Below are 71,856 nucleotides of genomic sequence, written 5' to 3'. Positions count from 1 at the left end.
TTCAGCTCTTGTAGCTCATTAGGCGCCATTCTATAGGGTGCCTTCGACACTAGTGCTGATCCAGGTTCTAGGTCGATAGTGAACTCCAACTATCTTGTTGGTGGCAATCCTGGTAAGACCTCGGGAAATACATCTCTATATTCCCTTACCACTGCTACATCCTCAAAGTTTTTTTTTTTTACTTGATTCTCCTTCATCATTCAAGTAAACTAGGTAAGCTTGTGCTCCTTTCTTCTTTACCAATTTCGACGCCTGAAGTGCCGAAACGATTGGAACTCTCTTCTTTCTATCAATGCCGTGAAAACATGTCTGTTCCTTCCCAGGTGGTTGGAAAGTTATCTGTCTCTTCTTACAATCAATCGGGGCAAAGTTCTCTGCTAACCAGTCCATCCTTAGAATAATGTCTACGTTCCACATAGGCATTAAGTGCAAGGTTCTTGTTTTCATCTTTAGTGATCCTAACTCAAGCTCTAAGTTAGAAATCATGTGAGAAACTGTAGTAGCTCTTCCTACAGGAGTGATTACTCTCAACTCGGGACTAGCTTGTTTTGGTTCGAGTTTGAAGGTAACATGCTTCAACCAATTAAAGAATGCGAGGCTCCTGTATTAAACAGGATTCTAACTGGTGCATCCAATAACTTGCCCATACTACCTTAAAGTCCTGCCTTAAACCGGCACTTAAAACTCAGACATCTCTTCATCAGTATCCATCTTCTGATGAGCGAACGTGATAGCTCACAGAATTCTCGATTATACTCTACAACCGATTTCTTTCCTTGCATCAAACTTCGATAATCAGCCTCTCGCTGCTTACTGTACTCCTCTGTACATACTTCTCAAGAGTAGTCTTCAATTGTTCTCAAGTGTAGTTTACCAGTTGCTCAGGTGTTAAAGTCCTCTGACGTGCCTCTCACTAGTCTTATACATCAAAAGAATCTACTAGGATAACTCAAAAGTTGTAAGGGTTCAACCCTAGAATGACATCAAAACAAATTGTTCAAGAGACTCAAATGAATGACCAGAGGGTGGAATGAAGTAACTACCAGGTCGAACAAAAATGACCTAGAGTAAGAACCCATCTGGCTTTTCAACCGAAAGTTGAAACACAGTGGGTTTATAAACCCAAAACACGTCTACTGAGATTTGGATCATGCGGACTGGCCAGGTCCAACATAATCACTCCCCAGTCACACGGGATATACTATCCCGAACTTGGAAATTCTGTGTCTTCTAAACCCTCAACATACTATACATAACAAAACTTAAGTTCACACCAGCAAGCTAAAAGCTTAAACTCAGGGTCCTATGTTCTAGACTCTTGTTTCGAAAGTTCAATATTTTTCGACTCTCCTCTCATGTTGCGGTGGTGGTGGCGGAGTATTATCCCGCCTATCCTTCACATCACACTCTTGATGACATCTTTGAGGCATTTTTGAAATCACAAAAGGAAAACTCAACTCGACCAACGCTCTAAGCATCCTCAAAACTCAAGTTCAATTTACTAACTCAACTTTAAGGAAACCCTCACGGTCACCTTAACATTCATCTGTAAGGCAATAAGCACTCACGAAATGCTAACAAAAAGACCACTCTGGTCAACCTAATATATCCATCAGTAGAATGCCTCTTTTTAGAGGGCTTACATAAAGGGGTTATTTAAACCCTACAAAAACCATAGTATCTATCGTAATGTCCCTTCTAAATCGACACCATTAATAGTACTATGTCTCGGTCTGGACCTCCTACGGTAATTGCTACCAGTTAACTCATCTAGTTGCTACTTTAGCACACTAGGAACATCCATCTATTTAACATCAGTAGGGTACTAAATTCGCATGCTTATCTATCATCATGTCAAAATCTCAAGTACCAGTATCTCCTAAGTAAGTTATATACATCGCAATGTAATTGCAACTAATCAAAAACGAGGGTGTACCGCGCATACTCTCAAGATCATCCTTAGCTCTAGCCTACATCGACTTCTCTTCTCATCCTCATCAACTCTAGCCCTCCTCGGCTACTTCTCATCCTCATTATCGTTTATCATTTTATCATCTTTGGTAACTGATACTCAAGGATCGACTCGATATCTACTACACTCTTCTAGAGTCCCTGGTAGAAAACAAGCATCCGGTCAGTAGATCCGCATAGAAAATCTGGGTATCTGTAACAAATCCCATCTCCTGTGGGTCCAATGCTCAAGACGACATGTCCCATCATATTGAGTGGCTTTCTTCCTTGCTCAATCCTACCACTCGATTGGTAGCACGGGGACTAGGTGCACGATGCCATCCAGTCTAGTAACAACCATAAGGCTTTCATCCTTTCATAGTCTATGAACATGTGTTTGAAAATCTGCTAGGGTATCTCTGTACCACATACTGTACGCCTCGTCCTCGTATCCGATCTTTCCTGAGTTCAATCTCACAACAGTCCACTTTCGTGCAGTGCCAACAGTCCTGGCCAACCTATAAGGAGAACTTAAAGGTGACTCTAGGAACTAACTCTACTTGGCTCCAGCAACAGAAATAAACAAAACATAACTTAGCAAAACTCCTATTAAGTAGTACTGTTATCTTAAAACTCAAGCTCAAAACATCTAAATTCTCATCTCGTCCCATCTTTACTTAGTAGGGAATCTCTCTAAACAATGATATTAGATCCCTTAATCTAAATCATCGTGACTCAGTAAGACAACTCAACAATTCTCTCTCAAAGCCATCTCCAAAGACTATGGCTCATGATACCTCCTCAAGTACCATTAAGGTTGCGTGAGCAAAACTCGCGTCACAAAATAACTCAACATATCGTACAATATCTCATTGCAGCATGCTAATAACTCATCATTAATCATGCTATTATACTCAAGCTCATAACTCAAACTCATAACTCAAACCAACAAGTACTTAAAGCAATTGCTAATTCTCTCAAGCTTTAGCTCTAAGTTCTCATTTCATCCTTCTACTTAGTAAAAAAAATCTCTCTTAACAATGACATTAGATTCCTTCATCTAAATCATCGTGACTTATCACAACTGCTCAAACAATTCTCATCACAAAACATCTCAAATACATCACATCATAACTCATAATTATGCATCCTCAATCATATAACATCATATGATATAAACGCTCTCATGATTCATCATGTAACATCAACATATGCTCTTACAACATAATAACTCATTATTAATCATGTTGTCATCCTCAAACTCAAACTATGCACCTTTAAAGTGTAACATCATAACTCATCATATAACCTCAACATCATGCTCTTCAAAATTTAACGTCAAATAAACTTTGAAATTTTACATACCTCGTTGAGCCTGGTGTGATGGTGCGCTGAGCTCACGGTTGTTAATAACTATTAGTCTAGTGACTCATTCTAGACTAAACTCAAGACTTCTAATTCAGAGCTTTCCTTCGCTCTGATACCACTCTGTCACAGCCCGCCCTAACTATGGATAGTTAGGCCGAGTGATCCACGACTAGGGATGGGGTTAAAGAAGAAGGGGAAGAAAAGGGGCGTCATTTATAGCCGTAAAACTTACTCATCTTAATAAAACTCGTCATTTTTATTCATTAATACTCAATTGAAAACAGTCTATGAAAGACAGCATAAAACTTAATTAATATCATTAATCAAGTTATACATCGTATGAAACCATTCTCTTAAGACTCAAAGTATGACATAACATACTATAACATCAACAACATCTTGCAGCGGAAAGTAGCTAGACATATGTATGAAGACATATTCTAGACAGGTTAACTATTTATTAACAACCCTGGAGACTCCGCTCATTGCAGCACCATCATCACATCAGCTCAACCTGCACATTTAGAAAACATATGCAGGGCTGAGTACAAAAGCACTCAGTGGGCACGTATGCCTAGGTATAAAAATACATGCTTCAAAACTGTAAATTGTCATGCCATCATAATCAGTACAGCAAGGGAGTTTTTCGCTAAAAAGGCCCAAGCTTACTAAGTTCATTTGTGATTCTTAAAGTTCGTCTGATCAGACTAAGTTCTTTTGTAATCTATCATATCTGAAACTGTGTGCCGGAGAGGTGGCCACCTCTCACGGTCACTTGACCGGCCAACCCGCTAGATGACTCACGGTCACTGGTGTACACTAGTCCTGGCAGGATAGCTATCAACTGCTCAGGACCCGAATTCGATTGCATCATTGGCAAAGCCAAAGCAGATAGATATCATACTAAAATTTAAACATTTTATGGCAAGACAATACTTGAAATAACTTTAACTCAAAGATTTTGTCATGAAATAACTTGCTCAAAGGTAGCATTAAACTCGTTTGATAGATATATAAAACTGAAATTAACAGTTAAATCATCTCATGCATTCATTCGTATAAGAGGCCTACGACAAGCAGGGGATCTCTATATACGTATAGTAAAAGTAATGCCCACCTCGTTGTGTCTCTGTATCAATGAGTAACGTCACTCTCTCCCTCAAGTCGTTACTTCCCAAAAGGACCTTCATCGTTATGAAGAATTGGTGAGAAGTTATAAAAGAAACCTCGATTAATAATCTAATCTCTTTTATGAAACATTAGTATCTCTAATGTTCATCTCTCTTGATTGTTAATCAATATAACAATTATTATCTCTCGTCATTACTCATTAATTATAACATCCTTATGTTATAATTAGCAGCGCTTCAATTAAAAGAAATATTTAACACATCGAAAAGTCCACTTTCTTAGCAGATCTATTCGCTCTCATCTCGTCTAATTAACCGATTAGAAAGTTAAACTTTCCATTAGGCATGTATTTGAGTCACGGGTCAACAAGAATTGACTATGCTCAAATTCTAATTTCACTAAAAATTTCGGCATGACCTATTCATATATAATGTCAGCCACGAGATTTCAACGCGTGAATCTCACTACGTGAACTCGTCTCTCGACTCAAAACTTAACATCTTGACATCTTTTCAACGCAAACCAAACAATTCAAAATCATCAAAACTCTTTATCAGTAAACTATCATTTATACTCGACACCAATTGTTCGAGTGTCAGATACCAACATTTATGTGCGTTAATCATAACTCTCACAACTCACACCATTTAGTCATATCGTATCATCCATCAAAACAAATATAATCAAGTTGTTTTCTAGAAAGTTTTGCTGTTTTTGTGTCATCTTTAAAAATTCATAACAACCAACTCAATCATCATAAACTCTCATACCAATTGATCTCAAAAACTTCATGAAGTGTAGTTCACTCTAAAAATGGTAGTTAACCAAAAAGGTTAAAGGTTTTTGGAGATATTGCTCTTTTAGTGCAGGCTGTCAAAGATTGACAGTTTCTGCCAATTTTGTTTAGGCCATTAGAAACCAAGGCAAACCTTAATAAAATTCCATCAAATTTAATCATCCAAAACTAAAGGTATCCTTGAAGATTTGGTTAAAATTTCACAAGAGAAAACGTTCATATGATCTGCCAAATAAACAATGAAACTCATACACTTTTACTGTTGGACAAATATGACAGCAGAACAGGGCATTTTTGAAATAATAAACTGCTCTGTTTCAGAGGTCATAAAAATCGAAATCTTATGTTTTTAGAAAAGTATTGAAGTCTAGTTTCGTTTAAAAAAAACGGTGATGCAAAATCCTTCATGGATTAATAGATATAAACGTTTTTGTGAAGTCTACCAATAGTTGACAGATTCTGTCAAGGATTTTTCAAAATATCTTTAAAATAGCAAACATCATCCAAAAGACATGAAATTTTGCAGCAACGAAATACACATATCATAGATAAACATACTAAAATTTCAGAGCCATCAAGCAATGAAAACTCATCGAAACATAAGCTTGAAACTGCTGTAAAATTTTGACAGAATTCCAGTTTTAATTTCGTTCAACAATTATCATCCATAAATTGTAAATCAATTAGCATGCTCATGTGATATCGTAGAACACATATACGCAATAATATTCATTATGCAACGTCTCAAACTTCACGAATTTAAATAATCATACTCTAAAAACTTATACAATTTTCGTGCTTGGAAAAATACGAATTTAATATATATCGATTCTAGCATACCCCTAAGCACAAATATCAAGTCAAAACGATCAAACAAAAATCGAAAGACAAGCTAATATGTGAAAAACGGGGCTGCCCTCATGGGTTTCATAGCTACGGTTCGTTCCGTTCTTACTCTCCTTCATTAAACATGCTCAACATCTACCCAAGAACAACATACTAAAATTTCACGACGATCCGACGTCGTTTCAAAATAAAGTCGAGAATCGACGTTTTTCGACGTCGACGAAAATCGAAAAGAAAACCATCAAAACGTAGGTAGAGATCTTACCTACTTAGATACGTGATCGAAAAGATGATCGGCGCTCGTCTCGGTGCTCAAATCGAAGGTCAAAAGCTCCGTCCAAGCTTAAATGGAAAATGGCGTGTGTAGTGTGTGTTTTAGGTGTTGTGTGTGTGAATATGTGAGTTGTGTGTGTGGTGTGGGCTGATATAGCGTGAGTTAGTGAGGGGAAAGGGGTTTTGGGAGGTTTGGGGGTGGTTAGGGGTAGGGTAGGTTAGATATTTAGGATATTAACCCGTTAGTCGTTAAATATCTCGTCTCGTCTCGTTTTAACAACTAACAACTCATACTCTTTGTTACTCGCCCTCTCAACCTCTACTCACTTTCATTGCACTCGTAATTCTATATAAATATAGAAAACGCAAGCTCGTTCTCAAAATTCTGATAAACGAGCTCGGTTCGTTTATCGAGAAATCCCGATTTACTATTCACTCGTCGTCCAAAAATAAAAACTTTCATTATTGGACTTGTATCGAAAAACTAAGAATATTTCTCGACGACGTGCACGTAAGATTTTGAAAGTCGACAAAAAGACGAAATAGCAGTATTTTACTATTCATCGTCAAAAAGTCAAAATTTTCAAAAACGTCTTAACGGACTCAGATCTCACTTCCGAGTTCATCGTTCTCATTCAAATAATTATCTCGAATTATTCAAATACTCAAACTCAAATACGGATATAAAATCCCACATCATTCTCACATCATCGAAAGAACATCTCAACATCTTTAAAAATAACAAGAAAACTTCATATAACTCCTCATCTATTTACAAAGTAAATCAAACAAGGGATCTAAACCCTAATTACTCAAACTCAAGCAATTAAACACGTCATCAAAAGCCCGGGTATTACATACCCTCCCCCTTAAAATAAATTTCGTCCCGAAATTTGTACCTCTTGTAAATGTTTCAGGTACTTCTCTCACATCTTATCCTCAAGCTCTCTTTCCACTTCTTTCTAACTATCATATCTCCATTGGACCTTATCCAATGCAATCGACTTATTACTCAATTGCCGAATTTTATGATCTAGCATCATCTGAGGTCTCTCTTCATAACTCAAGTCTGGTTCTAAGATCATTTCTTCTTAGTAAACCACATGGTTTGGGTCGAAAATATATATCCTCTCAATTGTGACACGTGAAACACGTTATGCACATTTCCAAAGCTAGGTGGCAAAGCCAACCTATACGCTATTGGACCTATCTTTTGCAATATCTCGTAAGGACTTATAACTCTGGGTCTAAGCTGTCCTTTAACTCCAAATCTATTCATCCCCTTTGAGGGTGAAACCTTCAAGAAAACTTCGTCTCCTATCTCGATACTTTGTCTCACATCTTATAGGCAAACTCAATTAGTGGCAACACATTCTCCCGATGTACTCCTCTATCAAGGATAGTAGTTCTTATCATATCTTCTATCGTTTGCTATGCTAAAATTCATCCTTGTACCCAACTCTTTCTGTAACTCATCCATAAACGTGATGACTTTTTTTTTTTTTTTTTTGATCTCTCTCTGAGGTGATCTACACCGGTACTCAAAGCAATCTTATAATCTCACGAACGTACAATTGTGCTAACTTATCTGGTCCATACGCGATTAGGATCGGTATGAAATGTGCAGATTTTGTTAGTCGATCTACAATCACCCAAATTGCTGTATTTTCTCTTTGACTTTTGGGTAAAGCTGTCACAAAATCCATCGTTATGTGATCTCATTTCTACTCGGGAATCTCCAACGGTTTTTAACTTCCCATAGGGTCGTTGGTGTAATGCTTTCACTTGCTGACAAGCTAAGCATCGCTCTACAAACAAAGCTATGTCTCGTTTCATTCCGTCCCACAAAAATCTCTTTTTTTTTTCCACAACCTGATACATCTGTGTGCCTCCTGGGTGGGCGGTGTAAGGCGTATCATGAGTCTCACTCATGATCGTATTCTTAAGTTCATCATCGCGGGGAATGCATCTTCTCCCCTCAAATAAGATAGCATTGTCTGATTTTTTTTTTTTTTTTTTTTTGTAACTCTTGAGATCTCCTGCTCTTATCCTTTCTCGTAACTTGTTCATTGTCTCATCTTTCCTTGTGCTTCAATCACCATTTTCCTCAAACTAGGCATCGTCTCAACAATACTCGCTATCGTCCCTGGTGGTTTTATCATCTCTATCCTCATCTTGTCAAAGTCCTTTATAAGCTCATCCTCTCTCGTGAGAAGACATCCTAACTTTGACGAGACTTTTCGGCTCAATGCATCGGCTACTACATTGGCCTTGCTAGGGTGATAATTAATGTCGCAGTTAACATCCTTTACTAATTCGAGCCATCTCATTTGCCTCATGTTAATATCCTTATGCTTGAAAAAGTATTTCAAAGTTTTGTGGTCCGTGAAAATCTCACATCTAACTCCGTAGAGATGATGTCTCCAATTTTTTTTTTTTTTTTTTTTTTTTGGGCATGCACAACGGCTGCAAGCTCTAAATCATGCATTGGATAATTTATCTCGTGGGATCTAAGTTGTCGTGATGCATAGACTATAACTCTTCCTTCTTGCATCAAAACACATCCTAGCCCATTCTTTGACGCATCTGTGTAGATGGTATACTCTTTATCCATTTCCGGGACTAGCAGCACTGGTGCTGTAGTCAATTTCCTTTAAGCTCTTAAAAACTCTCTTTACACTCCTCTTTCCAATTGTACTTAACTTCTTTTCTCGGTCTTGCTATCATGGAAAATCCTTTAATAAACCTCTGATAGTATCCTGCTAAACCTAAAAAGTTGCGAATCTCGTTAGGCGTAGTTGGTGATCTCCACTCATGTACAACTTGTACCTTGACGGGGTCAACTTTAATTCTTTCGGATGATACAATATGTCCTAGAAAAGTTACTTCGTTCAACCAAAACTCGCACTTGGTGAATTTGGCAAAAAGCTTCTCAACTCTTAGCGTTTCCAACATCATTCTCAAATGTTTTGGCGCTCCTGCTCATTCTTCGAATAGATGAGAATATCATCTATGAAAACTAGGACAAATTTATCCAGTTATTGATGAAAACTCGATTCATGTGATCCATGAAAACTACTGGTGCCTTCGTCAAACCGAATGGCATAACTATGAACTCATAGTGCTCATACCTCATTTGAAAAGCTGTCTTAGGTGTATCCTCCTGTCAAAATTTGAACTAGTGGTATTATAGATTACACGTTAAGGGTAAAAGGGTAATTTCATCGCTGGAGCACGCATCTCGCGTGGTCGGGGTCATAATAGTAATTCTGTCCTAAAGCGGGAGACTTTCCCGCTCTTTTGGTGATTCCTCTGGCGAAGACCATTTCTCTGGCAAAAATGGCTTCTTTGGTGCAGACCATTTCTCTGACAAGGCCCATCCCTCTGACTTCTCTGCGGAAGTCCGTTTCTCTAATGAGGCTCGCTCCTCTGGCTTATACCACTTCTTTGTTCTGCACATATTACTCCACATCAGAGGAAATGCGGACAGTCGATCAAGTATAATGAAATAAAAAATGCTAGTCACCACCAAAAAAACCTCTGTAGTTTTACTATTTCTTTACACGACTCTCCTAAAAATATAGTTGTATAATATAAAAAGATTTTCAATTTCAAAAAATATAAATTACTTATATTTTTTATTTAATTAATTCTTATTGTGTATCGCATGGGGAGTAAAACTAGTTACTTATTTTAAAAAACAATATTTAAAAGAAAAAAACTATTTAACAGATCTGCGATTTAGAAAAGCCTACTTTTGGGCTTGAGCCTGATTTAGAATTGGGCTCATTAGTTGAGTTTAATTATGCATGGTTTACAATTCAGTTATGTCATATTCTTATTTTTTATCATTAGATTTTCATATTTATTAGTTTAATCATTCATTATTTTGATTGGTAAATTAAAATTAAGGTATATAACTTTTAAATTTCTACCTTTCGAAAATAAAATGAAGTATAATTTTAAAATATTATTAAAATAATATATATACATATTATATATATATATATATATATATATATATATAATATAGTGAGATATAACGTGGGACATTAAATCGCATCGTACGACGTGCAGTGGGAAATGGATGTTATTGTACATAAAATAAAAATGAAAATCACATTAATTATGATTTATACAATTCAATTATGATATATATTTATTTTCTATTATTTAATTTTAATTTTAATTTTATTAATTAATAATATATTTGTAATTTCAAATATTTGAAATGAAATTTTTTAATTAAATATAGCTTCATTAAAAAGAAAAAGAAAACGAAAACCTACAAATCCTTAAAGACACAAAACAACAGACTATAAAAACCTCTTAACAGAAAATTCGGGAGGAAAAAATCAGGCAAGAGGAAAAATAATGCTCGTCTAAAAGAAAGGACGAAAAACAAGAAAAAAGTTGGAAGAGCAAAAGGAGCTACCTCAAGAACTCCGGCCTAACCATCGCCCTTAGACAACCCCGGCTCTTAACAACTGAAACAGTTTAGTGCCCCAAATTACCAACAAAGTAAAACTGTGTAAAGAAAAGAGTAATGTTGGATGCAATGTTATCAACAGAATGTTACTAACATTACTACCAACATGCAGCGGAAATAAATAACACACAGGAATACTTTTTTCACGGATTATAAATAACCCATGAGTGCCTCAAGGCTAAAATCACTATGTTGAATCAACAATACAAAGTACAGATTTGGATCTTCTTGGAGATCTATCTTTACAGAATGACTGCCTAAGATAAACCAACCTATCTACTTTCAGTACTACAATGTTGATACAACACAGAATTCAAAACAGCCGAATAACAAAAGTTAATCGGACAAAGCAAACAACCTGCTACGCTCCAATGGCCTTGCACTTCAACTCTTGCCCTCGACGTCCTGTCGATACAAAGATAGACTTTACAGATTGGCTGCCTAAGTCTACTTCGTCAAAGCAATCCTTGAAGAACCGGTGACACGTTTGCAGCAGGAAAATGACGAGATGGTTGTGAGTGAATATTAAGTCTCTGATTTTGCACTTCCAAAACGTGAGGATGAATGAGGCTTCTTGCTTCTTTTATAGACCTTCATGTCATGGTTAGTTTCCTCCACTTCCCACTTCCAGAAGCTTCTTATAACCGCCGCAATCCACCTCCGAAAACTGCCAGTCGACCAGTCTGGAATGTTGGTTGAGAGATCATGGGTCCTGAAAAATAGGAACTAACAGCCCACTACTTTGGACCATGATAAACCACCTTTCCACTTATTAAAAACGTGGTCAACAAGCATAAAACCTTTATTCCACAACCAAAGAATAATAAAACGTGAAAGGAAGGTAAAGATTAAATATATACAATTACCAATGGAGAGTCAAAGTATGGAGTCAAGGCAGACTCCGGAATGTTGGTTGAAAACCCAGAAATGTTGACACCATGAATGTTATCAACATTCCACCCAATATTGAAAACACGTATGTTATCAACATTGGTCCCAACATTGTCGGAGTCAACATTGACTCTAACAATCTCCCCCTTAATCTTTTCCTTCCTGCAACAAAAACACAAACAAAGAAAAAACTATATACAGAAAAGAATTCTATGTTACATGACATTAGATCAAGGAAGAGTTAGAAACTCCCCCTTAATCAAACAAGAGGTGAACCTCAAAATCAGTCCAGAGGAGATGTCGTAAAAACACTCCCCCTGAAACAAACAAGAGGTGCAACCTTAAGAAGCACAAACTGAATGTTGACTCAACAATCGGTTTGAAACAACCAAGAGAAACTAAAGAACTCCCTCTGAATAAAGAACCAAAAAAAAACTGCAAAACAGAAGAGAGAAAAACAAACAACAGCATTCAGAGCATTTAACATCTCGATCAACATTGATCAAAAAACAAGATGAAACCTTACACAAACAAGTTGATCAAATGAAGCTATGCTTTATTTGATCAAAATGAAGGTCGGCCGAAGGCCAAGACCTTCATTTGACCTGCCCAATCACAATATACGAAGGTATATCAAAAACATGATAAATGATGAATCAACAGATAATCAAAAAGCAAGATAACATAAACTATGTTACCAAAAAAACAGGTGCTCATGCACCACAAAAATTCACGATGTCCACATGCATCAAACACATCACCAAAGAAACAATAATTGTTTTGAAACAAATACTGCCAACAAAATTCAGAAACACTACTCCCCCTTTTTTGTTGAAGAAGGAAAAGGTAGGAGTTTGGCGAAGACTTGTTCACAACATTCGATCCTGGCAAGCATGTCCTGTCCCATCTTGATCATCCGATCCACCATCAACTGCAATTGTCTTTTGAGTTTGAGAAGATCCTCTTTGGCCTTGAAGAGCTCTGCAACATCAAGATCAATCTCAACTTCTGAATCTCCAGCTGGTGCCTTGCCTTTACGAGATGTGGATGTTTCTTTAGTGAGATGGGCTTTGATAGAAATGATGTTGGAAACATCAAGTGCAACATCAGGAGCAGTCGCATGATCAACATCTTCATCTTCACCATACTTGTCAATCTCAGCTTCAGTAGAGTCAGCGTCATCATCAGGCAGAGGAGATAAAGGAGGACCAGCACGTGAAGGTTCGTAGGGGAGATCTTTGACACGATCAGGAGTGAGGAGGGTTTTGGAAAACTCAAGCAGATTCTTCTCTTCAACAAGCACAACTTCCTCTCTCTCCTTGAGTTTTTGCTGAACCAAGAGATTGTAGATGAGGCTTGGAAAGGGAAGCATACTTCCACCTGTGGATTTAAAGGCTGCACGAGAGATGTTAGCAAACACTTGCTCACCAAAGTTGAAGGCCAGAGGCTTACCAACTTTAAAGATAAATTCAGCTTGTTCCTTGGTTAGAGCAGTAGTGTTTTTGCTTGGAAGCCAGTTGTAAACTGCAATCTTGTGAAGTACAGAATATTTCCAAGACAAAGTGGATGCAGCAAACTTCGAGGTCCAAGCCTTAAGTTTCCCTCCAGTCAACTCCCTAGTCATCTCATCATCATCTACCCCAACATCATCAGTGTTGGTATTCGCAGTGTAACATGCTTTGTTAATGGCAGATGGGGAGAAATCAACGACCTTACCCCTAACAAACACTTTCCCAAACTTAACAGATTTTGGGTCAAAAGCTTCTGTCATCATATTAACATAGAATTCCCTAACAATCTCAGCATCATAGGGAAACACATTAACAACCGTACCCCACATACCCCTATCTTGCAAAAGGATATGAAGCTTATTCTTTGAAAAGAAATCCTCATCCGCACGTCTATCATTGTGAAACTTCCTAGCAGCCAACACTTTGAGAGCATTCTTTGCTTCACGAGTGTAAAAACGAGTGGAGTACGACTTACTAACCTCAACCTCTGATTCAGAGGAGCTTCCAGAGCAGCTGATGCGAGGGGAGGTAGTGTGAGAGGTAGAAGATACCTTTCCGCTCTTTGAGGTGAAAGAATGTTCAACCTTTGGCTTGAGAATAGGAGGCTGTGATGTTGGACCAACATCACTCTCTTCTCGGCTAGGAAGATTGAGAGTAGAAGGGATCACCCGTGTGGATTTTGACCTTGAGGACCGCCTGAGAGAGGCCACTCCAGCTTTACGTTTTCGGCTTTTCTTGTCAGGGACAAAGGTTTCAACATCAATAACATCTGTGCTTTCTTCTGGATCAACATCCTGACCAACATCAGGAATCTTTTCAGAGTCATCAACATCCATTGATGTGGGTATATCTCCAGCAGCACATTCTTCTTCAGCAACAGCAGAAGCTTTATCAACATCTGACCCCGGTTGTGAAACAAGATCAAGCAGGGCCTCTTTGGCAATTTCCCCAATTCTCTCCAAAGAGGTATCTGGAGAAGCATGCGCCGATTCCTCTTTTGAAGACGGAATTGACTCTTCACTTGGAGTGGGAAGAGGAGTTTGATGTTGAGAAACACCAAAAGCTGGAAGTCCTGTGGATTTTTCCGAAGTCGCATGAACAATGGGGTTTGGTAGAGAAGTTTTCCCTTCGTGAGATTTTCGTCAACTTTCGCAGAGGAACCAGGTGCCATTTTTGAATGAACACTCTCAAGGGGAGGAACAGTGGAGATCGGCTCAGGGTTGATGGGAGTTTCTACCATTTGCAGAGAGACAGGATCAACATCAGCCCCTACAGATGATTCAGTGGTACTTCTCTTCGGAGAGCCTTTTGGAGAAGGAGCTGGAGGAAAATATCCTCCTGGGACTTCCACCGGAGTTTGAGAAGACGAGGGTTTTTCGGTTGATTCGGCCATCTGAGGGAGGGCGGAGAGATGTTTGGCTGCACTTTCCGGTGATCCGAAGTGTTGGATCAGACTCTTGATGAAAGAGGAAAGATCAGGATTTTTGTCCATGACTTTTGAGCTTCAAAAAGAGATACTGCACAAATCTCGATAGAAGGGTTTGTGAAATGAAAGGTAATAATGAAAAAACAGAACAACCCCCTTAAATACAAACGAGAAGAACCCAGCCAACATCAACCACTAAGCCACGAGATAAAATCAAATCCCATAAAAATCTCCCTCACAAAAACAAATCAAAATTCGAAAAACATATCACAAGAGATAAGGAGAGGCGGATCAAGCATCAAAAGAACAAACCCTAGAAAAACACAATTAACTGATAAGATCACCAAGGAAGAAGATAAGGAGAGAGAACCAGAGAAGAGAAAGGAAATGCCTATTGAAACAAAACAGTAGAGACAATGTTACATCAAATGTTAGTCCAACATTAGAAGACAATGTTATCCAACATCCAGAACAACAGACTATGGTTCTTTCAGCAGAGGAAAAAAAAAACAATAAAACATAACACTTTGAGATCTTAAATCTCAACATCCATTTTCCCTGAGTGCATCGTCGCAGCGAACGCCGTGCCCCGAGTACTTAGATGAGAGAAGGGAAGATCCATTTATTTTCAGATGTTTTATGACCATTAAGCCTCACTCTTGTGCTACTGGTCTTATAACATCAATTTTTTTTTTATTCAACATCTGCTAAAAGAACACAGCATAAACCGGTTAAACCGAAAAACATCAAACCAACCAACATGGACATTGCACTGTCAGTAACACAGGCTCCAACATGCATATGCCTAAACAAAAGAAAAGAAAAAAAAAAGACAAACACAAGAAAAAAATGAAGATGTTAGGATCCAACAAAGAAAACCTAAGTCCTAACATCTCACATGCAAGAACACTTAAATGCAGCACAAACCGAGAGACTTCCTAAGATGGGAGAATCTCTCAAAATCTAAAGCCTTGGTAAAAATATCAGCAAGTTGTTTTTCAGTAGGAATGTATTCCAACACAATGAGCTTTTTCTCAACAAGATCTCTTATAAAATGATGACGAATATCAATGTGCTTTGTGCGAGAGTGTTGAACAGGATTATTAGAAATGTCTATAGCACTAGTGTTGTCACACATGACAGTCAAGATGTTACTTTCCATACCATAGTCGTCCAACATCTGTCTGAGCCAAAGAAGTTGAGCACAACAACTGCCAGCAGCAATGTATTCGGCTTCAGCAGTAGAGAGCGAAACACAATTTTGTTTCTTGCTTGACCAGGACACAACATTGTTTCCCAAGAGATAACATCCTCCACTTGTACTTTTTCTGTCATCAGCATCACCTGCCCAATCAGCATCACTAAATCCAACAATGTTAGAGTTAGTGTCTTTGGAATACCACATTCCAAGTTCAGATGTTCCAGCAACATAGCGTATGATGCGTTTAACAGCCTTCAAATGTGACTCCTTTGGCTGAGCTTGGTACCTAGCACACACTCCTACACTGTACAGAATATCAGGTCTACTTGCAGTTAGATAAAGCAAACTGCCAATCATTCCTCTGTATAGTGTTGGATCAATGATGCGTCTTCGACTTTTGGGCCATTTGGCCCTCTTTTTTCCTTTATTTGTGTCAGTTCAGGTCTGTCCGGGGGAAAAACGAAGTTGTGAAGGAAGGAAGGTCAGTAGAGCGGAAACGGAAGAAATGCGATCAGAATGGGCACTACCGAGCCCAGATTGCTAAGTCATGTTTACCAGCATGGAGCTTCGGCCAACAAGTACCTCTCCAATTCAACTTGGGGCATGGGAACCTGGAGCAACCACCTGGTATGAGCCACACCGATAAGAGCAGTCAGTCTGATCGTTACCAGAAGAAGCAGACAGCCAGAGCCATAAAAGGAAGGTCAATCTCGGAGATCTCATGGAACAAGCGGAAGGTTGAAGAAGAAACTGGAAGGATCGAAAGAATGGGAAGGGTTGACTAAGCTTGCAGCTGGACGCCATCTTCAATCAGGATCAATCAAAGATCGAGTTAATTAAGGAAGGAAGATCTCAGCGAAGATTTGGAACCGGCGCAGCTAGGGTTAGGCCTTTACCATCCGGCAGTATAAAAGCAAAACAGTGTGCAGCGTGCACAACTTCTTGGACCCCTTGAAACTTTTGTTACTTTAGTTATCATTTTAAGATCGCCGTGTGTGGCATCCAAAACATTTTACAATTCCGTATTTTCCCTTTTCCGTTGTGTTATTACTTCTGGACAAGTTCGAAGGCTTGAAGCCTAGGTACTATTTTATCTATTTCAGCATTTCATTTCGTTCTATCATGTGTTTAATTCTTTTTGCATTTATGAATTGTGTTATGTGTGAGTAATTCCCTTGGTGAGGTTTTAGGGGGTGGAAGTAATTGTTGTTAACATGTAAACATTCGTGAGGCACTTGTTCTTTCGGTTGAATCTCGTAGTTCCGGAAGGATCTGTTCGAAACCATGAGCAGTAGGGGCCTAACGGGTGATCTCCGTTCGGTAAAACGCTGCCCATGTCAAGCAAAGGCCAGGGTATACCAAGATACAACAATCGGTATGCCCAAGACCGAGTAGCTGAGCAGCGTCAACAAAAGGCGTTGCAGATCCGGAAGGTGGGGAGTGGATTGATGGGATACACTGTCCCTCCTCAGTCTTGGGGCTTCTCTAGAGACTATCCATCAACTGTGACGAGGCATAAAGCCATGGTTATCAAACGAGGAAAGCAATCTCGGCGCCATAGCATGTCTATGATTGGTCGGCTGACAAAGCTGGAAATAGTTGAGTCCAGGAGGCATGTGTCACCAAAAGCGCAAAGTTGGGGACCTCGGGAGAGAAGGTTGGTGAGGGCCATACTTGGTGAGTAACGGGTATGGCTACTATCTAAGGAGGAGTGAAGCACTGCCTTGTGACCGGGGATTGTGTGACCTTCGGACCAAGTGACCATAATGAGATCAACCATCCTATATGAGAAGTACAATTCCTTGAAACGCCCCAATGTCTTTGGGCCACGCCTTGGAATTGTATGGATCATAGACGGATCATCAGTGTGCCTATGACCGAAACGAATGTTAACAACAGTTATGACCTAACCGAATAACCTCACCCCTTGTTATTATTGATCTTGTTTATTTCTTGTGCAGCGTATACAGATTGAGAATTGTGACACCTCAGTTTGTCGTAGGAGAACAAAGTGGTTCCTCACTCCCTGTGGGATTCGACCCTACGCTTGCCATTAAGACTAAGTTCTTGTTGTGAGAAGTAGGAGCGTGTATTGTCTGTACTGGGCATACACAAGTATTTTGTCCGCACCGCACGACGGGTGCGTGTCAAAATTGGCGCCGTTGCCGGGGAGTGACGCGCAGCAATTTTGTTCTCTCCTCATTCCATCTTCCGCTACTGGTGTATGCGTGGAACTCGTAGAGCTGTAAGAGCATTGGTGTTTGACCCTGATATTGATCGCACCGAAAGACGACTACGCGCAGGAGCACGGATAGCGAGACGCGAAGCTATGGCAGAAGAAGCAGAGCATGCAGAAGCCGTACCGGAGCAGACCCTCAGACAGTTGGCATATCCAACTAACCTCAACTTGAGGCCGAACGGAATCACTTTACCCGCCAATCCGTTCGCACCTCGTCGGTATGACATGAAGCCATCATTGCTTCAAATCTTACCGAAGTTCAATGGATATCAAGGAGATGACCCTCATACTCATCTCCAAGATTTTGAGATGACAATCATGCACCAATCAAATGACGAACAGCAAGAGTATGTCAAGTTGATACTCTTCCCTTTTACCCTGGTGGACAATGCAAGAAGATGGTTGTATGACCTACCCGAGGGCAGTGTCACTACATGGGTACAACTGCAACAAGCCTTCTTGGAAGAATTCTTCCCAGCAGCACGAGTGGAGCGGATGCGATGGGATATCCGCAGCATCAGGCAAGATGGGCTAGAATCCTTCTACGAATACTGGACGAGATTCAAGAGAATGTTAAGCAATTGCCCCCATCACCAGATCTCTCCAAAAGATCAGGTGGAGAGTTTTGTAAAGGGCATGCGGAGGAATGATCGCAGTCTGGTACTAGCAGCCTGTAATGGGTCATTGATGAGCAAAACCCCGTTGGAAGTCTTCCAACTATTGGGCACCATGGCAGAAGAATCGCGTGATGAAGGGCATGAAAGGAATCTGGACAAGCCAAGGAAAGCTGAAGAAAAAGGGGAGATGTCTAATTTGGAGAAAACGATGGAGAAGAGCATGAATGAACTCAAGGAACTTCTGTCGGGCTTGACTATACCGAAGAAGATCCGCCAGTGTGGCCTTTGCGATGCCACCGGACATCAATCTGAAAACTGTCCAAATTTTGGCGAGGATATTGTTGATGTCAATGCTATTGGAGGACATGATGTGAATCCACGGAAGTACGATCCTTATGCAAATACTTACAACCCTGGGTGGAGAGATCACCCCAACTTTCGGTGGAAGCAAGATGGTCAGCCTCAACAGCAAAACAATATGGGCGCACCAGTGCAACGTCCTCCGTATCATCAGAACCAGCATCAACAACAGTACCAGTTAGGACCACCTCAACACCACAACCAGAATCAGCAACAACCTCCCTACCAACCTCCACATCGGAGAGCACCTTGGGAAGAAGCAATTGAAAGCATGGCTAAGGAGAGCGAGAAGTTTCGCAATGAAATTCGTGCCGGCATGAACCAAACTAACCAGCAAATTAGTCATTTGACTAAGGCAGTGGCCAAACTAGAGGAGAACGCTGGTAAACTCCCAGCCATGGGAATCAACCCCAGAGAGCATGCCCAAGTGGTGCTAACCGAGTTTCCAGAGGAAGAGGAAAAGGAGGAAGAACTGCTAGCAGAGGCTGAATTGCTTCGAGGAGATTGGAATAAGAACGGGAAGGGTCAAACTGACGAACAAGTTGGAGGTAGCAATCCAACCGAAGCACCCTACCCGGGACGCCTGAAACAGAAAGCTAGAGAGAAGGAAACAAGTGAAATGATGAAGATGTTTCAAAAGGTTGAGTTGAGCATACCTCTACTCGATGCTATCAGGCAAATCCCCAAATATGCCAAATTCTTGAAAGACCTTTGTTCAAGAAAAGTCAAAATGGAGGAAGAGGTCCGCTACGTGATGGGAGAAAGTGTGTCGGCAGTAATCCAACGGAAGCTTCCCACTAAGCGAAAGGATCCAGGGATGTTTACCATTCCATGCAACATAGGAGGAACCAACATGGATAAGGCAATGATGGATCTAGGGGCCTCCATTAATGTAATGCCATTGGCTGTGTACAAGAGATTGAATGTTGGCGAGATGAGGAACACCCGTGTGGTCATACAGTTGGCTGACAGGTCCAACGCTTACCCTGAAGGAGTAGTGGAAGACGTGCTGATCAAGGTTGGAGATTTGATTTTCCCAGCAGACTTCTATGTTCTAGATACCGGACCTGAAACTGGAGAGAATGCCATACTATTGGGAAGGCCGTTCATGATGACCGCCGAAACCAAGATTGATATGAAAACCGGAATCTTGACATGTGAGTTCGACGGAGTTCAAGTGGAATTCAATATCTATGAGACCATGAAGAGGAAACAAGCAATGGAGACGGTGGACATGGTCGATGTATTTGAACCCTTGGTGCAAGAACAAGGAATTACTTTCGGTTCTAGGGATACCACAGAGAAGGTGATTCAATATGGTCTGACTGATCGGGATGCTGAACATATGGAGGACGATGAAATGAAGGAAGCTATCATGGAGCTCTACTCCCTCCGAGAAAGCACCTTAGAAGCCGAGGTGGAGGTAGACCAGAAGATCAAGGAATTAATCCAGGGAGTCTATCTAGCTGGGGGAGCAGAGATAAGCAAACCGGAGTTGTTGGCTCAGTATGGGAAGAACGAGAAGCTGCTACCTTCCATCCAGAAAGCACCCATTTTGGAGCTCAAGCAATTACCTAAGCATTTACAATATGCTTATCTGGGACCAGAAGAGACGCTACCAGTCATCATCAGTTCTGATCTAACTGACGTGCAGCAAGAGCGGTTGGTCAGAGTATTACGAGAGAACAGGGAAGCCATCGGTTGGACCTTAGCTGATATAAAAGGCATCAGTCCTACGGAGTGCATGCATCACATTTACCTTGAGGAGGGAGCCAAACCCGTTCGGGACTCTCAAATGAAGATGAACCCAGTCATGAAAGAGGTAGTGCTGAAAGAAATTCTCAAGTTGTTGGAGTTGGGAATCATCTACCCCATATCCGATAGCCAATGGGTGAGTCCAGTCCATGTCGTACCGAAGAAGTCAGGGATACATGTTGTAGAGAATGATCAAGGCGAGCTTGTGCCCACCCGTTTGCAAACTGGATGGAGAGTTTGCATTGATTACAGGAAGCTGAATGATGCAACCAGGAAGGACCACTTCCCACTGCCCTTTATCGACCAGATGTTGGAAAGGTTGGCCGGTAATGCCTATTACTGTTTTCTAGACGGATACTCCGGATACATGCAAATTTTTGTGGCACATGAGGACCAGGAGAAAACCACTTTCACCTGCGTATTTGGGACATTTGCATACCGGAGAATGCCGTTCGGACTCTGCAACGCACCGGGAACTTTTCAACGGTGTATGATGAGCATCTTCTCCGACCTATTGGAGAATTGCATTGAAGTCTTCATGGACGATTTCACCGTGTATGGTAGCTCTTTCGACACATGTTTAAAACACCTAGAACTCGTCTTGAAAAGATGTGTGGAGAAGAGCTTGGTCCTCAATTATGAAAAATGCCATTTTATGGTGAGAGAAGGAATAGTGCTCGGGCACGTGATTTCAGAAAGGGAAATTGAAGTGGACAAGGCGAAAGTTGATTCCATCGCCAAATTACCTTACCCGACAACCGTAAAACACATACGGGCATTCCTCGGCCATGCAGGCTTCTACCGGCGATTTATCAAGGACTTCGCCATGATTGCCCAGCCCATGACCAGACTTCTCCAACAAGACGTGCCGTTTGAGTTTGATGATGATTGTAAGGAGGCCTTCACGATTCTGAGAAGCAAGCTGGTGTCGGCCCCCATTATTCAACCTCCAGTATGGGATTTACCGTTCGAGATCATGTGTGATGCCAGCAACCACGCAGTTGGAGCAGTACTGGGACAGAAGAAAGGCAAGGAGAGTTGCGTGATCTATTACGCATCCAAAACACTGAATCCGGCACAATCCAGCTATACCACTACTGAGAAAGAACTTTTGGCGGTGGTGTTTGCCATAGAAAAGTTTCGTTCCTACCTTTTGGGAACAAAGGCGGTGGTCTACACGGATCATGCCGCGTTGAAGTATTTGATGGCCAAAAAGGAATCCAAACCTCGACTCATCAGGTGGATCTTGCTATTGCAAGAGTTCAACATAGAGATAAGGGACAAGAAAGGGGCTGCAAACCTCGTAGCAGATCATCTGAGCAGGTTGCAACTGGAAGAGGATAACGGTATGCCCATTACCGATACGTTTCCGGACGAGAAGCTATATTCCATGAGCATCCTAGAAGAGGAAGAAGAACTGTACGCCCTAACCCAACAGGAGCCCTGGTATGCGGATATAGCTAACTATCTGATTACCAAAGAGTTGCCATCAGGGTTGACAAGGTTCGAACAACGGAAGTTACTGGCGCAAGCGCGATACTATTACTGGGAGGACCCATACCTCTGGAAGACTGGAGCAGATCAAGTCATACGGAGATGCATACCTGAGGATGAGCATGCCCAAATTTTGGATATGTGTCATGGAACAGCAAACAGCGGACATTTTGGAGGAAAGCGCACGGCCCACAGAATTTTGGAGAGTGGACTCTACTGGCCTACCATATTTGCGGATGCAAGGAAATTGGTACAGAGCTGCCCGAAGTGCCAGATGACTGGAGGAATTACCGCGAAGGATGAAATGCCACAAGTACCAATCATGTCGGTCGAAATTTTCGACGTATGGGGGATCGACTTTATGGGGCCCTTCCCAAAGTCAAAGAACTACGAATACATTCTGGTGGCAGTGGATTACGTATCAAAGTGGGTTGAAGCCAAGGCAACCGCAAGCAATGATGCCCATACCGTGGCAAGTTTCCTGAAGGAACAAGTGTTCGGGAGATATGGTATACCCAAAATTCTGATCAGTGACCAAGGGTCTCATTTCTGTAATGCCATTATCAGAGCACTAACCAAGAAGATGGGGGTGACACATAAGGTCACCACTGCATATCACCCCCAAGCAAATGGACAAGCCGAGATTTCAAATAGGGAGATAAAGAGCATCCTGGAAAAGGTGGTGCACCCCAACCGTAAGGACTGGAGTGACCATTTGGGGGATGCGTTATGGGCATACAGAACTGCTTTCAAGACACCGATTGGGATGTCCCCGTTCCATCTACTCTATGGGAAAAGATGTCATTTGCCTGTGGAGATCGAACATAAGGCGTACTGGGCAATCAAGCAAATCAATCTCAGTATGACCCTAGCTGGAGAAGCAAGAAAGTTGCAGCTGAGTGAGTTGGAAGAACTTCAGTTGGAGGCTTACGATAATGCGGTGCTCTATAAAGAGCGAACCAGAAGGATCCATGATGCCAAGATCAGGAAGAAGGAATTCTTGGTGGGACAAAAAGTCCTACTTTTCAACTCACGGTTCAAGATGATGGCTGGGAAGCTTCGTTCAAAGTGGTCAGGACCATTCGTGATCAAAGAAATCTTTTCAAATGGAAGCATTGAGGTATATGATCACAATGGAGTTGATACGTTCGTGGTGAATGGGCATCGCTTAAAGCCCTATCATGAGCTTGCTAAAGTGGGAAAAGAGAAGGAGGAATGCCACCTTCTCGACCCTGAGTACGAGTGAAGAGTGAAGGAAGGTCGAGCTCAAGACGGGAAACAAGAGCGCTTGCTGGGAGGCAACCCAGCGTGGTTACTTCGGTATGGTCTATACCAAATTTTCTTTTCTTTTCTTTTAAGTTGTTTTGTTTGTTTGGATGCACTAACTTGCAGGAGAGATGGGCCGGAGAAAACACATAGGCGGAGGCCCAGTGGTGATTTCAAACCCACTTTGCGTTGCAAAGTGTGTAGGTGGAGGATTTGGAGTTTTGCAAGTAGAAGGGGGCTAACCGAGGGAGGATGACGTCAGAGAGGCGGAGGCAGCAGTCTGACACGATGTGACGGAAACGTTTGGGTTTCCGAAGGAAAATTTGAATTTCAAATTTTGGGGAGATTATTCTTTCCTTAATTCAAAAATCTGCCATAACCGTCACCCCCACTTCCCTTAAACACTACCCCCACTTCTCCCAAAAACCCTAAATTTCCATAACCGCTACACACGATCTACACCACTTCCCACCACCTTCAATTTCAGTAACTGCTCATACCAATTTAAAAACCACCCAGTTCCATAATTTCTTACCCAAAACCCTAACCTCTCAAGCACCTTCTAAATCCTAAGCACCCGCAATGGCGAAAACAAAAGGCGAGACTGGTTCCGGAAGCACTCAAATTCCGGCAAAGAAAAAGGCTGCCAAGCCCCGACCTCCGACTAAACGGACCACCAGACGGACCGTATCTGAGGAAACATCCACCAGAGCTCCAGAAGATCCGGTCGCGATCAGTCAGGCGGAGGAGATAGAGCCAGAAGACGTTCCTGTGGAAGAGGAGCGCGAGGCAGAAAAAGAGGCGGCGGAGGAAGTGGTCGAGGAACCAGAAAAGGCCATCGAGGAAGAACAAGTCACACCTACCCCGCCGGTGAAAAAGCCTAGGAAAGCTCTGAAGAAAGGAACTCCCGCTCGAACTGCCAAAGAGCGGGAACTTACTCCTATTCCCCCTGAACCACAAGTGCCATCTCTCGAAGAAGGGAAGATGGCAACAGCATCCGAAGAGGGAGAAGAAGAAGGAGAGGAGGCCACGCAAGAGATCGAGATGGAGGCCTCCACACCTCAGAGCAAGGTGGCGAGGGTTGGAGCAAAAAGGAAGTTGGACGTCACCAAGCCCCCTCTGCCCACGAAGACCAGACCGGCGGCGGCCGGAAGTAAGACGAAGGGAAAGGAGGTTCAGAGCAGGACTAGGAGAGCAACCCCTGCTAAGAAAGGAAAGAGCAAGCAAGTTGAGGAAGATCCGGAGAGGACTGAGACCGTGGATAGCTCCAGGTCTGAGGAGGTTTTGGCGCCAAAGAAACCAACCTCCAGTACAACCACTACTGCAAGACCGAAGCTTGCAAAGCAAAAAGGGCTGATACGCACCGCTGCTTCAGGAGCGGTCATACCGAAAGACAGCCAGCGGTATGCCGTACTACAAAACAGAGAAATTACCCCTTGGTACTTTCTAGTTACTGAAGCCTTGGAGGATTTGGGAATCAAGGAGAAAGTAGAGGGTTATTTTGAAGGGATTGGTTGGAAGAAGGTATTGGAGTGGAACCCTAAAGCATACCAGAAGTTAATGGAGGAGTTCATGGGAACTGTCGAGTTCAAGCCCAAAGGAAACTACACAATTGAGACCCCAGGAACCTTGCGATTCCAGATGCAAGGAAGGATGTTCCCGCTCTCGATCAACGAGCTGAACATCCACCTGGGGGTGATTGAAGCCACAGAAGTCTACGATGAGGAGTACAAGCAGGCAGAAACCATAGCCACACCGGAGTGGAGGAGTCGGATTGACCATTACTGGTCACAGCTGTCTACCGGAAGCAAGTATGTCAAAAACATCAGCAAATCAAACGAGATCAGGGACCCCGCCCTGCAGATCTGCCACAGGTGGCTGGCCTACAACATCTACGGCCGGCTGGAAGGTTCCAATGTGGTCACCCAACAGGAAGTCTTCCTGTTGTGGTGCATGATGGAGAGGAAAAAGGTGAACTTCGGGCTCACCGTGGCGCTTCAATTTCAGTATGGGGTAACCCATACCAACAAGTTCCTCTCGCTCTGCCCATTGGTAACCATCTTGGCAGAAAAGCTCATTAAGTTCGACGCAAAAAGCTCAGAAGATACAGCCCTGGCCGAAAGTCGCTTTCTGGACTTAGGAAGGTTCGTGCGCTGGAGGGTGGTCGAGGCAGATGAAGGTGGGAGATACCGTCTGGTATACCCTGAGGGAGCAGCAGCAGCTAGGCCCGAACTGAGGAGGCCACTAGAGCAAGAGGCATCCCGCCTTCTCAGCAGCGAGAGCACAATGTTGTTGGAGGAGATGAAGGAAGTGAAAGACGAGCTGCTGATGCTGAGTGCGGAGATCACAACCCTGAGGGAGGCTATGGAAGCTGGCTTCAAAACAATCATGGACTGGCTGAATGCGGAGGCAAGATCCTCCTACCAAAATGACTAAGTACTTTCCCATGAACTCGTAGATTAGGTTTTATTTTTATCTTTTGCTTTTTCTTGTTTTAGTGTCTGTTCAATCTGTTTTTGAGTCGTGTCTACTTGCATTGTTTGATGGTGAAAGATTGTGCATGCTGATTTCTGTTCTGATATGATTGGTGGATTGAGTATGAAAATGCATGATGGTAGTTGTGAGGATACTGAAAATACCCCACCGGTGAGATCAGGGCCAAATTGAAAAAAAAAATGCATGCTTGTGGTGAGAATTTGCTGTGACTAGGAAATCTTGACTTTGTTTGAGGACTCAATTTTGCTAGTACATGACTTGTGTGATTTGGGCACGATTCTTTGACTTAGGGCCCCAGATTATTCTTTGATGTGTAATGTGAAAAATAATCCCTTGTATGCCAACTTGAGCCGAATTCATTCTTTCTTGAGCTTTGTTGATAATATATCTAGGAGAAAGAATTTATGAAGTGAATGAAATGGTAGACAGGGAATTATAAGAAAGAAAGAAATCTGGGCACAAATTTTGGTGAATAAAAATGATAGCCCACAAGAAGAATCAAAGAAAAATGAACCCCATTGGAAGCGGGGAAATTAAGGGTTGGTTGCAGCTGTACTGAGTGTGTATACTGAGTAAGGGTGATACTGAAATTAGCCACTGGACCATATTTTCCCACCTTAGCTCCGTATGCCCCATTACAACCCAACAAAGACCCTTTGATGAGTCATACTAGTGTGCTTAACTTGTAGTCTTCGATCAAATTCTTAGAGGAACTAGCACATCAAATTATGAGTGTAAACACTTAGCCCGGTGCTTGAGCGAGAAGAGAGACTACCATCACACTTTATGCATAATCATTACTCTGGTTTGTGGTTTGACTGAACTGAATGATGCATGTTGGTATGATCTGACCCTGAAAAATCTGCAAGGTTTCGTGTCTCTTAGTTTTATTTCTTTTCTTTCACCCCTTTTCGTCCGTGTCTTCTGTGAATCCACCTACATACTTGAGGGCAAGTATGCTTTAAGTGTGTAGGTGTGATGCGTCTTCGACTTTTGGGCCATTTGGCCCTCTTTTTTCCTTTATTTGTGTCAGTTCAGGTCTGTCCGGGGGAAAAACGAAGTTGTGAAGGAAGGAAGGTCAGTAGAGCGGAAACGGAAGAAATGCGATCAGAATGGGCACTACCGAGCCCAGATTGCTAAGTCATGTTTACCAGCATGGAGCTTCGGCCAACAAGTACCTCTCCAATTCAACTTGGGGCATGGGAACCTGGAGCAACCACCTGGTATGAGCCACACCGATAAGAGCAGTCAGTCTGATCGTTACCAGAAGAAGCAGACAGCCAGACCAATAAAAGGAAGGTCAATCTCGGAGATCTCATGGAACAAGCGGAAGGTTGAAGAAGAAACTGGAAGGATCGAAAGAATGGGAAGGGTTGACTAAGCTTGCAGCTGGACGCCATCTTCAATCAGGATCAATCAAAGATCGAGTTAATTAAGGAAGGAAGATCCCAGCGAAGATTTGGAACCGGCGCAGCTAGGGTTAGGCCTTTACCATCCGGCAGTATAAAAGCAAAACAGTGTGCAGCGTGCACAACTTCTTGGACCCCTTGAAACTTTTGTTACTTTAGTTATCATTTTAAGATCGCCGTGTGTGGCATCCAAAACATTTTACAATTCCGTATTTTCCCTTTTCCGTTGTGTTATTACTTCTGGACAAGTTCGAAGGCTTGAAGCCTAGGTACTATTTTATCTATTTCAGCATTTCATTTCGTTCTATCATGTGTTTAATTCTTTTTGCATTTATGAATTGTGTTATGTGTGAGTAATTCCCTTGGTGAGGTTTTAGGGGGTGGAAGTAATTGTTGTTAACATGTAAACATTCGTGAGGCACTTGTTCTTTCGGTTGAATCTCGTGGTTCCGGAAGGATCTGTTCGAAACCATGAGCAGTAGGGGCCTAACGGGTGATCTCCGTTCGGTAAAACGCTGCCCATGTCAAGCAAAGGCCAGGGTATACCAAGATACAACAATCGGTATGCCCAAGACCGAGTAGCTGAGCAGCGTCAACAAAAGGCGTTGCAGATCCGGAAGGTGGGGAGTGGATTGATGGGATACACTGTCCCTCCTCAGTCTTGGGCTTCTCTAGAGACTATCCATCAACTGTGACGAGGCATAAAGCCATGGTTATCAAACGAGGAAAGCAATCTCGGCGCCGTAGCATGTCTATGACTGGTCGGCTGACAAAGCCGGAAATAGTTGAGTCCAGGAGGCATGTGTCACCAAAAGCGCAAAGTTGGGGACCTCGGGAGAGAAGGTTGGTGAGGGCCATACTTGGTGAGTAACGGGTATGGCTACTATCTAAGGAGGAGTGAAGCAATGCCTTGTGACCGGGGATTGTGTGACCTTCGGACCAAGTGACCATAATGAGATCAACCATCCTATATGAGAAGTACAATTCCTTGAAACGCCCCAATGTCTTTGGGCCACGCCTTGGAATTGTATGGATCATAGACGGATCATCAGTGTTCCTATGACCGAAACGAATGTTAACAACAGTTATGACCTAACCGAATAACCTCACCCCTTGTTATTATTGATCTTGTTTATTTCTTGTGCAGCGTATACAGATTGAGAATTGTGACACCTCAGTTTGTCGTAGGAGAACAAAGTGGTTCCTCACTCCCTGTGGGATTCGACCCTACGCTTGCCATTAAGACTAAGTTCTTGTTGTGAGAAGTAGGAGCGTGTATTGTCTGTACTGGGCATACACAAGTATTTTGTCCGCACCGTACGACGGGTGCGTGTCAATCAACATCACGTCCAACATCGTCTCTGCATAATCTGTCAGTGGAACCCATGGGAGTTCTCATGTGTTTAGCAGACTCTAGGCCAAATCTTTGAACAAGACTTTTTGAGTACTTGCTTTGAGAGAAGAAAATGCCTTCAGGAGTTTGTGTTACCTGTAAACCTAGGAAAAAATTCAATTGCCCCACCATACTCATTTCAAATGTGGTAGACATGGCCTTAACAAAATCCTTCACATGCTTATCATTAGTTGCACCAAACACAATGTCATCAACATAAATCTGTGCAATGATAGTGTTGCCAGCATGCTTTTTGATGAACAAGGTTTTATCAACTTGACCACGAGAAAAACCATAATCAAGTAGAAACACAGTCAACCTTTCATACCATGCACGTGGTGCTTGTTTTAAGCCATACAAAGCCTTTTTAAGTTTAAACACATGATCAGGCTTACTAGTGTTTTCAAATCCTTTAGGCTGTTCAACATAGGCTTCCTCAGATAAGACACCATTTAGAAAGGCACTCTTAACATCCATTTGTAACAAGGAGATCCCAAACTGACACGCAATGGCAAACAACAACCTAATTGACTCAATTCTAGTAACAGGAGCAAAAGTTTCATCAAAATCGATCCCTTCCACTTGCGTATACCCCTGTGCTACCAATCTAGCTTTGTTTCTAACAATGTTACCAGACTCATCAGTTTTATTCTTGAAAATCCACTTAGTACCAATAACATTCTTGTTATGTGGTCTAGGCACAAGATCCCACACATCATTTCTAATAAACTGATTAAGTTCTTCATGCATAGCATTGACCCACAAAACATCTTTAAGAGCATCAGCAACATTCTTAGGTTCAACAAGAGACAGATAACATTCAACCTCAGCAAGTTCACACACAGAAGTCATACATGCAATTCTTACCAATTCTTTGTAATTGACTTCCTTCTTCTGTCGAGTGACAACTTTCTCACCAACGTCTCCGATGATTTGAGAACTTGGATGATCTCTTCTCACATGACTTGGGGGATCACGTCTGATGGAATCATGAAGAAATTGAGCTTCCAACTCTTCTTCAGAGTCCGACACGTAGTTGCCAGCTTCTCCTTCTGATGTTGACCCGGACGAAGTAACATCAGATGTTGGTACAGATGTTGTACCATCATTTCCACTTCTGTGATGGTCAGAAGCATGACTTACGTTGTTGGGCTCCTCAAGAAGCTCAGTAACATCTTCATCTTCTGTTCTATCAATGAGACTAAGAGAATCATCAAACACAACATTAACAGTCTCTTGAATAGTCTTTGTTCTGAGGTTATATACACGAAAAGCATGACTATTCACAGAATATCCAAGGAAGAGACCTTTGTCACTTTTGGAATCAAACTTGTTGAGGTGATCACGGTCATTCAAGATGTGACAGACACATCCAAAAACATGAAAGTACTTGAGATTGGGCTTCTTGCCTTTAAGGATCTCATACGGAGTCAACATAGTACCTGGTCTCATGTACACCCTATTAATGATGTGACATGCTGTACTTACAGCCTCAGCCCATAGACGTTTGGAAAGACCTTTTGCTTGCAACATAGCTCTCACCATTTCCTGAATGGTTCTATTCTTTCTTTCGGCAACACCATTTTGCTGAGGAGTTTTGGGTGCAGAGAATTCATGGAAAATTCCATTGTTAGTGCAGAAGTCATCAAAGAGAGAGTTCTCAAATTCTTTCCCATGGTCAGTCCTAATTCTTCCAACATACTGGCCATATTGAACTCTAAACCTTTTAAACAGTTTCTTGAAATGAGCAAAGGTTTCAGATTTTGTTTTCAAGAATTCAACCCAAGTGTATCTTGAAAAATCATCAGCACACACAAGAACATACCGTTTTCCTCCTAAGCTTTCAACTTCAATGGGTCCCATCAGATCCATATGCAGGAGTTCGAACATTTCGAGGTACAGCATGTTGACAACATTGGATGAGCTGTTTTGTGTTGCTTCCCCTTCTGGCAAGGTTGACACACAACATCTTTCTTGAAGTTCAGATTAGGAAGGCCTCGAACAACCTCATGTGTGATCAACTTTTGAAGATTCTTGAAGTTGACATGTCCCAGTCGTTGATGCCAAAGCTCAACATCATCAAGTTTGACTGCATTGCAGAACGTTTCTTCTTGGGACTTGTAGCAATTGTCAGACGACCTTTTTCCCATCATCACACACTGATTTGTGTCATCAAAGACTTCACAAAGATGTTTGTCGAATTTTACAGTCATACCTGCATCACATAACTGACTTATGCTAAACAGGTTAGCTTTAAGCCCTTCAACAAGATACACATCTTTTAATTTAGGAAAATCAGTAACATTAAGAACTCCTTTCCCCAGAATTGTTCCTTTCGCACCTCCTCCAAAAGTAACTTTTCCTCCAGATGTTGGAACAAAATCATAGAGTAAAGCCTTTGTTCCTGTCATATGTCTAGAACACTCACTGTCAAAGTACCAATTCTCAGAAATATTAGCATTCAAGGAGGTGTAGACAACAGTATTACAGGTTTCATTCTGTTCTCTCTTATCCAACAATCTTCTAAAGTCAAACCTGCCAGTGTTACTAACATTCTTCTGGTAACAGTCAAACATCTGTGTTGCAGATTTTACAGCACAATTACTTATGTATTTGACACAATGAGGTTTGATATGTCCAGGAGTAGAACAATAATGACAAACATAGGATTTTTTCTTTTTGCTTTTCTTATGAGGATCCTTGATGTTGTCAACATTCACACTGACATTTCTTTCTTTAACAAAAACAGTAGTATTACGATGTTGCTTCTTTGCTCCTCAGCACAGAAACCAAGACCAGTATTACTATGCTGACCATGAGACAGAACTTCATTTAAACATGAGGTCCCTTTGTTAAACCGTTTAAACACCCTTTCAGACTCACAAACTTTACCTCGGAGTAAATCAAGTTCAACATCACGTTGAGAGAGCATCCTTTCAAGCCTTGTAATTTGCCCTTTGAGATTTTGATTTTCATCAACCAACATACAGATGTCATTTCTCAACTCCCGACATTGAGAATCAACAATCTCATAGAGCTCTTTAAAATTCTCCATCTCTTTCAGTGGATCACTCTCCTGTTCTTCCAAGGCTGCAACACAACAAAAATCCGGTATACTAGAGTTGAAATCATCAAGAATAGTCATTTCATACCAGTTCGTTGTGTTAGTGGGGATCTTCATCCCATCAATCTCCTGAACATCAGTATCCATGTCAAAAACATCATTGTTAAAAATCACATCAAACTGATCATTTTCAGAAGAGATGTTCACGTCAGTGTTGGCAACATCAACATCAACATTCATATTGTCAGGCACATCAATCAGATCAACATCACAGTCGGATCTGGGAATATTGTCATCAACACTTAGAGTTCCAGATTCAGAAAAACTATCTGAATAAATCATTTCATCATCAAGATTTTCAAGGGCTCCAATCATGTCTTCTTCCTGCAAATGCTCTTCATCAACTGTAGCCATAAGGAGAACTTTTTCTTCCTCAGAATCTGAGTCATCACTAAGAGTTGCAGTAAGACCAGAATGCCTTTTTCTTGCAACTGTGGGACACTCATTTGCATAGTGACCCATCCCTTGACAGCCCCTGCATTGAATGTGATCAACACTTCTTACTTCCGATGTTGTTCCAACATTCTTCTTAACATTGGTGATGTTGGATGAAGATCCAGCAGACATCCCAGAAGGTTTCCTAAAACCATTTTTGGATTTTCCTTTCTTAAAGGATTTCAGCATGTTGTTAAAATTTTTAACCAACATAGCAAGATTAACATCATCTTCCTCCTCGTGATCAATATCTGTACACTCAGACAAGTTAGTAATTTCAGAGTTTTCAGGAATCTTTTCAACACGAAAAGCCACACTTTTGGACACATGATCAGCTTTCTGCTGTTCGAGATTCATCTCAAAAGTTAACAACTTACTGACCAGATCCCCAACACGCAGAGTAGCAACATCAACAGTTTCTTCAATTGAGGAGATTTTCATGTTATACCTTTCAGGTAGAGATCTCAGTATCTTACTGACCAATCTTTCGTTGCTAATAGGTTCTCCAAGTCCAACAGCTTCATTTGAGATTTCACAAAGTTTTTCATAATATGCAGAGAAAGTCTCATCATCACGCATTCTCAAAATCTCAAATTTGGTGGTCAACATTCGCATTTTTGTTGCTCTAACACTGGCTGAACCTTCACATTGTTCCTGCAAAATGAGCCAAGCATCTCGAGCTTCCGTGCAATTAGAAATCATGCGAAAGGCAGGAACATCAACAGAGATAAAGATAGCATTTAAGGCTCTGGAGTTATGGTTAGAAATGAGTCATTCATCAGCAGACCATTTACTCTCGGGTGTGAGAGAAGTAACTCCATTTTCATCAGTGGTACGCGGTGGAGTCCACCCATCCAACACAGCCACCCAGGCACGTTCATCAATAGATTTGATATAGATTTTCATCCTACTTTTCCACAAGTTGTAGTTCTTCCCACCACTATCAAGAGTAGGAGGTCGAGCCGACACACTTGACAAATCCATAAGTGGTAATTTTGCACACATGAATCGATTCTTAGTACGTCAAGAACCTGCTCTTGATGCCAATTGAAACAGTTTAGTGCCCCAAATTACCAACAAAGTAAAACTGTGTAAAGAAAATAGTAATGTTGGATGCAATGTTATCAACAGAATGTTACTAACATTACTACCAACATGCAGCGGAAATAAATAACACACATGAATACTTTTTTCACGGATTATAAATAACCCATGAGTGCCTCAAGGCTAAAATCACTATGTTGAATCAACAATACAAAGTACAGATTTGGATCTTCTTGGAGATCTATCTTTACAGAATGACTGCCTAAGATAAACCAACCTATCTACTTTCAATACTACAATGTTGATACAACACAGAATCCAAAACAGCCGAATAACAAAAGTTAATCGGACAAAGCAAACAACCTACTACGCTCCAATGGCCTTGCACTTCAACTCTTGCCCTCGACGTCCTGTCGATACAAAGATAGACTTTACAGATTGGCTGCCTAAGTCTACTTCGTCAAAGCAATCCTTGAAGAACCGGTGACACGTTTGCAGCAGGAAAATGACGAGATGGTTGTGAGTGAATGTTAAGTCTCTGATTTTGCACTTCCAAAACGTGAGGATGAATGAGGCTTCTTGCTGCTTTTATAGACCTTCATGTCATGGTTAGTTTCCTCCACTTCCCACTTCCAGAAGCTTCTTATAACTGCCGCAATCCACCTCCGAAAACTGCCAGTCGACTAGTCTGGGATGTTGGTTGAGATATCATGGGTCCTGAAAAATAGGAACTAACAGCCCACTACTTTGGACCATGATAAACCACCTTTCCACTTATTAAAAATGTGGTCAACAAGCATAAAACCTTTATTCCACAACCAAAGAATAATAAAACGTGAAAGGAATGTAAAGATTAAATATATACAATTACCAATGGAGAGTCAAAGTATGGAGTCAAGGCAGACTCCGGAATGTTGGTTGAAAACCCAGAAATGTTGACACCATGAATGTTATCAACATTCCACCCAACATTGAAAACACGTATGTTATCAACATTGGTCCCAACATTGTCGGAGTCAACATTGACTCTAACAACAACACAACAAAAAGAACAAACAAATAACCATATCCGAAAACCATAGACAATGAGAGCAAAAAATGTAAAGCACCTTCAGCAAATATCTTATTTTAATAGGAAATCAAAAAATAATTAGTATGATTTCATTAATATAATATAATAATATATTATACAGTATGTAATTCTTTTTATAGCCTATCTTGCTTTCTTTTGGAACACCTTTACAGCATTGTCACTTCCATATGACTTATATAATACCATGATTCTTCATGGTGAAAGTCAACTATTGTACCTTTGTATATAAAGTTTTCACTCTATAAATTGGAAGACAATCATTTCCCAATTTTAAATATATTTTATGTATACCAAAACTAAAATTAAGAACACATATATGCTGACATGCATACAAAATTAACCAAAGCTAACAATCAGGATTTGTACCTTTTGTAGTTGAGGATTATTCCACAAATGTATAATCTAAACAAAAAACGAAGAAGATTAGGAAGAAGGTGACATGTTTAGAACTTATATACTTGTCTCAATCTCAATTAAAAATAATAATTTTACTATTCGTTCTCGTCTTAAATCCATATAATAATACCTGTTAATTACCTGATTATTATAATGTATATAAATAGTTAAATATAGATTGTTATAATAATTGTTATAATGCATTAGTAATTAACATAAATATAAAAAAATAATTATAAACCCTAATCGAATTTGTGAACCCTTGTTAATTATCTTAAAATCATACTAAAACATAATAGATTAATATTAAAGAAAAAGATATTTTATCTATTGACACATATGTAATATATATTTATAGAAAAATCTTTTAAAAAAGGTATTCATTGATAATTGTAAACTATAATCGGATGAGTGAACACCCTTATTAATTATCTAAAAATCATACTAAAACATAGTAAATTAATATTAAAGAAAACGATATTTTGTCTATTGACACATGTAATATATATTTATAGAAAAAATCTTTTAAAAAAGGTATTCATTGACATCTTTTCCGGGAGCACCTATTTTGTCTATTGATATTTCCATTTTGTCAATGTTATAACCGTTTTTTTAATCTACGAGATCCAACGGCTTTCCTTGACTTTGGGCCAAAACAAGGATGAAATTGGAATTTAATTTATGAACATATATATGTATTAATTGATATAGTTAAACATAATCTTTTGATATTTTTAACATTTCTTCGATTTTACAAAACAATCACCACTTTTTTTTAATACATTTTCTATATTAATTAATTTGCTTGAAATTTGGTTAGCTTAATTGCTACACAATAAATTGATGGTTATCGATTTATTACCAAAATTCTGGTCGAATTTTCATTCCCTCTCTCTATGTAAGTAGTAGTATAATATTGATGACTTAAAATCGGAGATGTATATCATAAAATATTAGAAAAGTTTTTCAAGTACTTTCTTAGCATGCATACGTAATTAAAATTCATATGTTGTCTCTTTTCTTAAAAAAAATTGATGGGTGGAGTTTGATTAGAGATGGAGGTTAGTTATAAATCGGGAAAAAAAATAAGAATGAATGAGCATTGAAAAAAATTATAATGAAGTGACTATACGACGTTACGTAGGATAAAATTTATTTTGATCATATATATATTGTAATAGTGAGATATATGGCTTGCGACATTAAATCTCATCTGCAATGGGAAAGGCACATTATTGCATATAAAATAAAAGGATATTTGCCGTAAAATAAATGAGCGTTCAATAAATTTTGATTTTTCCACGACCTTTAAATTTTGAAAAAAAGTACACCACCTTTCAATTTGTTCTGATTTTCCCACGCGTATGAAATATCCCAAATAGAAGTTGAGTTGGACGACTGGATTTTCAACGTGACATAATCGTCAGTGAACTTAAACACGTCGTTCTCAATTGCATGAGACGACGTTGTTTTCTCAGCATCTTCAAACAAAAAATTAGGGCTCTGGAGATCTAGCAACTAAGAGCATCCACAATGGGCTTACTTGATAGCCTACTTGATAGTGGTTGTGTTATTGAGTAGGTAGTGCTGCATTGGGGTTACTTGATAGCCTACTGATAACATTAGTTTTGATTTTTATGTTTTTCATTTAAATTTAATTGCATAATTTAAATAACATATTTTTCTAATAGTTAAATACGCCATTAAACATAAAATTTTAAAACACCTAAAACATAAAAAAAAAATTACATAAAAATTAACAACACCTAAAACATCATATTACCCCATCATTAAAATTACATAATTAAAATCCTAGTCTAGACCACGACGCCTGAGCACGTCGGCGACCATGGACGCGTGCAATGCCCTTTGTGCGTCCGTCATGTGCGTCGTATCCGCGTTCAGGAGCTGCATATCGAGCTCCCTCTCCTTGATATCGTTCCTCCGCTGGTACTGGGCGGTGAATGCCCTCATCTGCTGGTCGGACCTGTCCAACCTCTCCACTATTTCCGGTGGAGGCTCCAAGCTCGTATGCGATGCTGATGCCTTCCCTTTCCCCTTTGCCGCCTTCGCCGCCTTGTTGCCAATGGGCCGGGAAGAAGAGATCTCCTCGCCCGACGCCGAGGTGGTGAAGTCGCCCTCTTCCGTAGTCTTTGTCCTCTTGGAGGCATGCACGTCTCCAACGAGGTACATCGACGTGAACTTAGGATTGTTCCGGAGAACTTTCCACGCGTTCCAAAAATTGAATGCGGCCTTTTGTGGGCTTCGAGCCTTGAAGAGTTTTTGGGCCTTGTCACGAAGCATATCATCCGAATGACCGGAGCGTCTCCACCCAAATAGCTTCCCAGAGACGCACATCCGCGCTCACTTGGGCCCAGTGGCCTTGATGTTGCCGGATCTTAAGGTTGACGCTGATGATGGGGTTCACACGTGCGCGGATCCGGCCCCAATACGCCACCCCTTCTGATCCGTCCCACGGATGGCGTCGTTGGTCTCCTCCGCCCAAACTTGGACGATGAGATCCGTATGCTCGGGAAGGTAAGTATGACGGATCCTTACTTCCTTGTCGTGCTTGATTTTGGTGGCCATTTCCTTCTTCCGGCCGCCCTTCTTTGGTTTGGAGGCACTCTGCTCTGCACTGACCGGTTCCTCCTCGGGTGGGGTCTCCTCCAAGTTGATTCTTCCCATATCGGGGTGATAATCGGATGAGAGATCGGGGCACCAATTAGGATCATAGAAAGGGTTGTGTGGATCCATGAAGGAAGAAAATTCTTGAAGAGAAATGGAGGAGAATAAAATTGGAGAAGAAGAGATGTGAAGAAGAATGGAGGAGATGGGGTTTTTTAAAGAGGAGAAGAAGAAAAAAAAATTGAAAACGGTCGGTCAAAGCACGCATATCGAGGAAAACCAATCAAAATTCGAATTTAAAATTCGAATTTCTCTATTTTTTTTAAATTAAGGCGCGTGCATTGCACGCGCCTTCCCTCTCCACCCGATCGAGCATACTCGAAGGCTCGAGTAATGCTCAAGTACCGCACGTCTGCAACGCCATACACGAAGGCAACGCCTTACTCGAGTAGGCACTCGAGTAAGGCGTTGCCAATGCTCTAATGCTCAAAACATCTACACATCCTCAGCAAATACAACAACAAATTTGCTCATCCATCAACAAATCCAACAAATCTAGAAACAAATTTGCTCATTCAGCAACGAAATCTAGCAAATTCAACAACGAATTTGCACATCCTCAAAACATATGCACATCTTCAGCAATTTAGGGCTCCCAATCGAGATAGCTATGTCATCGAAGTATTTGCCGTAAACGGCGTTGAGCCGCAAAAATTCATCGCATAGATGTCGTTGCAGGAGATAAAATAAAACGACAACGTTTAGTATTAGGTGTATATTCGTTTTTTATTTTTATATTTTAACATCCACCTTGGCAAGCCATGTTGGCTATCCGGCAATCCACGTCAATTTTTGGAAGCAGGAAAATTTTAATAGGATACAAATAATGATTTTTTGAGATTGGTTATCAATTTGATATTATCATTAAATTGGAATATTTTTGAAAATTCGCTAAAATTATGGAATATAAAGTTACCATTACCCTTTATTGATGGAATAAAACAGAAAGTCATATTTAAAGAGAAGAAAATTACTTCGCAGGTATGCGTTTTAGAAAAGGTCATTTTTAGACTTGAGCCCGATTTAGAATTGGGCTCACTAGTTGAGTTTAATGAGCCACAAGCGATATAAAACGGCGTCGTCGACGACGACGATGCGTAATCTCATATTGGCGGCAGTGTTGAATTTGTAATTAGATTATCGTGTGTTTGAACCCTAATCAAGCCGTGATGGGCGCGAAATTCCGGCGCAACAAGGTAATCTCGAGCTCTCAAACTATATTCTGTTTTTTCTCTTTTTTTTCGCTCCTTGATGCAAAAATTATTGTAATTCCAAATCCATTTGTAAGCCCGTAATGATGATGATGACGACGAGGAGGAGGAATGTAAATCCTGTGAAGTGTATTTTTGTTTTTATAGATTTTTATGTTTCAACCATTAGCTACGAGTAGACCAACACGCGCATACTGCATTGTTCTTACTCTTTTGATTGGATTGTTGCGTTGTTTGGTAGTGTTGTAAGAGACTCGATGGCGTAGTTGATAGGATAAGTGCGTTGCCTGATGATATTATCATCGCCATATTATCTCACCTATCGTTGAGGGAAGCCGCAGCCACTAGCGTTCTTGCTCCCCGATGGTCCGATTTGTGGAGACACACACCTAATCTCGACTTCAAATTGTGGGATCCCAACAGTTGCAAGAATATACAAACGGTGAACTCTGTTCTCCAAACTCACAAATCCCATTCCTTGAAAGCATATGCTTTTATCTGAACAGATCAGCCAAATCAGCAGTCACCAGATGGCTCGAATTCGTGTTCTTAAGATCAGTTGAGAGGTTGGAATGGGACTTCCAATGTGAGGATGCAAGTGATCAGATTGTTCTTGGAGAGGTGTTGAGAGAGAGCGGGATATGTTGGGGTTGTCGGAATCTCACCATCTTCACATCCCTCAAAAGCTTGTGCCTGAAACATTTGCGAGTGAGTGGTGAAGATATCAAGCTGTTCCTGCGTGAGCTCCCGTCGTTGGAGCTATTGAGCATCTGCTACGCGAATCTCACTTCTCATGTTGAGGTTTGTGGCGCAACCCTCGCGTTGAAACACTTGGAGATACTCCACTGCAAGGGTGGGGCAGACATATCAGTTTCTGCTCCAAATCTTACTTGGCTTTGCGTTGACGACATATCAACGTTGGTGTTGCCTTTGAATGTCCCAAAACTTGTTGGGGCATTCTTTACCTATACAAGTAGTGCAAGTATAGATAATGTGCCCCATTTGATTTCTGCAATATCTTGCTGCAAGTACCAACTGAAAACTCTCAACTTAACTATCCGTTATCCCAAGGTTAGGCTACCTCATACCTTTGCTTTTTAAAAGTTTTTTTGAACTTACGATTCATTGTTATTTTTGTAGTGGTTGTTCTCGAATGCCATTAAATGCTTTATTATCGGCATTTCCTTGTCTTCAAGAATTCGAATTAGAGGTTGATGAATTAACTTGTTATATTTTGTAAGTAATTTTTCCTACGTTCCATTTTTTCGTAACGAGTCTTTTCATGGATGCAGTGTCCAAGTCATTTGGGTTCATATGAGATAGATTTAAGGAGTTGTGGAAGATCTCCACGGACCACACCTATATCTCAAAGTGTTCGAGGTCAGAGGATTTTGTGGGGCAGCTAGTGATCACATTGCATTGGTGGAATGCATTTCGAAGAATTGCCTTGCGCTCAAGAAAATCATTCTTGATTGCCGACCAATCTTTCCCACGACGACGAGGTTTTCTAAAGTCGATTTACAAATGGCCAGGGACTGTATCAAAGCCGAGCTTCAAGGCAAAATATCTGACCAGACTCAACTGCTTTTTCGTTAAATGTTGCAGTTATTTTTGTACATTTATTTGTCAGTTTAAATCTAGTCTCTTTAGTTGAACAAGTCCTGTATTTAAGTTATTATCTAAGTTGGGACATATCTACATTATAATACAAGAACCAAATGGCTACGGCTGCTTTCATTGGTGCAACAAGATTCGAATTTGAAATCTAAACTGGGGCCCTAGTGCCCATCTCCATTGTGATGGTGTAACATCCTTCTATTTCCGAAAATTTCGCCTTTGTATAAATCTACTAACAAAAGCAGACAACTCCAAAAGAAAGAAAGCGATTGTGATGCATATAGTCACTAATCAAAATTCACTATGAACTGTTATTCAAATAACAAGTGCAAACAGGATTAAATATAGTCACTGATCACAGATTCAAAATGCACTGCAAATAACAACTATGTAACCTTATGTGATCACACAACAAATGCATCAAAAGCTTTCAACAAGGAATGCAAGGCGAAGGACCTTTGCATCTCAGTAGAGGCGCAGCACACTTCTTGCAATCGGCTGCGAGTTTGTCGGCTTGATCTTCCCCATCGCCCCTCTCCGGCTGCCCCTCATTGGCGTCAAGTAGAACCGGAGGAGGCCATTGTCGATGTGTTTAGGAGAATATCTACCACTCCGATTCTTCTCCAACACGAACTCGCTCCTCTTCTTCCCGTTCCCATACATCTCCACACTCGACTTCCTACCACTAGCAATGTGATTGCCGCCATTTCTCCAGCTCACACTGCTGTTGCTCCGAAACATATTTCTGTTGAATTCGCCTCTCACGTCTCCGTTGCCATCCCTCCTCGTCTCCTGCCATGACTCGGAGAGCGACCTCTCCACCCCGTTCGCCCTACTGTACTTCTCCTCCTCCTCCTCGTCCTTGCTCCCACCACCACGTCGTTGGATAAACCCCCATATCCTCCAACTCCACCTCCTGGACTTCTTCATCTCCTTCGTCTCCCCATTATCAACCACGGAGTTGATATCCCTCAACCCGCTGCTCAGCTCAAACGTCTCCGAGAGATCATCTCTCAGAGAGTTGGAGTTTGAATCCACTAACAGCTTCGCCCCGTGAAAGGAGTCAGCAGTGGCGGGCGAAACCTTGGCGTTGGAAGGGATCTTGAGCTCATCAATCTCAGCAGCTGCAGCCTTCCTAATCGAGCTAGACCTATCAAGACTCTTCCTCCTCCTCGACGAGGAGGAAGAATCTAAATAGTACTCCCTCGTCTGCGATGACCCTCCCGGCACACCTTCATCGCTTGCCGGCTCCTCCACTGGAATCTGCATATCAGTGCGCGACACGGCAGCTGGTGCATCCTCCATTACAGAGACCATAGGCGCCATTCTTGGGAAACTCCTCCCAATCAGATAGCCATCCCAAGATGCACGAGGCTCGTCAAACGAGTATCGTGCATCGTCAAAGCTCATCCTTCCGGCATCGAGCGAAAACCTAGGATCGGTGTCGCAGGACCTCCTCCCAAATCCGTAATCAGCAATCTCAGACTGAGTCTCCCTAAACTGCCTCGAGATAGGCTTTTCTACGGGCAATGTAGCTAGGTTTTCGCCATTGCTCTGCTTCTTCACCTTCTGCTTCCTCCTCCAATTATTCCATTTCTTGCTGAAAACTGACGCCGCGGCCCAGATTTTCCCTCCAGAACTCTTCTTTTCCTGAGAACTGAGATCTATGTGATCCTTCATCGGCTTCGGATTACTCGAACTAAACGTTTCTTCTTCCACGATTTCACCGCTGGTTAACTTTAACTCGACCGATTTTCTCAAACCCTCCAAATGGGAATCTTGAACAGGCCTAATTTCATCTCCTTCCTCATCCACGAATGCGATACTATCCTCTACAATTGGCTGCTCCCAACAATCCTCCTCATTTTCGATTTCCCCAAAATCGGCGCAGGATTCGGTTTTTTTGCTCTGCAGGTGGTTTTGATTAGAGGAAGAAGAAGAAGCAAGAGCTGGTTTATTGTTATTGGTGCCGCTTTTACTCTCTTCGTCGAGCGAGAATAGGGTGCAGAGAGTGTTTCTCACTCTAACGTCGCAGGATTTTCTCTGCGGCTCAAACGATAGCCCTAGAGCTTCGTTTTTGGAAGCGGAGAATGATTTTGTGCGACGAAGCTCGGGGATAAATGTGGCGGATTTCGAGGGTTTCGGGAGCGGCGGAGGAGGGGGGAAGTTGCTGGCTTTGGGGGCGGAGGAGAAGAGGGATTTGATAGCTGCAGCGGCGGCGGCGGAGGCGGAGGAGGGGCGGCGGGAGGACGAAGGGGTGTTGGAGGAGGAGTGATCTAGAGTGGTGAGGCGCTCGCAGAGGCAGGAGGGGCAGAATCCGGTGAACTGCTCGGTGGGGTGGCGGTCACAGCTGAACGAGGACCGCGGCGGCTGCTGCTGCGGTGGCGGAGGCGGTGGCGCTGTTGGGTCTGCAGAAGTGGTATTCATAAGTAAGTGATTAATAATGCTGTGCACCCCCCGCTCATGTTAGTGAACTACGCCGGCAACATTGCATTGCACAATGTGTGAGCTAATTCGCTGCGTATTTTAGAGAGAGAGAGAGCGCTGTGCTATACTCAACGGAGAGAATGTGAGTGTGTGAAGAGAGGGGAGAGGGAAATAAAGAATGGAAGAGGAGAGAGAAAGCACATTTACTTCTCTCTCTCTACGTAATAAATTCTCTTTCTACTTTACTACTTTCCGATGCTTTTTCTTTTCCTTCTCTTTCTTCCTTACACACCTTGCCTCCATGGTTCCGGTTTCAGTCTTTCAGAATCCAGATAATTAAATCTTGTCTCAACACTTAAATTATGAAAAATTATAAAATATTGAGCGTTTACCATTTAATCTTCCATCCAAATAAATAAATAAACATTGCATATGATTGCAATTTTGTATTTAATATAAGAAAAGAAAATGTTTTTATTGTGTTGGTGAGAGTATTTCGATTTTCAAAGATTCCTGTCTGAAAGGAAAAGCAAAAGCAACTCACGCCACCATTACACCTCTCTCTCTCCTCTCTTGCTCTCTCTGAAATCTGAAATGTGTTGCATTCTCAAATCGCTTTCTCTACTTTTCTTTTTCTTTTCTTTTTTCCCTTTATTTTGTTTCCTCCTCTCTCTTTCCTTTTTCTTGGTTTGGCGCCTTTTCTTATCCTTTGCATTTTTCAGCAAAAATCGAGTACATTTTCTCCTTTCCCTTTCTCGTTCATTCTTTTTTTTCTTTCTTAAAATCCATTTATTCTAATTTATTTTTATGTCATTAATATTTTGGATATCATCATTTGTTCGGAAGTATAATTTTTTTTTTGCTTATGGAACCTTTGTACTAACTCGAATAGTAAAACTTTTGACATTAAAAAATAATAAATCTATACCATTACATTATGATTATCATAAATTAGTTAAATAGAAAAAACAATTAAATACATAAAGGATTTACCTATTTTGTTGGTAATACAATATAATAGTTAAATACTTTTAAAAAAATTAAATGATTTTTTTCTATTTAACTAATTTATGACTAGTTATAATGTGTCTGCATAGTACCACTTTTAAAAAATAGTAAAATACTAATCACTTTTGTCCCATTATGATTACTCTTGTAAATCATGCTTAATAAACTACTATTGAAAGAACAAAAATAAACAATTTTTTTTTAAAAAAGCACTTTGTAGTTTGGGAATAATTACATTAAACAGGTGAAAAATAATCATCAAACTACCAAATCCATAGTAGAGTTTATATTTATTGGGAAATTTTAGAGAATGCTTAAGGAAAATTGGCTATTATATTGTGTGATTTTATTTAATTTTTAAATTTTTTGGTTACATTAAGATGTGAAATATGTGATGTGCTATGTGCAAAAGGAATGAAGGAGAGTAGGGACATGTATGTCCAAATGAGTCCAAATTGTGTTTTCTGAAGAAAAAGAAACGACCCTGCCATTTTAGACATTGCATTTTGCTTTTTTTTCCACTAGGGGCAAATTGAAAATAAAAGATAAGTATAATCTATAATTATTAGTGCAAGATAAATTAGATTATTTTGATCCAAATCAATCCTAAATCCTAACAATTATAGGTCTACTAGTCTAAGTCTACCTATTGAATGACTAACACAGTGCATGAGTGCCCTCATGTGTGCCTATATAAATACAAATACTCACTTTATGTGTAACTCTTAATTACACTACTCATACTTTATAATTAATGTATCCACTACTCTCTCTCTCTTGTTTTTTTTTTCTTTTAGGGCGAAAACTTTTATAAAAAAAACATAAGTAGCCAGAGATATCATATAAATTGATTGGTTTGAATCTATGTACAATACAACTTTGGACATTCACTACAAGAACATAAGTAGCCAGAGATATCATATAATATTAGTATTTTATTTATCACTACAAAAACAACATATACTGACAAAATAACATATAGAAAGATATAACACGATAAAAAGAGCTAGGACCAGTGATAGTTGCAATGGACTAGCTTTAAAGTGAATAATAACAAAAGAAGTATTCCCATGTTAAATACAAATAAAGAAATGTGCTTGTATGAAATGTGTCGGTATATTTACGTTAAACAATTTGTCTTAGCTCAGAAATAATATTTAGATAGATCTTCTCTTTCATGCTAACTTGGGAAATCGCATGCATGCATTAGAATAAAATAGTAATATATTTGAATTGAGGATATCTTCCATTAAGATTTACTCATGTTTACGTAATACTCACTCATGTTTAAGAATGTTAATTAAAAAATTGCTAGTTTTACTATTTTGTTCATGTTATAGCTATTTTTATGTACTATTTTTTTTAATTTCAATAAATCTAGTTTTTACTAGTGATAACGCAGCAGGCTACAGTAACTTCAAGATATATAAAATACTCTTTAAAGATTATACGGTACGGTGAATTCAAAATCAATACTTTTAGGTTAAGACATTAATCACTCTATCGCTAGCTCAACACATATTTGATTATCTATTTCATAAAACCGAATAATTATTCATTGCTGATGTGATGATAATGTGGAATGATTATTCGTTTAGGCGAAAATGATTATTTAATTAAAAAGGTAATACAGCAATTTGCAAAATTTAGAGCAAGTTGGTTTTAATGGTTTGTGAAGGAAATAATCAAGAAATCAACCTCACGCGTGCGGCCTAATGTCACAAATTTCTTGGCGGCTATTATGTCTAATAATTGTGTTTTATATTATAGGGACTATATAATTATTAACCATAATCACAATCATAATATTCGTATCCCGAAATTATTCTCCATGTTGTATGCCTCTAATTGGAACCATGATTTCGCTTATAAAGTGTCATAGGATATGATGCATGCTATACCTTATGAAACATGCTACGTGGAATTTGATTTATATATATATATATACACAATATTTATTTTTAGAGATTCCACACGTTGGACGAAAATTAATAATAAAAATTATTTAATTATAATAATGTGTGCACGCAATTTATGTTTGTGCCACATAAATGATAAAGTTATAGATAGTTAAAAGGAAGAGAGGTAAAATTATGATGGCTAATAGAAGAGGGGAAAAATAAAAGAACACTCAATCTATTAATTAATTTAAAAAATATGCCTTGATTTAGACCCCCCACACAAATGCGTTTGGTCTAATAAAGATTATTGTATTTGTGTTAAATGATATCCCACTAAAAGAAGCCTCCATTTTGGACCCAAAATGCCTATTTTCACAATCACAGCCTTGTTTTCATCCTAGTCTATAAAGGGCAAAGCACCAAAAACATTAAAAAAAAAAAAAAAAAAGAAGATGTTTATCCAATAGTTACCTTATTTTTGACTGAGAATTTCTATAATCTTTAAGCTTATCAAATTCATTAAAATATATTTGTTGTAAAAGTATAAAGATGGTGGCTATGGTCACGCCAATCGATCACGACGATCACTTTCATGATTAAGTGTATAAAAACTAAAATTAACTAATATAGTTTGATTTTAATCCAAATTCAAAATAGTTTTTTTTTTAAACGCTCACCAAATTTTGGTATGAAGGCTCATGATTGAAACCCTAATCTCCCACAAAGCAACATAAGTTGAAAAATCAAGTGTAATGATATTATATATCAATATATCATATTCATATAAGAATTTTTAGGCTACTAAACCTAATTCTATCCCAGGATAATCCACCCAAGTAGCATGCCCAAACTCATAATAATTATATATATAGTTAAAGAGGCAGTCTTGTGTGTTCCATGGAGCACCGTGCTTCATGAAACTAACACTTGCATTAAATGACACTAACTCTAACACTATTTTGTTTTACAAATAACACTATCATGTTATATAAATAACACTGCTTGAAATTACACTAACAATATTTTGTTTTACAAATGACACTATCAAGTTATAAATAACACTGTCGCGAATAACACTATGATGTTAATGTCATTTAATGCAAGTGTTAGTGTCATGAAGCACAGAAAAATTTTCGATAGTTAAATTGACATAAATATATACAGAATTAATTAGGAATCCCAAGAAAGAATATACAGAGTTTGGCATGTTACTAAAGCCAGACAAAAAACCATAGCAATGGAGAGATTTCTAGGCATATAATTCTTGGGGATTGACAAATATTTCAAACAGAACTTTAGCTTATTATTATGAATGTTTCTAGAATTACTACATCTACATGATTCCAAATAAACAAGAAAAATGGGACTCTCTCTCTCTCTCCTTATATAAAAAATAATATTTAATACTAATAAAATGCATGAAAATCATCACTGTGTGTGAATTTCCAATGGTGAAGGCGAAGAGTGATAGATGCCCCTTTTGCTTTTTGTCACCATGGCTTTTACTTTTTTGGATTTACAAAGTGATCATTGATGTGTGTGTGTGAGTGAGAGAGACAGAGAGAGATAGAGAGGGAGATGAGGGGCCTACATATAAAAAACTAAATTCTTTGCTTCTCTTAATTTAGTTTTGATTATGTTTAATTGCATTGCTTTTTTATTTCTTTCGTCTCATTCACTTCTTTTTGGTTTGGAAATTGGAATCAAGTTGAGATATTATTCATTTATTAATGGATTAAAATGGGCCAAACTATGATGGGCCTAACCTGCATTTACTGGGTCACGGACTCACGCACGGCCCTGGCCATATCAAACCCCATATACAAAACTCATCTTCATCCAACTGTAGCCCATACTAATATTTTTGTGGCCCAAATCAAACAAATGTTCCGCTGACCTTGATTTCAATTTCATAATTGGACTGACAATTAAACCCACTTCTTTTTTATTGGTACAACAAAATGTCCAACTAATCTAGTAAAATTAATTAAATTTATTACTATAAATTAATACCTAATATCAAAGGTCTTATTTTATAAAATTTGATTTAACTATTGTATTTATATTATATATTTAAGGGCTAATAGTGTTTTATGTCCCGAACTTTCAGTGTTTTCCATAAAATGTTTCAAATTTTCATTTTCTCTTAAAATAATCCCAAACTTTTAATTTGTTCTATAAAATGTCCCGCTATGCAAAATTCGATGACGGAAAGATGATAAAAAATCCCAAATTTTTAGCTTTTTCAACAATAGTGATTCCTAATATGGTTTTCCAACAATGACTGTCCACAAAATATTTCTTTCGGTGAGATAATTCATCTTTCCGTGATCGAATTTTGCATAGCGGGATATTTTATGAAAAAAATTTAAAACTCGGGGTTTTTTAGGAGAAAATTAAAATTCGAGACATTTTATGAAAAACGCTAAAAGTTCGAGACATAAAACACTATTACCCCTATATTTTAATTTAAAAGCAATAGTGTAATATGATTATTTGTTCCTTTTAGAGTGAATTGCAATTCACACACACGGACACACCAACACTCACGTAGGCTAGATTATTCAAAATTTGAATGTACATATACCCTAGTTAAAGTAAGTTTAGTAATTCAAGACATATCATAAGTTTATACATTTAATACTATAAGATATTAATCTTTCAGTAATTTTTTTATTCAAAGTTATGATAAAACTTTCTTTTACATGCATATATTATTTAAAATATAATAACAAGTACTCCTACTATACTATTTCGGTCATTTGAATAACAGTTACCGAATGGTTGATCCTCAATTTCTCGTCCCCATTTGAAAAATAAATGGATAAAGCGATAAATTGGAAATAATGTGGAAAGCGAGATAAATAAATGGGAAATGTAGTTGAGTAGGAAGGTAGCGTGTGGGAATAGTTGAGTCATGAGTGGTACCTTTTTTTGTGCATTTGAATGCTGGGTGAATCTTGTTGTAGACTTTAGTTGGTGTGGCGGCGCGCGCGTGGGAAATTTATCGACGAAATTATTTTTTACGATTTAATGTAATTAATAACAATAGCCATCAAATAGAAATATGAGTATTTGAATAAAATTCCCCTTAAAAAAAATGCTATTTGAATAAAATATAGGCCGAGATTTTTATGTATCATTTTCTATAAAATAAATAAGTTAAGTATCACACCCCATAAAAATATAAGTTTAGTAGCACATTTTTAATGGTCCCCACCAAATCTTTGACTTATTTTAAAATTTTTGTTTTCTTTAAACAATAACAAACGTGTCCCACACAGAATCTTCTCAACATATTATTTTTTGTCTTATTATGTCTCTCTCTCTCTCCAAAATCGTGATTTGATATATCTTTTAGGATTTAGGGTTTCTTTTCTTGCATGTACACGATTTGGAAGATAATAAAGAAACAGTGCATGAATCGTGAGGATCGGCAGATTCAGCCGAAAAGTGGTCAAAAGTTGGGAATCTTGTTTCAAATCATTCCCAAAAAACGAATCTTGTTTCAAATCGTGAGGACCGTGCACTATACACGCCTCTCTCTCTTCTATTATTATTTTGCAGCTTCCAAATTCAAAAAAAAAAAAGACAAAACCCCTAAAAAACTCACGCCTCTCTATTATCGTGCACTCCATACACTCCATACACGCCTCTCTCTCTCTCTCTAAGAAACTTACGCCCACCGTGCACTCCATACACGCATCTCTCTCTAAGAAACTCCAGCCACTATGAGTTCAACGGAATCAGATTACGATGGGGAAGAGGCACAACGAGGAAGTCGCCTGAGTACATCAAGGAGGAGCGAACAATACCCGACGCCGAATCCGGTAAGTAACTGTGGCCTATATTTGTCAAAATTTGAGTTTATGTGTTTTGTATTGTTAAATTGTGCACAATAGTTGATTATTAGGTACACGGTTGTAGCATTTGTTAGACAATTATGTTGGTAATTTGCGAAATTTGGAATCTGGAAATTATTGAACAACCGTGTACAACCGTGTACGGTTCTTCAGTACACGGTTGTACACGGTTAGACAATTATGTTACACGGTTAGGATTAATTGATGTAATATGCCTTAATTGTGTATTTTTAACGTATAAATGTATTTTTCGTACACGATTTAACCGTGTATAACCGTACACGATTTGTTCATCCATACACAGTTGTACACGGTTTCACTAGAATGGTACACGATTGATTTTAAATCATGTAATATGCCCTAATTGTGTATTTTAGACGTATAGAGGTATTTTTTGTACACGATTTAACCGTGTACAACCGTACACGGTTTGTTCATCCGTACACGGTTATACACGGTTGTACACGGTTGGTCTAGAATCGTACACGGTTGATATTTTTTTATACTAATCATCATTTTGAATTATTTTCAGCCTCCGAGGCATGTTTGGTTACGTCCGTACATGCAAGGTTATAACGGACGAATCAATCACTACATCAGGGACAAGACATTAAAGGAAGTGGAGACCTGTCTTATCCATTACCGGTGTTTTGAAGAATTTAAAAGAGGTCCGTTTGGGCATTTACTTAAGTTGAAGAGGCAGGATAGTGCGAATTCCGCACTGCACCATCTTCTTGCACGGGAGTTGTATGACCAAGCATTCGGTCCGTGGGAGAAGTGGTTCCACGTTGGTGGACACGACATTCGATTCGGCGCTTTGGAGTATTGTCTGGTGACGGGGTTGTGCTTCGGGCCATCCCCGCAGCGTTTTGATCCTAATGTGGATCACCGTGTTGGGAAGCAAAGCCTATGGCACCGAGTTTTGAAAGGCAAGAAGGTGGAAGTGAAGGATCTGCGCAAGCGGTTCGTTAACCGCAGTCTGGGCAATAGTGCCCAGGATTATTTGAGGGTGGGCAATATTCTCGTGGCGTATGATCTCATCTTATGTCGGGATTATAAACACGTGCACGATTGGGTGTGGGCACTGGTAGAGGACGATCAGGCATGGATCGACTTTCCGTGGGGCTCTTACTCATTCCAGATTTTGTGACATGGGATGAGTGTGTTGAAGAAGCAACCCTCGGAGATTACCGGTACTAGGAGGACGTACCACTTCTATGGGCCCATATGGGCATTACACAGATTTGGTCGTACGAGGCCATTCCGAGGTTGGGCCGCGCGTGTGGGGCTCGTGACACGAGCTTCCAGATGCCACAATTGGTCAACTGGACGACTTGGAAGTCGGCTTTTGACTTCGCCCACTTTTTTGATGCTAATGAGGTAATTATTGTTATTTTTTTACAGTTTCAATCCTTTTATTATGTTATGATTAACGAATAATGAAAAATGATCGATTCATCTTTGTGCAGGACGAGTGTCACCGGACACTCGAACCGGTCGAGGAGGAGAATGATTCATGGTATTTGCAGACTCTGAGGCTTTCCGACCTTTTTTCTGTACGATACCATCCTGGAGGAAAATATGCCGGCTTGACAGAGCCACTTGTACCGGAACCGCCTCCTCCTGTTAGGCCTCCTCCTGTGCAGAGGAGTAGGTCACGAGCAGAGCCTGTTCCTGTTAGGCCGCCTCCTGTGCCGAGGAGTAGCTCACGAGCAGAGAAGGCTCGTGGGAAGCAGCATGTCCATGTTGAGCGGCATAGGTAGATGTATGCTGATCCTACTGGTAGCCCGTCGAAGCGGCCCAGGCCGTAGGAGTTCGATAATTCAGGGCCTCGAGCAGATCCAGATGCTGATTATTGGAGGCGACGTGACGAGGACTTGATTGCCCGTGTCACTAAGAGCGTGACACGGGAGCAGATTCGGAACGTGATCCCTGAGGTGCGGCGGGCGATTGTAGACGACGACTCCGAGGATGGACTGGTTGCCAAAATTACACGGAAGGTCGTGGCCGCTGTGAAGGATATCTTCGGTGGGCGATCTTCTTCGAGGAAGCATAGATCATCATCCAGCCATGCCAGTCGTCATAGACACGAGAGTGAGGAGTTCGACCAGCCGAGACCCAGTCACAGACGGTCTACATCTCACATTCCTAGTCCTGGGCGATCATTTCATGGGGATCCGCCTCATGTGAGCCATAGGCACTCAGTTGGAGACCTGGATCGGCAGCATCAGAGTCATAGTCGATCACAGCATGGAGAGGATCCGCCTCGTGGCAGTCAGAGACGATCAGAGCATGGAGAGGATCCACCCCATGCGAGTCAGCGGCGATCTGCCTCACGTCACAGTGAGAGGGAGGCATCTATGAGGCGATCAGCCTCACATCGTCAGCCGAGTCCAAAAATGCCTATCCATGGAGATGACGATGTCCAGTTCAGCTGGACTACTGACGAGGAAGAGACCCAGGATGTAGGGCGGCCACGACGCCCGATTAAGCCGTCTGCTCTTCTACAGAGTCCGTATGTGACTGATGGCCCACTTGACACTCCTGCAGCAAAGAAGGCTGCTTTCCGCCAATTTAGACAGATGGGAGACGATGCATGTGTTCCTGTAGTGGAGACTGGATATATGATGACCCAGGCCTTGTTTGGGCGTATTTTGGATCGTCGTGCTGAGTTCGATGCTGAGGTATAATATATTCGTCATATTGTATTGTTTAATATGCGTTGTGTTACTAACGAAGTCATGTTATTTTGGATGCAGATTATAGACCTCTGGATTTTGAAGCTAAATCGAAGGATCATGGTCAACCAGGAATATATAGTGCATCGGGGTCGGACTCAACTCCAGCCGGGTATTAGTCGAGTTAGAACTCCAGTGGCTGCAACCGTTTTATATGTAAGTTTAATGTGACTTTGATTTATTTTGAGGCTTCCAATATATTGCTACACTCATCATCTCAATTATTCTTGTTCAGGATACCCTATACAGAGAGTATGGTATGCTGCATCCAGAGGATCCCCAGGGGAAATATTGCTTCGTTCCCATCCTTTGTACCAAGCCCAACTGCGAGAGAAAATATTGCTTCGTTCCCATCCTTTGTAACAGCGACGAACAAAATACCGCCGTTCCTTCCCTTCAAATGGGTCCCGTCTACGACGATGACCGGCCTCAAGTAACCCTTCTCAAAGGCAGCCACGCTCTGTCCAAGTGCAACAAACATATGATGGAACTTGCCATCATCCTTCATCTCAAGGTCATATAATGTGCCGGGATTACTCATTCTCAGCATATACAAATACGATGGGAGCATCTGATACGAGTTCCCAAAATCACCATACGTCATCTCAATCGTGATGTTTCTTGCACGGAGAGCGAAGCTGTAATTGATCTCAATACCGAATAAGCGCTGCATCTCTGACATCATCTCCTTCGGCTTCAAAACGACCCCCTCGCCTACCAATTTCCGTGTAAAATATATTCCAACAACCCTCGCTGGAATCTGTCTCGGGGCAGTTCGATTCAAATCCGTGTGGCAGGTATGATCCATCACCACCTTGATCACTCTCCAGATCGATGCACACTGAACGGCTCGCAGCATGAACGGACAATCGTTGCCATGCTTGCAAACAAACCACAAACGGGTCGTACTGGAACGCTCCACGGCGTACTCCACGTGATTCTCCATATGGTACAGGCCAACAGCGATCGCCAAATCATCCTTCGACCGGAATAGAGCCCCCACTGATAATATCCCGCTCTCCAATACGTTTGAATCCTCCCAACCTAATGCCGGCGCATCATCAAAATCGAGGACTGGAATCCCCCAGTCACGTGCCTCAAGCTGCTGAACTCCAACACGAGGCTCGACATCGGGCTGATCATCCGATGTGAAATTCTGAGGCCCTGTCTGTCTCCACGCTTCCTGTTCAGTCGACACTGAATCCAATATCTCTCTGCGTCATATCGCCTCTTCTTCCTCATCCGAAGACTCGGACTCGTCTTCCTCCTCCTGCGACGATGAATCGTCCCTACTTCTTCCAAGGTCCGTCTCGATAGGAAACACAGTAGAACGTTGTCCCTCATAATATACCCGCTCCTGATTCTGAGGAACCGGAGCCGGAGCCGCAGATTGTTTGCCCTTCTCGATCACGTAAACAACAGGATATTTCTTCTGCTCGGAAATCAGCCGGTTCAAATCTGAATCGGCCTTCAAAGCCACTTTTATTTTTCGCCCTTCGTCCGTGGTCGATATGTAGAAAAGCATATAAGCGGATCGTCCATCCTCGTTTAATTGATCGTGCAACTCTTGCATCAACTTCGCATGACAAAGCTCTTCCTCAGACACGTACACGACAAACTCATCGCCGCCTTCATACTCGGTTAATTTCCACTGACCACTGTGCCGTATAACGATTGCTTGAAACGACATCTGCTTCAAAACGACAAAAATACAACATTTAAATACACAAACAGGAAACCGTGTACCCCAATACACGAACTGAATATACAATCATGCTAAAAATAATATCAAAATCACATTAAACCCAACCGTGTACAGCAAAATCGACCTCCGTGTACAACCGTGTACACAACCGTGTACGGGAAACCCTAATCATGTACGGCAGAACACTAAGGGTTAAAAAATAAGGTAATTTACGTACAGAGTGTTTTTTGAGGCCGTTTTTTAGTGAAAAACATGTAATAAGTCATATATATACTATAATTATCGAAATAAACAACAAAAAATCACTAAAAATCAAACCGTGTACAACCGTGTACTCAAGAACACTAACCGTGTACAGTCGAAATTTAAAAAAAAAAACATATTTCACATACCTTATGTAATATAAGCCGTTAGATGAATTTTTTTTTGAATTTATGAGCAATCGTGTACTAGCCGTGTATGTGTATTGAGATGATTTTCTTCTTTTTTCTTGTTCAAATGTCTGATGAATGAACATTTGGTTGGTATCCTTCATTAACTACCCACCAGCAACCGTGTACGGAGCATTTAATTTCATGAATTTAAGGTTGTTTCCTTAACAAGTCGTGTATGACTTTGAGTTGGTGTAAATGCACCCAACAACCATAAGATCACATAAAATCACGCCATAAACGTGAATAGAGAGAGAGAATCAGATTTTGGTTATTTTTAAATCAGATTTTAACGTGATTTTGGTTATTTTTAAATCAGAGAGAGAGAATCAGATTTTGATCACATAAAATCACGCCATAACGCCATAAGATATGGTTTTAATAGTTGGTATTAATTTTAACGTGAATAGAGAGAGATAATCAGATTTTGGTTTTATTTGATTATTTTTAAATAAAAAATAAGTAATATGTCACTATCATTCACTTTATTGACTTGTACTTATGTACTTTAGGTCAAATGTGCTACAAAACTTATTCTTTTATGAGCCTTGATACTTAACTTATTTATTTTATCAAAAATGCTACTACTATGTATTGTCACTAAAATATATTCGAATAGAAAAGTAAATATTTTAAAAAATTAATTTGTTTAAATCTTTTGGTTCAAATTTAGAAAGGGTTAAAGTATTACTCCCTCCATCGTCCACTATGTCGTTTTCAGATTGTGAACGACACGAGTTTTAAAAAAATGATGGATAATAATAGTTGATAGTAGTGAGTATTGGTGTTAGTGGAGTTTGGGTCCCACTATAAATGTATGGAGAGAAATAAAGTGTTATATGAACCTTACTGCTATAAATGGAAGTGTAAATGATATTGTGGAGAGATCAAAATGACAAAAATGGAAACGATATCGTGGACAGAAGGAGTGTTATTTTATTCACATGTAGTTTTTTGGGCAATTAATGACGCCAAAATTCACGAACTTTTACGAGATTCTCATTTTTCCCACGACTTTTAAATTTAGATAAAAATACACAATCTTTCAATTGGTTCTGATTTTTCCCACGATCCTTAATTTCACTCAATTTAAAGCTTAGGTGGCACTCGAAATTGCCAACATGGCAATGCCATCCGGTGAAGCAAACGATGTCGTTTTCAACAACGATTAAACGCTGTCGTTTTGTGATAAAATGCTAGAAATTGGCTGCAGCTTTAAAATTAGTGTTCTTCTTGCGATTGCTAGGGTTCTTGGACTAAGATTGCTCAGGTTCTTGGGTTGAGATTGGTAGGTTGCGCTGAGACTGCTAGGTCGCACGGAGATTTCCATTGCTAGGTTGCGCTGAGATTTCCAGGTTGCGATTCTGATTTGTTATGGGTAGTTCCTCACGCTCATCTCCTGACATGCAGAAACAAATGAAAGTGATGAGAGAAAGAACTGTTAGCGCGTCATTGAGAAGAAGAGAATTGTTGGAATATAAAATGAGGGCTAATTTAAAATTATAGACAATACGATAACGTTTATTATATAACAACAATATTTTAAATTAAATTGTAAGCGACGTTGTATCCTCGTCAGCATTAGTAAGCCACGTCAGTTTTAATTTTTGCCGGAGAAGTTCATCGTGTGAAAAATCAGAATCAATTGAAAGGTTATGTATTTTTATCTAAAATTTAAAAGTTGTGGGAAAAATGAGAATCTGGTAAAAGTTCGTGAATTTTGGCGCTATTTTCCCTAGCCTTTTCCGTAATCTTTTAATTTTTTGTCATTTTTTTGGAACTTTTATACTTAAAGAAATAATAAAAATAAAAAATATATAAAAAAAATTACAATGTGAAAAAATAATAAAATTAACTAAATTCTTTTTTATTTTGAACTAAGATTTTTAAATAAATCGATTCTTTAATGTATTTAACTATTTTTTGCTCGGATATATTTTGTCCAAATAGCATTATTGAATAGAATTTCGTCTACAAAAAACAATAGTAGACAATACGAATTTATTAAAAATAGTTGAATATATTATGAGTGGAGAAAATATTTCACTTAAAAAGTAGTGTTAATAATAATAATAATTAATTTCATTGTTAGTGAAGAAAATAATCTAATAGTAAAAAAAAATCAAAAATAAAAATTAATTAATTTATATGAATGTTTCAAAATGATAAAAATGAATTATTGTATATGAATTGAGTATTAGTGAACTGTGTCCTTAAAACGTAGTACTCCTAAATTTAGTATATTCATATCACTTTCCTTAACATATCCACCCCTATTGTCGGGATTGCTGATGACAGATCCTGGATGCACTCGGCTTTCGGGAATATCACAGCGGCCTCGGCCTTTGCTCATAAGTCATATCCGGCCACGGTTTCCTAAGGTTGATTGGGGCTTCTGGATTTGGGCCCCTTTTATTCCCACTCGGCGGTCTCTCTTAGTTTGGCGCACTATTGTTGGCAAGCTCCCCACCTTCAATGCTTTCCGCTTCCATGGCACTCATGGGCCTAGCCGCTGCCCCTTCTGCTTGGAGTCGGAAGAGTCGATGGATCATGTTCTTTTGAACTGCTATTTCTCAGTCTCTATTTGGGCTGAAGTGTTTAGGTGGTTCTCTATTGATCATCCTTTGCCTCTCGACGTTGGCAGCTTGATTCTCTTCGCCATTCATCAGAAGAATAGCAAGCAAGTTGGTAATCTGTGGAAAGTTGGGGTTGGCTCTCTTCTCTGGAGTCTCTGGTCTCACCGCAACAACATCATTCATAAGGATTTGGCTCCCTCGCGTTACTCTATTCTAAGGCTGGCCATTTTCGACACGACACGAAAACACGACACGAAACCGCACAAAATTAATGAGTTAGTAACACGCACGATAAGGTTCGGGTCCTTATCGGGTTGACCTGATAAGGACCTGATAATTTCGGATCGGGTTCGGGTCGGATTCAGGTAACCCGATAGTGATATTATTATTTTTATTAAATATTTATTTTAATTTTTAAATTTTCGATTTCTTAGTTTAGGCCTTATGGTTTAATTTTAGTTTGGCATATGTTGAATTGTTGATTTATTGGATATGTTGATTGTTGAGCATATGTGATGAATTTTGTATTTTTTTATATTATTATTCATGTGAATGAATCAAATCAAATTCGCATTGTTATGAGATCATAATCAGATCGTGTCGCTATCGTGTTGTGTCAACCCGATTCAAATCAGGTTGTTATCAGGTCGTAATCAGATCATGTCGCTATCGGGTCGTGTCAACCCGATTCAAATCGGGTTGTTATCGGGTTCGTGTCGGGTTCGGGTTTAGGTGTATCAGGTTGGGTTCGGGTTGGGTTCGAGCATTCCCTTATCAGGTCGGGTTCGGGTTTGGCCTTATCAGGTCGGGTTGATATCAGGTCGACCCGATAGCGATTCGATCCGCACGATTTGCCAGCCCTACTCTATTCTCAAGCAGATCCGTGTCTTTCTTCATGAAGCTGCCAACAATTTCGATCTTGGTTCTATGGCGAACTCGGTTTCAGATCTCCTCATTCTTAATAAGTTGTCCATCGCTGGACAGCCTAAGAAACCTATCTCCTATATTTACGTGGCTTGGCACCTACCTCCGCCGTCTTGGATTAAGATCAATACTGATGGCTCGGTTAGGGACGGGAGGATTCATGCGGGGGCGTCTTTCGGAATGCTTCTATTAATGATGTTCTTGGTTGTTATCATTTCTCGGGTGGTCAGGGTGTGGCGTTTGAGGCTGAGCTACTAGCGATCATCATTGCTATTGAATCAGCGCACCGCACCAATTGGGAGAGGGTTTGGTTCGAATTGGACTCCTCTTACGTGGTACATCTTCTTCAATCGCATTCTGAGACGGTTCCTTGGAGATTCAAGCCTCGATGGCAGCAAGCTATTTCCAAACTCAGCACTTTCACGTGGCGCATTTCTCATATTTTTCGCGAGGGAAACAAGTCGGCAGATTTTTTGGCTTCCCATACTAGGGAAGAAGGTTTTTGGCCTTACGCCATTGCTGGGTTACATGAATTTGTTACGGAGGATGTCACCATTTCTTTTTTTACTCGCTTTGCTTGAGTTCTTGGCTCTTTTTCTTTTGTCTTTGCTCGGTCGTGAGCCGGGTGGCCTAGGCGTGATGGTTTGTATGGAATCTTTAAGACCTCCCAACTCAGCTCTGTCGGGCCTTTCTTTCTCGGTTCTTAGACGAGTACTCTTTTTCCTCATTAAGGTTTTCCCTCACGAGTTTTTTTAATGAGATTTTAACGAGGCTCGGCCCTTAATCTGTGCTTTCAAGGGTTTTAGATTTTCCGTTTTTTTTCTTTCTTTTAATAAAATTATATTTCAGCATATCACTTTCCTTAATTATGAATTTAAGGAATCAATGAAGGTCAAACTTATCAAGCTATATCCACGCCGCTTTACTTAATAAATCGATAATCGGCGCATAGCTTACACTAATTACTAGTAGTCTAGTACACGATTAGCATTATATAATGTGATGACTGATGATTAACCACCCAAATTGCACAATTAAATACGGATGAATATCATATTACTCTCAATTATGCCCGCTTTATAAGAACGGGCGTCTAATCCGTCGAAATTCGACGGAAATTATTTTATGTCATAATTTATAATTATTTTATGTTATTTTTATTACTATAGCATATGAAATAGTTTATATATAAATTATTTCTTTAATTAATTTGATATGATCAAATTTAATTAGTAGTACAATATTTAAAATAATATTGATCTTAATCACTTTCGCCAATTAAATGTAGGTTGTGATAATAGAAATACATTTTTATATAAATATTCATTTGATGAAGTTCATAAAAAATTGATGTGGGATTGAATATTTTAAAAGAAAAAAATATGTAAATTTGAAGTATGATATGATGTACGATTGATGTGTCGCATCTGCTATTAATCGTATATCGATAATATTTACTCTCTCTGTCCCTCAAACATTTTTTTTTTCTATTTTGGTTCGTCCCCAAAACATTTTCCTAATCTATTTTTGGAAACAATTTCACTAATTATTATTCTTACAATTTCACTTTTTGTGGGACTAGTTCTCCACTTTCACTAACTATCACTCTTACAATTTCACTTTTTGTGGGATCCATTCTCCACTTATCAAATACATAACTAACTTTTATTAAAACTCGTGTTATCCTCTTTTAGAAAGATATTTGGGGGACGGAGGGAGTATTAAGTTTGTTCAAATTCTTTAAATTTGACGGATAAGAAATAATTTAATTAAACATATGTCATCTGAGTATCATCTCATATGGACCTAATAAGACCAAATAATCATATGAAGCTCTAAAAACCGCATATGACATTTAAATATCGAAATTTTGAAAATCATATTATTTGGAGTTTGAAATACCACATTTGAATTTTGAGCATCATCTTGTATGGAGCTTAAAGATTAAGATTATAACTTACCTGTGAGTATCATTTTGTTTAGAGTTTGTGAAACTATAATTAAGTTATGAGAATAATCTCGTTTGGAGCTTGACATGCCATCTCTGACTTTTGAGCACCCTTTCGTGTGGAACTTGAAAGATCACAACTTAGTTTTGAGCATCATCTTGTCTGAAACTTAAAATGCCATAACTGAGTTTTGAGCGTCAAAATTTTGAAAATCATATTGTTTGGAGTTTGAAATACCACATTTGAATTTTGAGCATCATCTTGTATGGAGCTTGAAGATTAAGATTATAACTTACTTGTGAGTATCATTTTATCTAGAGTTTTGAAACTATAATTAAGTTATGAGAATAATCTCGTTTGGAGCTTGACATGCCATCTCTGACTTTTGAGCACCCTCTCGTGTGGAACTTGAAAAACCACAACTTAGTTTTGAGCATCATCTTGTATGAAACTTAAAATGTCATAACTGGGTTTTGAGCATTATCTTGTCTGAAGTTTGAAAGACTATAACTGACTTGTGAGCATCATCTCGTCTAGAGTTTGAAAGATCATAACTGAGTCTTGGTAATCTTGCCTCTTACTTATGAGCATCATCTCCAAAACTTGAAAGACGAAAAATTGAGTTACGAGCATCATCTCGTCTCAAACTTTATACAACATCGTCAAATTTGAAATCATATTCAATCATATATATATATATATATATAGTTAATTATTTAAGTGAATACATCTATATATAAACGTATTATATATATACATATTAATTTGTGAGTATGATGTGATAAACTTAAACTAATATTATATAATAAAATAAAATACAAATATAAATCTTTTTTTAGATATGAAAGTTGATTAAAAATTTATCAAAAAAATAAAAAATAATGAAAATTGAGGAAAATTAAAATAGAGTGATTATACGGCGCCACGTAGGATAGGATTTATTTTGCTACTTTATACACACACACACACACACACACACACATATATATATATATATATATATATATATATAGGGGTGGGCTAGAATAAAAACACTCTTAAGTGCATAAAATATAAATGTTTCTTAATGTACGAATTTTATGTAGAACACGTATGAATTTATCCAACAGAGTTACGAATTGCGAAAAATAAATTTTTGTTACCTTTGAGATTCGAACCCAGGACCACGAATTCATCCAAAAGGGTTACGAATCAACCGTAGATCTTGATGATCTAAGGGCTGAAAATCATTTATATTTTATACACTTAAAAGTGTTTTTATTCAAGCCCTCCCCTATATATATATATATATATAGATTGGGCATAGGCATGTATTTTATTTATGGGCAAAGGTGCACATTGGCCCCTGAACTTGACACCCCTATAGCCTTTACCCCCCCCAGGATCGGTGCACTTAAACCCCTCCGTTAAATGGCCCTTAAACACCGTTTTCTTTTCATTTTTATTTTTTTTAATTTTGCGCGGGCCCCACCATAAACGGACGGCGCATTGTACCAAGATCTCTACGTCTCCACCGTCTCCGCCCTGCCGAAACTGCAGCTCGCTAGCGAAGGTGATATCGCACACTGTCAACGTCACGATGAAGGAGGTGCGCGACTCCGCCTCCAACTGCAACAGCCTCCGTCGCAAGCTGCTAAAGAAGCTCGAGCCGCTGGAGCTCCGCGTGCTCGAGGACTGCTTCGAACTCTTCGCCGACACTGTGGCCGAGCTGAACAAGGTCCTCGCCGATCTCTCCTCCGCCGCCGCGCCGAAGAGGTACTACGCCGACCTGCAGACGCTCCTCAGTGGCGCGATGACGAACCAGAACACCTGCCTTGACGGATTCACGTACAGTAAGAACAACATGCGCCGCTTCATCGAGGGCAGGCTGTGGCGGATCTTGCGCCACTTCAGCAACTCGCTCGCGATGGAGCATAAATTGAAGAAGAAAAAGGGCTTGGGAGGAGCATTTCCCCGAGTACGGCAGAATGCGTGGTGGATTTTCCGGTGTGGCTGAGCAGAACCGATCGGCGGCTGCTGCAGCGGCGGTTAATTAAACCCCTGTCTTTATGGTGGGGCTTAGGGCTGTCGATCGGTTCGGGTTCGGTTACCCGTACCCGAATTTTCGATTACCCGAAACTGAAATTGCCATATTTCACTAACCGTTCTCGAACCGTTTTAGGTATTCGGTTACCCGATTCGGTTATTTGGGTATCCGAAATATCCATTTAAACAATTAAAATTCAAATAATTTACTAGATAGAGGATTTGAACCCTAATCTCCATAAAATACATAAAGCAACTTATCCATTAAACTAAAGCTTATTCTTATACTTTAAATATATCTTAATTTTATTTTACCTAAGAATCGATTTCTTAAAATAAAATAAAAAACAAATTAATGAATTAATAATTAAAATGTATATAATATATATTAAATAATTTATTAAATAATTTTTGATTATTCGAAACGGGTTAACCGATACCCAAAATTTTTCTAAAAATAATACCCGAAACCGAACCGATAACCGAAAAATTTGATTATTGGATACCCAAACCCGAGAATTTGGGTTCGGTTAACGGATTATCCAAAACCCGATAACCAATTAGACAGCCCTAGTGCGGCTCGCCCAAAAAAAAAAATTAAAGAAAACAGAGTTTGAGGGCCGTTTAACGGAGGGGTTTAAGTGCACCCTTCTTTCGAAAGTTCAGGGAGGTCAACGCGCTTTGACCGATTCTGGGGGGTAAAGGCTATAGGGGTGTCAAATTCAGGGGCCAATGTGCACCTTTGCCCTTTATTTATTTATAACATTTAGTTGAAGAATATCTTTTCTAAAAAATGAATTTACATTTGAATTGATTGCTTTTTGTGGATTAATTTATTGGTATATTTTATTTAAGTTTTAGTCACACTTGGAACAATCTCAATTAAGTGGGTATAAGGATTCCTATTCTGGATGTCATCATTTTATTAAGTTAAATTTTTTGGGTGAAAAAAAGATGGATTGTGAGGCATGATGAGTTCTTGTTGGTCATTGAGTTTATATATATATAAAAAAGTTGGTACGAGGTTAAGATGGATTTCAGGCGTTTGAAAATAGACTAATGGACCCTCGAAGTGCTAATGTGTTTTAATTTGGCTGGAAAAATAGAAGGCCGTGAGTTATATAATGGTTCCGATAATTAAATGGATATGTAGGATTTATAATTAAATAAATATGTTGGATTTATCCAATAATTTTATACGATTATTTAATAGTACAGACTTTATCTAATAGTTTTATACGATTATTTAATAGTATAGAATTTATCTATAAATTTATATGATTATTTCATAGTTTTTAAATGTAAAAATTTATTAGAAATGTATAAATAAATAAGAATGAATGAGAATTGAGGAAAATTAGAATGAAGTGATTATACGATGCCACGTACTAATGTAGTTATATAATGGTTCTGATAATCAAATGGATATGTTGGATTTATCTAATAGTTTTATATAATTATTTAATAGTACAGACTTTATCTAATAGTTTTATACGATTATTTAATAGTATAGATTTTATCTATAAATTTATATGATTATTTAATAATTTTTAATTGTAAAAATTGATTAGAAATGTATAAATAAATAAGAATGAATGAGAATTGAGGAAAATTAGAATTGAGTGATTATACGATGCCACGTAGGATATGATTTATTTTGCTATAATGTAAAAATTGATTAGAAATGTATAAATAAATAAGAATGAATGAGAATTGGAAAAAATTAGAATGAAGTGATTATACGATGCCACGTAGGATAATATTTATTTTGCTATAATATATAGATTACCTTGAACTATTAGAAAACCTAATGTATCAAAAATGTCCCCTATCAATTTTTCGGTCCTCAAAATCATGATGTGGCTTGCCAAATGTCACTATATAATTTAAAATTATTATTTTAAATGACATTGTGTGTCATATCATTTAAAAAAATAACATCGTTTTATATCATATTAATTTATTCAAATCACGTTGAAAGTTAGTTTATTGAGCGTGGATTTAACTTATAGTTTATCGAGTGTGGACTTTATTTTTTAAAATGATATGGCAAAAGACGACGTCATTTTATGAATCTATGATATGTCATCTAAAATAATAAAATATAAATTATACAGTGAAATTGAACGAGTTACATCACGATTTTGGAGATCGGAAAATGGACACGAAATATTTTTTATACAATCCTAGTAATTTGATATTTTTAAAAATATTTTTTATAATTCAGAATATTTTTTCTAAAGGGATATTTGCAGTAAAATACACGAACTTTCAACAAATTTTGATTTTTTCCATAACTTTTAAATTTTGAAAGAAAAAAATACACCACCTTTCAAATTTTTTTCTGATTTTTCTCATGAGTATGAAATACCCCGAATAGAAGCCGATTTTAGGACTTTTGATTTAGATTTTTTGATATTTAAGCACGAGAAATTTTCAATTCATAGATATATCGACTTTATTATGCTACATTTTTATTTCTCACGCTTAGATATCAAAAAATCGAAGTCAAAATTTCTAAAATCAATTTGGAGTATATTATACACATGAGAAAAATTAGAAAAAATTAAAAGATGGTGTATTTTTTTTTTCAAATTTTAAAGGTTATGGGAAAAATCAAAATTTATTGAAAATCCGTGTATTTTACTATAAATATCTATTTTATAATATAAAATATGTATAGTTGAAAGTTTACCCATTAATTACATAAACACCACACGAGGCTGATTCATGCTCGTACAAAGCCAGACTTTTTTTAAACAGTCTTTAATTAATGGCAACCTGGCTCCTGGCACATGATAACTGAGAATTAGTTCCCAAAATTTAAGGTTGAAATTGTATTAAATTAAATAAATTTTGTACTTAGATCACAGATACAATGACGAACAATTCTGTCATAGACAGGGAGATATGTTGTGCTCTTCAATTTTAATGCTTCACATCAAATTTACACTCAAATTTTTTTAGAGATAAATAAAAGGTTTACTTGTTTGATACTGCCATATTATACACTCAATACTGAAGATATCTAGTAAAGTAAAAAAGATGACTTCCCTTCAAAAACAAAAAGGGGTAATTATGTCTAAATAAATTTCACAAAATTTTGATTTTGTATATAAAAAATTTCATTATTTTATTTTTTTCACAAGATTGTCAATTGCCCCTAAAGTAATCCTAAGGTGGACGCTCATAGTATTTACGTGGCTTGAACGATTGATATATTAAACGATGTAATTAGATGTCCACGCCATTTTAACTATTTACAACATTGATTTGCCACTCATAATTGCATAATTTATCGAAAATTAATAATCATTTTAAAATCAAAACAATTAAAAGTATGTAAATTTAAATACAAAATATTTAATCATTATGTAAAATCCAAATTAAATTAAAATTTGTGTATTTAACCACAATTACCTTGAAATATTACTCTCAACCTAATTCCAAATGGCAGAACCCTTGATAAACGTGGCTTCCCTCCCATAATTTCAATTTGTTCATTGTTCATTGCCACTTCGAAGTTCGAACACGTGTATATTAATTTATTTTTTATTAGAAAATTTGTTCGACTGCGTCGGTCTGGCCTTCTGGGCTGAAAGATAAGGAAGAAAAGTAAAGAAACAAAAAGGGTAAATCAAACGTCTAAAAAAAAAAGGGTAAATAAAAAATTAGATGGTTCTATAATTTTAGCTGAATTTCGGGGCTATATATACAAAAGAATATGAATTGTGAATGAAATCACGACGAGTTTGAATTTGACTAAGAAAATAATAAATCACATTAAAATGTTTATAAACCAAAATAATAAACCATTAAGTCGTTTGATATATCAAAACACCAGTACTTATTTCAATAAATGAATTTAATCATGTACATATTACATTGATTATTTTATACTTGGTCTTCGCTCAGTATTTGCTACAAAAAGGAAAAAACTATTTAATGCATAAAAAATGCTTATGAAAAGAAACCCCCCAAAAAATAAATAGTCGTTGAATGTCACGCCTCTACACTACAGAAAAATATGACCCCAAGATTTGTTAATTTATTTATATTTTCATTTTTTAGTTAAGGCAAAATATTAGTTGTGCGTAGTCTACTTCCAAGTTCCAAAGGTTTGGAGCTTACCAAACTCAAAATTCACCAACTCCCTTCTGTTTCCGTGCCTATTTTTTCAGCTATATATAATCACAAAAAATATTTCAAACAAATGCTTTGAGTGAAAAAGCAATTCGTCAATGTCCCATTAATTGTAAACAGTTTGTAGCCGCCAAAATCGTAGCTTTTCTTCAAGAAACCAAAGCTAGCTACCGTTTTTCTCTCCTTCTACAATGATGGCCGGCGTCGCGCCATTAAAGTCACAGGCACGGCCCGCTCTTTCGAGGCCCTCTCTCCGGCCCGCCATCCATTCGGGCCCGGTGGGCCTCGCGGCGTCTCGTTCGTTCCCGAATTCGCAAGTCAAGAAATGGCGCAGTTTGTCGTCGACGTGCGGCGGGAGATTGCAGGCGATTCCGTTGGAGTGGAAAAATGGGGCGGAGCGGAGGAGGGTCTGCGCTCCGGTGAGGTGCGCGGCGGAGGGGATAGAAAGGGGGCTGTTTATGGGGCGGGAGGAGAGCGGATTCGCGGCGGCGGAGAGGTTCAAGGTGGTGGCGCTGGTGGCGGCGGTGATGTGCCTGTGCAATGCAGATAGAGTGGTGATGTCTGTCGCCGTCGTGCCTCTCGCCGCCAAATACGGCTGGTCCACTGCTTTCTTGGGCATTGTTCAGGTACCCTTTCAATTTTCATTTTTTCATATTTTTTTAAGCTATGTTTCTGGAAAGGAAAAAAATGTGGCATGCAATTAATTCTGCCATGGATTAATCTAACTAACAAAGTAGTTGCTAGCGGAGCTCGTTGAAAGTTGGTGTATTTAAACGTAATTACCCCTTTTACTAATTAATTAAAGAATTAAGTCGTAACGGTTACATTTGGAGAGTTAGATTTTCTCTGTGGTTGTTGGCTTGTTGTGTTTCACATGGTTGTTGAGAAACGAAGGGTGGTAGTTTGTTGTGTGTTATATGAGGACCAAGTCTCACGTTGTCTGAAAACGCATACTCGCATAGATTCTGAGTCAGCACCTGATTTTAATTTATTATTTAATGTTTTCTTTTTAAAGAATTGATAAATGAAAACCAGCTGTGTTTTGCTCTATTTAATTGGGTATAAAGGTGGTAGGTGTAGGATGTGGTGATACTAAAGGATTGAATTGTTGATGCCAAAAAAGTAGGTAAGGATGGCAAGAATTGAGATCATGCATAGCTCACTTTGGAAGACTAGAACTGAATACATGTGACGTTGAATAAATTATATCCAATCATAGAAAAATACTATTCCTGTAATTTCAAAGTTATAAAATGGAGCAGCAAGGAGGGAGGTTTGGATCCCATCCATTGCTCTTCTGGAGCTCGGCTGGACGTTTGTGATCCAAACCATGAGTCGAAAATACCGGTCTCTTGCTCGTATATGGTTGAGATTTAAGTGGAACTAATGCTTTCATAATCAGCAAAGATATAAAGTTCGGTGTTTGATGGGATTTGAGTTATTGTGTTGTTCAATCTTCAAACGAAACAAATAAGGCGTATGTGTTTGTTGTGTTCTAATTCAAGAGCAAGAAACCGAGCCTTACAGTTGAGAACAAGGCTCCTTCTTGAAAATTCACGCTAACAATTTCTTGCTGTTGGAACTTTGCCATCTGATTTTGTGGTTTGTGCCAGCTGTTAATTTCTTGCTATTAGCTTAGAGATTAATGAATATATAACATATAATTTCGTTAAAAAATATATTAATGAACTCAATAAGAGATAATATTTCAAAATCAAACTTCTTTTCCACAACTCAAATATGAATGAGAGCATCAAACTTATTGTTTGATTCGTATAGTGAAATACACTTGACTAGGAGGCGTTGGACATTGACATCTTTGCCAACCTTTTGTTCGACAAGTCTTTGAGGTTGCTAACTTCCTGACGAAGAATGTTGCAAAAAAAGTTGTTTGTTTTCATGGTTTGCGAGTTTTTACCAAAATGCGTCCCAACGTGCGCTTAACCATATAAAATATAAATAGCTTAAATCTGGAGCATAAAAAATGTATATAGGATATTTCTTGTTTGCAATCAGACAAAATCAGTACTTTTTTCTGATCACATGTTGCTAATGCTTCACGCAGTCATCCTTTCTGTGGGGTTACATGTTTTCCTCGATTATTGGAGGAGCATTGGTCGACAAATACGGAGGGAAAAAGGTTATTGCATGGGGTGCAGCATTTTGGTCTCTGGCAACTCTCCTCACTCCATGGGCGGCAAACCACTCGACAAATAGCCTCTTAGCTGTCAGGGCCTTCTTTGGACTGGCCGAAGGGGTAGCTTTACCTGCAATGAATCACCTTCTATCAAGGTAACATTTCAAGATCATTATCAAATTTGTAATATGGATAGTGCTGCTCTTGACTGCGTTTTTCCTATCAGATGGTTTCCAAACCACGAACGAGCTACTGCTGTTGGATTATCCATGGGAGGATTCCAGCTCGGGAATGTAGTGGGGTTGGTCTTGGCTCCGTTGCTGATGCAATCTATAGGAATTTCTGGCCCTTTCGTCCTCTTTACTGCCCTCGGGCTCCTCTGGTTGCTTACGTGGAGTTTTATGGTCACAAACGACCCCCAAGACTGTGGATCAATCAGTAAATCTGAACTGCGGTTAATCCAAGCAGGGAAAGGCGATTCCTCTGCCATCAAGGGCAGCCCTCCACCACTAAGGCTTCTCTTATCTAAGCTACCAACATGGGCAATAATCTTTGCTAACATCACAAATAACTGGGTTCGTTTTCTTTTCCTCATTCCGTTTCTACTTCCTTTTCCTGCCCATTCGTGAAGTTAAAGCTCTCATGGTCATGAACTTATGATATTCTCTTGAGTAACATAATGAACGTCGAGTTTTCTTCTCAATGCAGGGCTACTTTGTTCTTCTATCATGGATGCCTGTTTATTTCAAAACCGTGAGTACTGTTGCTTCATCTCTTTCTACGCGATTTCTAGTGGCATCGGAGATGTAATGTTTCTGCTGAAATGTTAGGTGTTCGACGTTAACTTGAAGCAAGCAGCTTGGTTCAGTGCAGTTCCCTGGGGAACAATGGCGCTCTCAGGCTACATCGCTGGGGCAGCATCGGACTACTTAATCAAATCGGGTTATTCCACCACATCAGCTAGGAAAATCATGCAGGTAAACGTTCTACAACATGAAATGAACCTCAGGCTACTCGCCGATCTTGATATTATTTCCTAACTCGCCCTTCTGCTCATGACAGTCAATCGGTTTCATTGGCCCTGGGATTGCATTGCTTTGCTTAAACTACGTCCGAACTCCTACAACTGCAGCCGTGTTCTTAACAGCGGCCCTCAGCCTGAGCTCCTTCAGTCAAGCCGGCTTTCTACTCAACATGCAAGTAAGTGTCTTTTTTCGCTTCATTGCATCATAGAGTCTACACGACAGCAAGATTCCTTCACTACTAAATTGGTTCCACTCGTTTTCATCAGGATATCGCGCCACAATGTGCAGGATTCCTCCATGGTACGTGCTCTTCATTCACACACTCGATGGTATAACTAAGATCGCGCCTAATGACGACCTTTTTTCTTCCACAGGGCTCTCGAATTCTGCAGGAACACTGGCAGCAATCATCAGCACAATTGGGACAGGAATCTTTGTGCAGTGGCTAGGTTCATTTCAGGCATTCTTAACTCTTACAGCATGTCTTTATTTTGCTACAGCCATATTCTGGAATCTCTATGCTACTGGGGAAAGAGTCTTCTAGATTAGGACAAGATCTCTTCCTATGATATGAATGAGAAATTATAGTATAACACATAATAGGGTAAGTAGATGTACACATATGATATTCTTAACAAATGTATAATTGTGTGTCTCCATTTTTGTTTCTATTGGTTTGTTTTTTCAGAGTTTAAAGACTCAATGTGTTGTATAAAACCATTGCAGAAATATATATACATATAAATTGCAAGTTGTTCTATTTATCTTGGCAAAAAGGCCAATATTTAGGATCAAGAATAGACCACATTTTTAGGTTTTGATGGAGATGTTTGTCTTGTTGATTTTAACCTTTAAATTATTAATGTGGTAGGTATGGTTGATTTACTTGTAACCACCTTTTTAGTGTGGCAATAATTAGGTTTTATTTATGCGGTTATAGATTTTTCTATAAGTAGCATAATTTTCACATGATATTTTGTTGTAATTTACGGTATACGGTGTATTTTCTTTGCTAAAAAGTACTCCCTCCGTCCCATTTCAAATGTTCCAATTTTTATTTTGGATTGTCCCACTTCAAATAATCCAACTCAAATTTAAAAATAAAATTAGACGTTTAACACTACTTTTTAAGTTGTTTCACCACTATTTTATATTTTTTATCACATATCTTTTAATCTCTATACCTAAGTTTTTTGGATCATTTAATTTGAAACGGGACGGAGGAAGTAACATTCATAAACTTGCGAATTGCGATTATCTACGTCATAAAAAAAATTGATCTCACTCACCTCTTCTCTTCGTTTATTTAATCAAACAAAATTTGATTTATCTGTTGATGTGATGATTGGTGGTAGATTAGTTAGGAATTTAGACAAAAGCTGTCATCACCAAATAGCTGTATTTTCATGTTACGTTGAAGTTTAAATACATCATGTGAAGTAAATACGAATATATTTGGACAATCCCAATAACACATTCCACAAAGCGTGGTAAACAATCTAGATTTCGTTATTTTTCATATTTTCCTCTCGTTGAAATCAATGATTTGGAAACCTTGAATTTTGCGAAGAGTGTGGGGTCGAGATTATTATATGTAGAATATGAATATCATAAAGGATTCATCACTTCCACACGCCAAATAAATAAATAAATAAAACTAAGGATTCCTCTTTTATCTTTCAAATAAAAAAGATACATGAAATTACATTAAAAAAAAAGGGTTAAGTATCAAATACCCCCAACGTTGGGGCCCCTATCGCGTATAGGACCCTATAGTCAGGGTAGGCGTTGTTTACTACTTCAACGTGGCTAAACTTAAGCAAATTCCCCCTGCGTTTTAACACCGTTAAGTCACCGTTAAAAAAATTATTTTTTTAAAATTTTTAATTAAGATGGTCTCTCTCTCTCCCCCCTCCCCCCCTCCCCCTCCCCGCATCCGTGGCGAGAGAATATCGCCCCTCTGCCGTGGTCTCCACCTTCCTAGACGACGCTAACCCCGTGGAGCCCGCCGTAGCCGGTCCGGCCTCCCCGGCGGCGCCATTTCCCGCACCCACGATATTCAATTCCCCGCCAAAGTGGAGGATGATGGCACCGCTGTCTGGAAAGACTGCTTATGACAACCAACACAACCTCCACCTCCGCCTCTACAAGCCCCGCTCCACCCTCGTCGCTGCCCTCCCCGTTCTCTACTTCTTCCATGGGGGTGGTTGCCCCACCACCACACTTGCTGCCTCTGCCTTGCCTCTGCCCTGCAGGTCATGGTGGTGGCGCTTGACTACCGGCTAGCGCCGGAGCACAGGCTCCCCGCCGCTGTAGAGGATGTGCTCAGCTCTCTCAAGTGGCTGCAGCAGCAGGCTCTGCTGGCTGACGGCGGCGGTGATGAGTGGCTGCGGGAGGGAATTGATTTCGGGAGAGTGTTCGTGGTGGGTGATTCCTCCGGCGGGAACTTGGCCCACCGGGGAGGCCGGACCGGCTACGGCGGGCT

General features: G+C 39.4%; 7 protein-coding genes and 1 long non-coding RNA gene across 8 annotated transcripts; 3 read left to right on the top strand and 5 right to left on the bottom strand.

The window, feature by feature from the left end:
* Positions 1-3,592: 3,592 nt before the first annotated feature.
* Positions 3,593-6,593, bottom strand: LOC131022570 (uncharacterized). The gene is made up of 3 exons (XR_009101340.1): positions 6,357-6,593; positions 4,436-4,502; positions 3,593-3,832 (listed from the first exon to the last, which is right to left on the bottom strand). It is a non-coding gene; the product is annotated as an uncharacterized LOC131022570 (long non-coding RNA).
* Positions 6,594-15,591: 8,998 nt separating this feature from the next.
* On the bottom strand, positions 15,592-16,239 carry LOC131022939 (secreted RxLR effector protein 161-like). Its single transcript, XM_057952480.1, has one exon. It carries the CDS (start codon positions 16,237-16,239, stop codon positions 15,592-15,594), a length of 648 nt encoding a protein of 215 aa, XP_057808463.1.
* A 14,534-nt stretch (positions 16,240-30,773) lies between these two features.
* On the bottom strand, positions 30,774-33,454 carry LOC131022938 (uncharacterized). Its single transcript, XM_057952479.1, has 3 exons — positions 33,321-33,454; positions 31,670-33,218; positions 30,774-31,487 (listed from the first exon to the last, which is right to left on the bottom strand). Exons 1-3 carry the CDS (start codon positions 33,452-33,454, stop codon positions 30,774-30,776), a joined length of 2,397 nt encoding a protein of 798 aa, XP_057808462.1.
* A 5,406-nt stretch (positions 33,455-38,860) lies between these two features.
* Positions 38,861-40,117, top strand: LOC131022937 (FBD-associated F-box protein At3g52670-like). The gene is made up of 4 exons (XM_057952478.1): positions 38,861-38,887; positions 39,144-39,310; positions 39,409-39,973; positions 40,043-40,117. Exons 1-4 carry the CDS (start codon positions 38,861-38,863, stop codon positions 40,115-40,117), a joined length of 834 nt encoding a protein of 277 aa, XP_057808461.1.
* Positions 40,118-40,807: 690 nt separating this feature from the next.
* Positions 40,808-43,327, bottom strand: LOC131022569 (protein OCTOPUS-like). Its single transcript, XM_057952079.1, has one exon. The coding sequence runs from the start codon at positions 42,944-42,946 to the stop codon at positions 40,985-40,987; it is 1,962 nt and encodes a 653-aa protein (XP_057808062.1). The 5' UTR covers positions 42,947-43,327; the 3' UTR covers positions 40,808-40,984.
* Positions 43,328-52,697: 9,370 nt separating this feature from the next.
* Positions 52,698-54,146, bottom strand: LOC131022936 (uncharacterized). The gene is made up of 2 exons (XM_057952477.1): positions 53,808-54,146; positions 52,698-53,639 (listed from the first exon to the last, which is right to left on the bottom strand). The coding sequence occupies exons 1-2, from the start codon at positions 54,144-54,146 to the stop codon at positions 52,698-52,700; spliced, it is 1,281 nt and encodes a 426-aa protein (XP_057808460.1).
* Positions 54,147-61,620: 7,474 nt separating this feature from the next.
* Positions 61,621-62,037, top strand: LOC131022935 (probable pectinesterase/pectinesterase inhibitor 40). The gene has a single exon (XM_057952475.1). It carries the CDS (start codon positions 61,621-61,623, stop codon positions 62,035-62,037), a length of 417 nt encoding a protein of 138 aa, XP_057808458.1.
* A 3,932-nt stretch (positions 62,038-65,969) lies between these two features.
* Positions 65,970-70,131, top strand: LOC131022568 (probable anion transporter 3, chloroplastic). Its single transcript, XM_057952078.1, has 8 exons — positions 65,970-66,835; positions 68,275-68,501; positions 68,573-68,921; positions 69,055-69,099; positions 69,177-69,323; positions 69,409-69,546; positions 69,638-69,671; positions 69,746-70,131. The coding sequence occupies exons 1-8, from the start codon at positions 66,401-66,403 to the stop codon at positions 69,913-69,915; spliced, it is 1,545 nt and encodes a 514-aa protein (XP_057808061.1). The 5' UTR covers positions 65,970-66,400; the 3' UTR covers positions 69,916-70,131.
* The last annotated feature ends 1,725 nt before the right edge of the window (positions 70,132-71,856 follow it).

The sequence above is a fragment of the Salvia miltiorrhiza genome, chromosome 4 (assembly GCF_028751815.1).
Source record: "Salvia miltiorrhiza cultivar Shanhuang (shh) chromosome 4, IMPLAD_Smil_shh, whole genome shotgun sequence".
Classification (NCBI taxonomy): domain Eukaryota; kingdom Viridiplantae; phylum Streptophyta; class Magnoliopsida; order Lamiales; family Lamiaceae; genus Salvia; species Salvia miltiorrhiza.
The sequence above is the reverse complement of the archived record's forward strand: the minus strand, read 5'-3'. Positions and strand labels throughout refer to the sequence as shown.

Coding starts and splice junctions, on each gene's coding strand:
- LOC131022939 (XM_057952480.1), bottom strand. CDS start 16,239: ATGATTGGCAGTTTGCTTTATCTAACTGCAAGTAGACCTGATATTCTG.
- LOC131022938 (XM_057952479.1), bottom strand. CDS start 33,454: ATGGATTTGTCAAGTGTGTCGGCTCGACCTCCTACTCTTGATAGTGGT. Junction 33,219..33,320: donor TGGGTGGCTGTGTTGGATGG/GTGGACTCCACC, acceptor CCATAACTCCAG/AGCCTTAAATGCTATCTTTA. Junction 31,488..31,669: donor AGGAGCAAAGAAGCAACATC/GTAATACTACTG, acceptor TCTGCAACACAG/ATGTTTGACTGTTACCAGAA.
- LOC131022937 (XM_057952478.1), top strand. CDS start 38,861: ATGGGCGCGAAATTCCGGCGCAACAAG. Junction 39,311..39,408: donor CCTAATCTCGACTTCAAATT/GTGGGATCCCAA, acceptor TTATCTGAACAG/ATCAGCCAAATCAGCAGTCA. Junction 39,974..40,042: donor TAACTATCCGTTATCCCAAG/GTTAGGCTACCT, acceptor TTATTTTTGTAG/TGGTTGTTCTCGAATGCCAT.
- LOC131022569 (XM_057952079.1), bottom strand. CDS start 42,946: ATGAATACCACTTCTGCAGACCCAACAGCGCCACCGCCTCCGCCACCG.
- LOC131022936 (XM_057952477.1), bottom strand. CDS start 54,146: ATGTCGTTTCAAGCAATCGTTATACGGCACAGTGGTCAGTGGAAATTA. Junction 53,640..53,807: donor TTCCTCAGAATCAGGAGCGG/GTATATTATGAG, acceptor TCGACTGAACAG/GAAGCGTGGAGACAGACAGG.
- LOC131022935 (XM_057952475.1), top strand. CDS start 61,621: ATGAAGGAGGTGCGCGACTCCGCCTCCAACTGCAACAGCCTCCGTCGC.
- LOC131022568 (XM_057952078.1), top strand. CDS start 66,401: ATGATGGCCGGCGTCGCGCCATTAAAGTCACAGGCACGGCCCGCTCTT. Junction 66,836..68,274: donor CTTTCTTGGGCATTGTTCAG/GTACCCTTTCAA, acceptor TGCTTCACGCAG/TCATCCTTTCTGTGGGGTTA. Junction 69,672..69,745: donor ATGTGCAGGATTCCTCCATG/GTACGTGCTCTT, acceptor TTTCTTCCACAG/GGCTCTCGAATTCTGCAGGA.